This window comes from Diaphorina citri, unplaced genomic scaffold, assembly GCF_000475195.1.
Source record: "Diaphorina citri unplaced genomic scaffold, Diaci psyllid genome assembly version 1.1 scaffold399, whole genome shotgun sequence".
Taxonomy (NCBI): domain Eukaryota; kingdom Metazoa; phylum Arthropoda; class Insecta; order Hemiptera; family Psyllidae; genus Diaphorina; species Diaphorina citri.
In genome coordinates, this window is record NW_007377834.1 from 10,954 (window position 1) to 83,042 (window position 72,089).

Genomic DNA, 72,089 nt, shown 5'->3' on the forward strand with positions numbered 1-72,089 from the left:
CAGGGAAAAAATCCAAATTGCTAGGTGGATTCTTTACATGACATTTTTGCTGTCGTGCTTCTTTCCACCTCCGACACTCAAGACATAAATGACCAATTGAATGAAATGACTGAATGAATCACACAGCGAGTAAAAAATGTGCTGAGGCAGCTCGCGTTTTGTCTCAAGAAACAATTCACTGGTTTCTTCGCAGGATTAAGGATAATAAGCATCACATCCTGATTAATTAGAATAAAAAGAAAGAAAAATAAGGACACTTCCATTATGCTTCATATTTCTACACAATCCTTTTCTTTCCAGAGGACCGCAATTATTTCTGTGTTTACACCAGGTTACCGGTTTGACATGACTGCCTAACAGCTAACTGAATGCCTAATTTCTTTGATTTATTGTTGAGAATAGTCTGTGTTGAGTCTGTGATTTTCTTTGAGTTTTTTGGTTGATGATGGCCCCGCCCACAAAGTGAGTTTAAACTCCGTTTAAGTTCAACTTTTGGATTACCTTTTGAAGCAATCTGATTGGTTGATTTCTTTTTTTTTTTTTTTTTTTTTTTTTTTTTTTTTAAAATACTACATTTTCGAGCAAAAAACTCGGTACCCCTAGAATCCCCGGATATACGGCCCTGCGAATGACCCTATGTAAGAAAACTAAACCTCGTATTAATGTACAGTTTCACTTCTTGAAAACTTTACAATCTTCCGCTCCTGCCTATCATTTCTTACCAGAGTTTTCCCCACAGGCATTCTCATAGTTCTGAAGCTGCTAGAAAATTCATGACCAAGAAAAACAACCTCAGTTCCACCTTGCCCTACGTTCCCCTAATACAAGATTTTCCGAGGATCCAACGCTCATGTTTGTCTGCCAGAACCAACGCAAAAACCAAATAAAACAAATAGGATGATAGGTTCGCCGTCAAGCCACAGCAGGTCTAGATGCAGCCATAACCACAGCACACAATTTGCATTTCTTTTCTCTCAATATACCCACACACGTAATTATCAGCTTCGAAGGCCAGTACGGAAAAGTAAAATCGAAACCAACTGATCGGTCTAAGTACAATACAACTGATCTTATTGAGTACTATTGATTGTACTGAGGAGCTAAGTAAAATGCTTACTGGAAACTGGCCTATCAAGACTCGATCGAATTTTTTTGGTCTGAACGAGTGAAATTTGCGCAAATATCGCGTACACACAGAACAATCCGTCAAAAGACATGTCGCAGCAAACTTATGCTAGCCACTTACACTCAGACTGTCTGACGGACCTCGCTATCTCTCAGACAGTCGGAACATGCATGGCGAGAAAAAGTTCACACCTAGGTCTGTTAGATCGTCTTACACTCGTATTTATGAACAAGAATGATCGTTCTTAGATCAGTCTCAAGTCAAAATTGACCAATCAAATGCCTTGAGACTATGCTTAGCATGAACTCAAGAGCCAGCATTTTGTTCATAAATATGGGTGTAAGAGACCTAGGTCGCAAGATTTTTCCGACGCTCAGACTGTCTGAGCGGCGGACATCACACACAAACCCGAAGATAAGCTTCTAGAGGTCGTGGACAGTCTGGGGAGTCTGTGGAGGGCCTTGACCGCTAACACGTCGCTTCATTCTTCACAGCCACGTTTCGTCTTGTGATATAAATAGAGTGCACATTTCTATCTCTAGGTGACATATAAAAAATCGCGAAATGATGAAGATGGCTGCCAAAAGTCTACCGTCTAGCGGCTAGCGCTGGCGTCTACGGATATTCAACACGAGGTGATCAGCTGTATCGTACAGGGTGTTCTCTTATCAGCTTCATGTGACAGGGTGTGTTCGACAAGGGTTTCATGTCCCTTTTCCAATGTTCGAAGTTATTATCCTGAGGAGCACTCTCTGTCGCTCTAGAAGTTATCGCGAAATGATGAAGGCGGCTGCCAAAAGTCTACCGTCTAGCGGCTGGCGCTGGCGTCTACGGATATTCAACACGAGGTGATCAGCTGTATCGTACAGGGTGTTCTCTTATCAGCTTCATGTTACAGGGTGTGTTCGACAAGGGTTTCATGTCCCTTTTCCAATGTTCGAAGTTATTATCCTCTCTGTCGCTCTAGAAGTTATAACAGGCTTTGCAATGAGAAGATAAGAGATCAATATTCATGGCAGGGATAAACTTAGAGATTGGAATTCGGGGTGCACTCAGTCCCGTGAGAACAATTTCTTGAGCAGCTCCTTGTACAGTTATGTGTAATAGTTCAGTTAAATGTAGACTGTAGACCTCAGGTAGGAAAACAGCAATTGTGGGGATCTCCATGGGCCATTTCAGACTTCAGACAAAAGGACTGCTTGAAGATGCCTCCGATGAACTCCAAAACCCAAAACATTCACCACTTGATGAACAAGGATACATTGCTCTAAAGTTTCTTACTCGTTTTAAACTCGAGTATTAGCCCGAGTCTCGAGCAGTAGGTATACGAATTTCTCCATTTCTTCTCTAATTATGAAATTAAGTAGAGAGAGATACTAATCTATGCACTGATCCGCACCACAATCTCCGTCTCTGTCTAGAGTAATCAAAACATTGTCGATGTCGTTATCAAAAATGACCTTTCACAAATTCTGCTGGAAACTCCCGGAACCCAAATGATGGTAATGACCGAATGCACTCGACTACCATTACCATCCCACTGCAAGATTTCAAAATCCCAAACCATTACAGACACTTCATCCATGCAGAAAAGAAAGGTGATTTAAGGTTTGCTACATCTAGAGTAACCTCGTCGCCGCGCTTTCTGCACAGACCATGGACTGAAATACGAGTCAGGGCTGGGACTCGAACTCGGTACCTCGGGGGACTTAGACCATGGACTGAAATACTCAGTCAGGGCCGGGACTCGAACTCGGTACCTCGGGGGAGACGGGAGGACGGACTCGTCTTAGTACCAATGTGAACTTCATCCATGATCCTCCCAAAAATGATTACCTAGAGTTTTAATCTAGATTTTAATTTTAACAGCAAACTAATACTGATGGCTGAATTATACGGGACAGTTCAATTGGCTTTCTGTAAACATTTCGTCCAGTAACATTCCAGTCTAGTTCTTTGGTCAGTTTCAATGGCATTTGAGCTGTACAGAAGTGGCGTCCAGCCAGGCTTAGCAGGTTCCTCCTAAATTACTTGCTTAGATGTGCAAGTGCCATCAACCAACCATCGCATCGTGAGGCCTTGGGTTTGTTCTGCAATCTATCAACTACCAGCCAGCTAGGGCTATAGTTAGGGGTTCCCTGATCTGCTCCCTGTTTAATGTCCCTCACCCCCTGGGCCCTGGTTTAGCTAGTTCCCCCTGGTGGGGTCTAGTTCAGTTAGTTCCAGTCCTGGTGAGCCCTGGTAGTGCCTGGTTCGGTTAGTTCCCCCTGGGTACCACGAGTTCGCCCGGCCCTGAAATGCGTGGATCGACTTGATATCGCATCCGTCATTACCTAATAGCTAATAATAAGGTTGCCTCGTTGATAAACGTATGTGCAGCCATAAAGCCTCGTATCCAACAATTTGTGTCTACCAGTTAGCTGTACTAGCGTGATAAGGAGTGCTCGTAAAACCTAGTCAACATGGAACGGGCATGATATTCCGATATTCTGCCTTATGAGAGTCAATGTATGTCGAAAAGTCTCTGTAAAGCTGTGTACACACATAGTCGACCGGCCCTCGATGGATGTCAACTGAACCGTCCACACGGCCTTGACAACATAGATTTACCTCGTCCATCGACGTCGACTATGTTTGCGCTCAGCCTCGTGAGGACAACTTAGGAACTCTGGTCCAAATCTGCGAATAGGCGAGGCAGAAAAGCCTGCTAGGTCCTTACAGTGCTTTCAATTGCTCACAGTGCTTTCAAGGCGAATTCTCTAGGATACAAGATTAGATAGTAAACAACATCTAGCGACTATATGCAGATCACACAGTCCTACATACTGCATTATGCATATGTAGGTATAGGTACTCGTATCTTAGCTTTCATGTAATCAGGAAATGTGGCCACAATATTCTTCTCCATAGACCTCATGAAGAGTGATTATGAAATTTAACCCATGTATGAATTCCTGGTCATCACCAACTTGACCCATATGTGGTGGATTTTGTAACCAATGGTGAATGACCCGAGCTATCTCATGTGCTGTTTTTCCTTGTCCGGTAAAGACGCTAAATAAAGGGTTAACAAACACTCTAATTAACGAGAGATTGTAGACCCGGATAGAAAAAAAGGATTATATTATTAACTCATCAGTAAGTCTGACCAAAAAATTGAAAATACATGCTGTTCATTAGCACAAGATCTAAATCTATTTAAAAGTATCGCAAAAACTTGAATAGCTCTATCCTGGATCCTTCCAAACTCATGAGAACAAGACTCTTACGGACACAAAAGGCCACTCGGAGGATTAGGTGTGGGGGCAAACCGAACCAAAAGTTCTGTTAAGCTAATACGAATCTACGAATCTCACGGACATTGAAAGCGAGCATACAGTTGAGACAATTTGTAGCCCTGATAATGCACAAACTCAACCAACTCGCATTGGTTCAAATGATTTGTAGAGAACAGTAGATATGTTAGGTACCTACGTGCAATTGTAAAATGGTAAAATTATAGTAATTTTTCAAAACGATTGTTTTCTTTTTCCAAAGCACGATGGATTGATCAACCAAAAGTTCTTTAGGTGTGGGGGCAAACCGAACCAAAAGTTCTGTTAAGCTAATACGAATCTACGAATCTCACGGACATTGAAAGCGAGCATACAGTTGAGACAATTTGTAGCCCTGATAATGCACAAACTCAACCAAATCGCATTGGTTCAAATGATTTGTAGAGAACAGTAGATATGTAGGTACCTACGTGCAATTGTAAAATGGTAAAATTATAGTAATTTTTCAAAACGATTGTTTTCTTTTTCCAAAGCACGATGGATTGATAATCATGGTCAAACGGTTTGTGATTTGTTATGAGAAAAATGAAAAGATAACAATGAGGACACACATGTTGAACTAGAGAAATTACATGTTTTCAGTGAATTCAGTTGATAGATCAAGATACATCAAACACAAATAAAATTCCAGATACAGAAAGTAAATAATCGTACGAAATGACAATGATTAAATCTGAATTTAAAACAATTTATTCACACAATTATACATACCTACATAATTATAATCATACAAGATACAATTTAATCATACAAAATACAATTTGACAATGATCAAATCAGAATTTGCAACATTACAATTAGAAATTGATTTGTAGAACTAAATGTTTTGTTTAGATTTTCAGAAAGTAGCCAATGTGACCTTGTGACCATAAAATTTGGTTGGAGGAAAGCATCGTCCACATGTCGATCGACATCGCCTAACCATAGTATAAATCAGAATTTGCAACATTACAATTAGAAATTGATTTGTAGAACTAAATGTTTTGTTTAGATTTTCAGTAAGTAGCCAATGTGACCTTGTGACCATAAAATTTGGTTGGAGGAAAGCATCGTCCACATGTCGATCGACATCGCCTAACCATAGTATATGTAGGTAGGTGCTGCAGTGCTGCACGCAGCCTAAGAACAATTTTGATTCTTAAAACACGATATTCCAAAGAGCTCAGCCCTTTTTGCCTTGAACTTCTAATATGAATTCAAAATACCCAGGATAACGCTAACGTACCTATCGGAGATGCGTTTAATTTCCAATAAGTTACTGACCGTCGGCTATTGGAACACAGGCGCATATTGGAACCATTTCGGATCCTCTTCAGTACCGAGATGCGTTTAATTTCCAATAAGTTACTGACCGTCGGCTATTGGAACACAGGCGCATATTGGAACCATTTCGGATCCTCTTCGCCGAGATGCGTTTAATTTCCAATAAGTTACTGACCGTCGGCTATTGAAACACAGGCGCATATTGGAACCATTTCGGATCCTCTTCAGTACGAAAACAAGATACTTAACCCAAGTTTTATTCATCGTATGACATTTTATTTTTAACAATGTACAATAATAAGTCAAAATTAGTGAGAAAGGACATACATATATCAGAAATTTGATCCCAAGTGAGCCATATCCTGGGTATTTGAACCCAAGTGAGTTTGATCCAATACTTAACACTTTGTGCTCCCACTGCCCGTCGCGTTACTATTACTTTCCTGAGCAGCCATGTCGTTCATATTGAGTAGATTCGTATTATCTTAACCCATCCTCCAGGGTTGTTTGCCCCTACACCTAAACCTCGGAGTGAGCTTTTTGTGTATGCCATATTGAGTAACACTGTTGCCGCTCAACCCATCCTCCAGGGTTGTTTGCCCCAACACCTAGACCTCGGAGTGAGCTTTTTGTGCGATATTGAGTAACACTGTTGCCTCTCAATATGAGAGACCAATAGGCACTCTACCTTAAATAAACTTCCTAATTCTAGGTGTCACTTTGTATAGATGTTCAGTGAATCATAGAACTCAGAAAAGGAGCAGATCGGAAGAGCCAAAGGCCAAACTAATAGGCACTCTACCTTAAATAAACTTCCTAGTTCAAGGTGTCACTTTGTATAGATGTTCAGTGAATCGTAGAACTCGGAAAAGGAGCCCTTACGCGTCTCCAAAGGCCAAATCGGGCCTAAAACTTTATGTGCTTCACGTGTTTTCCAAATTTCGTTGAAACTTGGAATCGGACAAACCGTACCTTAACCCAAGTGAGTTTAATCCAATACTTAACACTTTGTGCCCCCACTGCTCGTCGCGTCGTTCATATTGAGTAGATTCGTATTAGCTTAACCCATCCTCCAGGGTTGTTTGCCCCTACACCTAAACCTCGGAGTGAGCTTTTTGTGTATGCCATATTGAGTAACACTGTTGCCTCTCAATATGAGAGACTAATAGGCACTCTACCTTAAATAAACTTCCTAGTTCTAGGTGTCACTTTGTATAGATGTTCAGTGAATCGTAGAACGCGGAAAAGGAGCCCTTAAGCGTCTCCAAAGGCCAAATCGGGCCTAAAACTTTATGTGCTTCACGTGTTTTCCAAATTTCGTTGAAACTTGGAATCGGACAAACCGTTTCGAGATTTACAGAAATTTTGGAAAAGTAAGAACTTGTGCGAATCAAAGTGTAAGTACAAACAGAAACGAATTGACCGTAAGACAAGTTAGTGTAACATCAACCAACAGGGATTGAAGAGGCTCCCATAAATTTGATATAGTATTGAGAGCATTAGGTTGTATGTGCACTCTGCCACTCAACCTTGCCACAACCAGCCAGGTGGTCTAACGAGAGAGAGAGAGGTTTGGTGTCTTCCAGTTAAGTAAATGGTTCTAGTGTAACATCAACCAACAGGGATTGAAGAGGCTCCCATAAATTTGATATAGTATTGAGAGCATTAGGTTGTATGTACACTCTGCCACTCAACCTTGCCACAACCAGCCAGGTGGTCTAACGAGAGAGAGAGAGGTTTGGTGTCTTCCAGTTAAGTAAATGGTTCGGTCTCAGGTCTTAATTACTGGTTTGGATCATCACAGCGGTAATAAGATCTCTCTATCTTGTTCCAAGTTATGAGTTATTCCCAAACGGGGAAACACCACGTTTTGAATATTGTGATGTCTTTAGTCAGGCGGATTGAAGGCCCCCCCCCCAATTTGTAGGCGGACGAAACGGGAACTCCCAGAATTTGGAGAATCGGAAGGTTTCGCCACACATCCATAGGGGTTTTGCTTGAGACCTTTGCTGTAAGTTCGATTAGTTTAGTATTTTGACTTCAATAAACACCCCCAATTTGTAGGCGGATGAAACGGGAACTCCCAGAATTTGGAGAATTGGAAGGTTTCGCCACACATCCATAGGGGTTTTGCTTGAGACCTTTGCTGTAAGTTGGATTAGTTTAGTATTTTGACTTCAATAAACACTTTCAACGCTTTAACATGAACCTGTTAGACTTTGCCACTATAAAAGAGATAAAACACCCAGACATTAAATCTATCTGTCTAGAGGTTTGACTATTAAGGTATACGTAATTAATTGCTGACTTTTCAGAGACAAAGACCGTCATTATCTTAATTATGTACATTGGTCGTTGATATTACGCTGGGAGAAACATAATGATAATAATAGTATAAGTTAGTAGTGTTAAAAGATAAAATAGTACCAAATATTACGTTAGGACCAACGCTTCAACCGTTCCAACCCGACCAAAACAAATATTTCACGTATGTGCACTTCCTAAGTATTATTCAACTTGATGTAATGCCTCTCTCGACTAAAATATCTAATCTATTTTCCCTATTACTTAAACTCTCCGCTTATCTCCCTGTTACGATAATGACTATTAACATCATCGTAAACGTAGAATGAGATCCCGCCCATTTCTCTATCGATACTAATAGGGATACAACTCAATAATAGACTCGTGTTATTCTTGGGTAAAGATTCGAATAACATCGATTAATGAAAAAAGACGGAGTTGGTTCAAAGAGCTGGTCCAAAGAGAAAATTAGGGGATTAGTACTAAGCTTCAAAAGAGAAAACAGTTCAAGAGTTAGTCCAAATAGTGAAGGAAGTAAGTTAGCCCTAAGAGAAAACTAAGAGAGTTACTTAGGTACTATGTTTTCTATTAGTCAGTCCAAAGAGAAAAATCAGAAAGGTATTCAGAGTTCCAATGATTTAATCGATTTTAAATACGGAAACTGGTCGATTTTATAGGTAAGGAATGTTGTGGATTTCAGATACCAGGAAAGTCATACCTTCGTAAGGCGTGTGATGTTCACGGCATCAAGATTTTTTTCTTTCTTTTTCATCGTCGGTCGGGTTTTATTTGTTTCTGTTACAGGTACATATAAGGTAAAAGCGTGTAGGAAGCTTCCTCCGAGTGGCCTTTTTGTGTCCGTAAGAGTCTTGTTCTCATGAGTTTGGAAGGATCCAGGATAGAGCTATTCAAGTTTTTGCGATACTTTTAAATAGATTTAGATCTTGTGCTAATAAACAGCATGTATTTTCAATTTTTTGGTCAGTTACTTACTGATAAGTTGATAATATAATCTTTTTTTATCCGGGTCTACAATCTCTCGTTAATTAGAGTGTTTGTTAACCCTTTAATTAGCGTCTTTACCGGACAAGGAAAAACAGCACATGAGATAGCTCGGGTCATTCACCATTGGTTACAAAATGCACCACATATGGGTCAAGTTGGTGATGACCAGGAATTCATACATGGGTTAAATTTCATAATCACTTCATGAGGTCTATGGAGAAGAATATTGTGGCCACATTTCCTGATTACATGAAAGCTAAGATACGAGTATATACCTACACATATGCATAGAACAGCATGTATTTTCAATTTTTTGGTCAGACTTACTGATGAGTTAATAATATAATCCTTTTTTTCTATCCGGGTCTACAATCTCTCGTTAATTAGAGTGTTTGTTAACCCTTTATTTAGCGTCTTTACCGGACAAGGAAAAACAGCACATGAGATAGCTCGGGTCATTCACCATTGGTTACAAAATCCACCACATATGGGTCAAGTTGGTGATGACCAGGAATTCATACATGGGTTAAATTTCATAATCACTCTTCATGAGGTCTATGGAGAAGAATATTGTGGCCACATTTCCTGATTACATGAAAGCTAAGATACGAGTACCTATACCTACATATGCATAATGCAGTATGTAGGACTGTGTGATCTGCATATAGTCGCTAGATGTTGTTTACTATCTAATCTTGTATCCTAGAGAATTCGCCTTGAAAGCACTGTGAGCAATTGAAAGCACTGTAAGGACCTAGCAGGCTTTTCTGCCTCGCCTATTCGCAGATTTGGACCAGAGTTCCTAAGTTGTCCTCACGAGGCTGAGCGCAAACATAGTCGACGTCGATGGACGAGGTAAATCTATGTTGTCAAGGCCGTGTGGACGGTTCAGTTGACATCCATCGAGGGCCGGTCGACTATGTGTGTACACAGCTTTACAGAGACTTTTCGACATACATTGACTCTCATAAGGCAGAATATCATATCGTCTTTATCCTTTAGGTACATATTTTATTGCCTTGGTGTTAGCTTAGTTGAGGTGATTTTAACCACAACGGGTTTGAACGACCATTTCTTTACCATTCGATTAATAAAACACGCTGATGTGAATAACCCAATCACAAGTAATTGGTACTAGACCACAAACACTGACCAATCTTAATTAAAACTTGTTATTTCAGCCCATTGTTTTCAAGAGTGTTGCTCCAAGTTGGTCTAATAGATTGGTATTTATGTATCTATCTTATTGTTTAAGCAAATTTAATAAGTTGTGCCCACAAAACCATAATTTGATTGATACAACTGATTCAAACACATATTGATTTTGATTGTTAATACCTTGGTAACACAATTATGTTTCCATTTCAGCACGATCGTTGTGATGGTTCCAAGGACATAAAGTTGCACTTGTGCAGTGCTTTTCGTTGTGGGACTTGTGGGGAAAATGGTGTGGCGAAGGATGACTGTATTTTTACTTACATTCACAACTGTACAAACTACCTATAGTAGTTCGTGTAGGACTGACTCAGGAAAGGGTTCCTACAGGGCCTAAAAACTACCCACACTTTTGTGACTCCTATCAAAATTTCAGAGGTCAATTGTCGCTATAACATAAAATTCCATTCTAGACTTGGGTATTAGTAAATAACAGTAATGAGGGAAAGCTGACTGCCAGACGTGGGTTTCATTGCAAGCTTCCTCTACTACTTTCCTACTACTCGACTCAATTTCGGAGTTCTGTCTTCTTCAGACAAATAAATGACATCAAATTGTACCAAAAATACCAAAATACGTCGACGACCTACACTTTGAACTCAATTACCTCAGATTGCTTGGGATAGTCTCTTCACTTCTAAACAGTAGTTTTTGGTTTCCATTATTCCATAACATTAAATTAATGGAGATGGAAATCTCTCCGGACCTGGTAGGCCGTAGAACTAGAGTCCCTTACGGCGTAGAGGCCTTTTTTTCGGACCCATTTCTAGAGTTCACTGACCTAATCAGTCCTTTGGTTTGCAGGTAATTGACCCAAAACCCGTGCCGTTACGTCATTAGCTCCAGATAGCGTTGGTCCTAACGTAATATTTGGTACTATTTTATCTTTTAACACTACTAACTTACTATTATTATCATTATGTTTCTCCCAGCGTAATATCAACGACCAATGTACATAATTAAGATAATAACGGTCTTTGCCTCTGAAAAGTCAGCAATTAATTACGTATACCTAAATAGTCAAACCTCTAGACAGATAGATTTAATGTCTGGGTGTTTTATCTCTTTTATAGTGGCAAAGTCATGTTAAAGCGTTGAAAGTGTTTATTGAAGTCAAAATACTAAACTAATCGAACTTACAGCAAAGGTCTCAAGCAAAACCCCTATGGTGCGTATTCACTGTCGATCGAATGTAAAATCAAAGGATTTTGGTGAAATGTTTGCCTGTTGTAGCTTTCCTTGATTTGGAGCCAGATTGATCTGGACTATCCTAAAAGACTCCTAAAGGGGCTTGAGTAGGGTTAGCAGACAAATTTCAAAAGGAGGACATTTTGGCTAAAAAAGGCGGACATTTCAACCAAAAGGAGGACGCAGAAAATAATCAACACAAAAACCACCACTATACCTAACCTATCTACTATACCTAACCTCTTCTGGGCTTTCAAGATAGCAACGAGTGTCCATGATAAAGTAAGTCTAATTAATGTATTGACCGTTGCAAACATTAGCTACCAGGTGACAAATAATGACATGACCTTTATCAGAGGCCTCACTTGTGACAGGTCATTCTTGATAATGACTTTTATGGTTCTTTCGAAGTAGCAGACGTTTGATCTAGAAATTACCGGAGTAATGATGTAGCAAACCTTAAATCACCTTTCTTTTCTGCATGGATGAAGTGTCTGTAATGGTTTGGGATTTTGAAATCTTGCAGTGGGATGGTAGTCGAGTGCATTCGGTCATTACCATCATTGGGGCTCCGGGAGTTTCCAGCAGAATTTGTGAAAGGTCATTTTTGATAACGACATCGACAATGTTTTGGGTTTTGGAGTTCATCGGAGGCATCTTCAAGCAGTCCTTTTGTCTGAAGTCTGAAATGGCCCATGGAGATCCCCACAATTGCTGTTTTCTACGTACATTGTACCTACATTGGACTTAATTGCACAAAAATTGCATTTATGCTTTAAAATTTCGAGTCCTGACGTCCTCTTCTCAACGGAAAACGATAAATTACGTAAGTTAGGCTTTTGAGGCTGAAACTTCAAAAAGGCGGACATTTTGCTATATTTTAAAAAGGCGGGCGGACGGAGGACAAACGTTTAAAAAGGAGGACATGTCCACCGAAAAGCGGACGTCTGGTAAGCCTGAGGTATCCGTATCCGTGAGAGGAGCATGGTACCGGTGTTAGAAGGATTGGTGGGTTTAAAATCCTCTGAATACTCAGAAACACTATGTTCCTCCAATGATCATGTCGAGGCTGCAGCTTTCCTTCCCTGGTGCTGTTCGGAAGGCTATAACAAATCGAGATAATGTAAAACACACAATAAATGTTTTGTTTAAATTAAACCCACCAATGGTTAATTCTATAAAAACATAGGAAAATAAAAAGCATGAGTCGGATTGAACTTTCATGTATCCCGTAAGGGTCCTTCTTTCCTTTTTTCTGAGTGAGTTCTACAGTTCACTGACTCCACTTGTATAAGCTACTCCATTTTTTTTCACGTGGCTATGTGTACTCCTGAAAGGTACATTGCTGAATAAAACTTTAATTCTGGCAGGGATTGAAACGACTTAAACCCAGTTTAAATAATATATTTCCGTTTGTCTTTTCAGGGAGAAGACGTCGGAGAAGGCTGAACTCATCCTCACATCCACCGCACAAGTCTGTCAGTCCCATTAGGTCAATTCATTCAATAGTGCTACCTGTGCTCCTAGTCTTTTATACGTTATTCGCTACTACCCGTAAGTAACTTAGGCAGGTACATTGCTGAATAAAACTTTAATTTTGCCAGGGATTGAAACGACTTAAACCCAGTTTAAATAATATATTTCCGTTTCTCTTTTCAGGGAGAAGACGTCGGAGAAGGCTGAACTCATCCTCACATCCACCGCACAAGTCCGTCAGTCCCATTAGGTCAATTCATTCAATAGTGCTACCTGTGCTCCTAGTCTTTTATACGTTATTCGCTACTACCCGTAAGTAACTTACTATACCTTTTCTTTTTCGTTGTTCGGCACTACCCGTAAGTAAAAGTACTTTTTACACGTTCTCGTTTTGGTTTTTCATCGCCACACTTTGCAACTCTTGGAGAGCCCTCGGAAGGGAATCCACAAGAAACACAAACCAAATTTTCCATTTTTTAATGAATTTATTTTAAAAAGTGCACGAATCTGAATGACATTACCTCCAAAGGTCCTTTAAGAGGGATTTTTTTGCTGATCTTCGAAAATTTCAGGGAGACTTCTCCAAAAACACTTGTGAGCTTTCTAGTCCCTCTTGCACTCAAGTCAATGTGCGTACAATCATGCCCGTCATTGCATGTGTTCCTTGCATTATTATATTCGAACCTAATTAGAAGAAAGTGACTGTTAACCGTTCTGGGGGAAAAAGATCTGATTGGTGGACGAGCCCCGAGACTGCTGTTAGGAAAAGTTACCAAGCTCTCCTAGCCAATAAGAGTCGGGACTTATTCATCCGTGCAAAAAAGAGACGGACGACTAGCGCCTAATTAAAATACTCCGCCAGTGCGGTATAGCGTACGGATAATAGCTATAATAGTCATTAAACCTGATTACTAATTTCATTATGATGACGTCAGAATTTTGAGAAATGTGAGGTCCAAAGTAGTAAACATGTTTTCGGGAAGGCAGTCCAGATTTACGAGTACGTCACAGTTGTACACGTTTCCTTAGTTACTTTATTGATATGTAGAATTCTTATCCCTTATCTTGTCCTATCTCAATCTTGAACTCTGATAATAGTGGTTGGCGGTGATGTAACAGGTTGTACTATACCACTCTTAAAAACCTTGCATAAGCATCAAAATAAATGCTGATGACGTCAGAATTTTGAGAAATGTGAGGCCCAAAGTAGTGAAAATGTTTTCGGGAAGGCAGTCCAGATTTACGTCACAGTTGTACACGTTTCCGTAGTTACATTATTGATATGTACTTTATCTTCTTATAGTCCGATATTATAAAGAATTCCTATCCCTTATCTTGTCCTATCTCAATCTTGAACTCTGATAATAGTGGTTGGCGGTGATGTAACAGGTTGTACTATACCACTTTATCGTCTTTATCCTTTAGGTACATATTTTATTGCCTTGGTGTTAGCTTAGTTGAGGTGATTTTAACCACAACGGATTTGAACGACCATTTCTTTACCATTCGATTAATAAAACACGCGGGGCCAACCTCGCTAGGACTGTTAAGGAGCTGATTTGAAATCTCAGTTATCTCAGCAAAAAAGGCAAGGTGTCAGCCTGAACCGTTATGACCTTTACATCCTTAACAGTTATAAGGGTTATCCCTCCCTTACGTGTATAAGAGTCGGGACTTGTTCATCCGTGCAAAAAAGAGACGGACGAATAGCGCCTAATTAAAATACTCCGCCAGTGCGGTATAGCGTACGGATAATAGCTATAATAGTCATTAAACCTGATTACTAATTTCATTATAATTAGAGAATAATTTACCTGGTGTACCATGTTCGTATGTCTGGTCATATTTGAGGAAGCCGGGGTATGGCACGTGCATATATCCTGATTCTAGCATTACCTATACAGGGTGGTGGGGCTGAATGGAAGAACGTTTGAACAAATGAAGAAGGACGCCCAAGATCGAGAAAAGTGGAGAACGTCGTGTTGAAACCTGTCCTAGAACAGATCTACATCTATATACAGGGTGGTTCGTGATTTGCGAACCACGCTTATATCTCAGAAACGGCTGGGAATTAAGGAATGAAATAAACGGCATCATACAGGGTGGTTCGTGATTTGCGAACCACGCTTATATCTCAGAAACGGCTGGGAATTAAGGAATGAAATAAACGGCATCAGTGCCTTGGTTCAGAACCACGACAAACATTCTTTGAAGCCAAATTCTGATTAGAGGGTGAAAGGATGCCTTGGTTCAGAATTTTGATGAGTTAAAATGGCTTTTTTTAAATTTGCAATTTTTTTTGCAAAACGGCCCATTTTTTGCCAAATATAGGTCACTCTTATGGGAACCCCCATTTTTTATTTAATTTTTGGAATCAGCATAAAATTTTAATTAAAAAAATGTATTCACTCGAAAAAATTTGCTATACGAAAATTCTGTACACTGTGAGAAAGAAAAACAATTTCTTAATTCTTTCTTTAGTTTTTGTATTATTCACTTAACAATTTCAACAACAATCAACAACAACAAACAAATTTATAAAAGCTGTTCAAAATGAGATCCATTTGTATGATCCGTATATACCCCGAAAATAATAACGAGAAATCTAGAGCAAAACCTACTTTACAAGAAATTCAAGATTTACAGCTGTCTTGTGTGCTATCTGTGTACATATATCATATGTAAAATACATATCCCTGTAAACATATTCTATGTAGTTATTATGCATTGTGTACGTGTAGTATTGAAATGGGAAGAGTTTAAGAGTGTCTTCTATTAGATACTCTTACGCGTAAGTAATGTGGGGGTTTGTTTGAAGAATTCATTCCCGTGTTGGTTTTGAAGGTTCCTGAGCAGATATTTATATTATTTATCTCGTTCTTATAATATACCTAAGATTGAGATGTTTGCCAGACTTGGATATGTAATTCGAGATGAATGTATTTTGTGTTCACAGAAATTGTAAGTGCCCATTGATCGATTTTGGCTCTTTTAGCTCTTTATTAGTTATACTTTTAATTCATTGTACACAAATAGAAGAATCTGTGTACAAACAAAACGTAACTTAGTTCAAGTTCGACTGTTTCCCTTACCTTTAGGAAGGTCGGCCGTCAGTCCGATCTTGGTAATTTTGAATTTGTAATGTAAATGCAGTTTCTTTGTGTTATTATGTCACATATTAGATACTCTTACGCGTAAGTAACTAAGTACTAAGTACTTATGTACTTACTGATGTAGGAGCTTCAAGTTTGGAACAAGTACATATAGATGTTACTATTTAAGGCTGGCCATTCAATATTAGGTAGACCTGACAGACGCACCTGTTCAGGCGTACCTGTCAGGTCTACCTGATAGTGAATGGCCGGCCTAACTCTGCAGAAAAGGTATACTTGCTGCTGGTAGCCGATATTTTACAAAAGGAGCGAACACGACTTGCGTCCGCTAACCGAAAATCATCCGATTTTGCATAGAAAAATATAAAAATAAATAAATACAAATTTGAAATTTAAAGCCATTGTGAGTCCACTTCATTCTACAAGACCACAGCTTGGAAGCTCAGATGTCTAAGTTCCTAGTAGTTCCTACCCCACTACGGAGGAGGTTTCCTTTAGTGTGTTTATTTTCTCCTATGAATTGTACAATATCCTATGAACTGTACAATATCCTATGAACTGTACAGTATCCTATAAACTGTACAATATCTTATAAACTGTACAATATCCTATGAACTGTACAATCTCCTATGAACTGTACAATATCCTATGAACTGTACAATATCCTATGAACTGTTACAATATCGTAGGCACAGTTAAAAACTCGGGGAAAGAAATAAAGAAATATAGTAGGCATAATAGTCAACTCTTACCACCCCCACTCTCTTCTCTTGGACCCCCTCACTTCAATAACATAATATGCTAGTAAAACACGTAAAAAACTCCCATTAACTTGATAATAGAATTAAATGGAGATGGAAATCTCTCCGGACTTGGTAGGCCGTAGAACTAGAGTCCCTTACGGCGTAGAGGCCTTTTTTTCGGACCCATTTCTAGAGTTCACTGACCTAATCAGTCCTTTGGTTTGCAGGTAATTGACCCAAAACCCGTGCAGAATAGCAGAGTTGGATGTTCATGCCCGTTCCATGTTGACTAGGTTTTACGAGCACTCCTTATCACGCTAGTACAGCTAACTGGTAGACACAAATTGTTGGATACGAGTCTAGCCTAATTAATTTGAAGGAAATCTGAAATGAAACATGAAAAATACATGAAAACAGAAAAGTGCCCAAGACGAAACACTGAAATGACGAATGAAAATATCCCATAAGAAGATATTCGCCGATGATGATACTTATGAAGGAGTTTAAACTCACTTTGTGGGCGGGGCCATCATCAACCAAAAAACTCAAAGAAAATCACAGACTCAACACAGACTATTCTCAACAATAAATCAAAGAAATTAGGCATTCAGTTAGCTGTTAGGCAGTCATGTCAAACCGGTAACCTGGTGTAAACACAGAAATAATTGCGGTCCTCTGGAAAGAAAAGGATTGTGTAGAAATATGAAGCATAATGGAAGTGTCCTTATTTTTCTTTCTTTTTATTCTAATTAATCAGGATGTGATGCTTATTATCCTTAATCCTGCGAAGAAACCAGTGAATTGTTTCTTGAGACAAAACGCGAGCTGCCTCAGCACATTTTTTACTCGCTGTGTGATTCATTCAGTCATTTCATTCAATTGGTCATTTATGTCTTGAGTGTCGGAGGTGGAAAGAAGCATGACAGCAAAAATGTCATGTAAAGAATCTACCTAGCAATTTGGATTTTTTCCCTGCTTCTAGTGAAGGTTATACAAGTATATAGGTAATTGTGTCTTCTGAATTTTTTGCTCATGCACTAGTGGACAAGTTTAAAAGGATACCTATATGTTCCCTCGAAGGGGTAAAGGGACTTTTCAGTCTTACCCCCCCCCCAGGTGGATAAAACAAAGCTAATCCACCTAGCAATTTGGATTTTTTCCCTGCTTCTACTGAAGGTTATACAAGTAGGTATGTAGGTAATTGTGTCTTCTGAATTTTTTGCTCATGCACAAGTGGACAAGTTTAAAAGGATACCTATGTGTTCCCTCGAAGACTATATCTACCTAGCAATTTGGATTTTTTCCCTGCTTCTAGTGAAGGTTATACAAGTATGTAGGTAATTGTGTCTTCTGAATTTTTTGCTCATGCACAAGTGGACAAGTTTAAAAGGATACCTATGTGTTCCCTCGAAGACTACAGGGGTAAAGGGACTTTTCAGTCTTACCCCCCAGGTGGATAAACAAAGCTCTATTCCTTGAGACTCACCATTTCGGGGAAGCAACATTAAAATCAAATGTGTGACCATTGAAAACCAGAAGTGTTCATAAAACTGGAACATAGGTACACCAAGCAGCAGTGCGTATGCCACAGGGACCTTTTTCATTATAAAGTTAAGGATCACTGAAGTTGAGTAGCGTCGTGCGTGGTTGGTATCGGAACGAGCTCGGTTTCCACTATCCGTTCAGGACATGCTCCAGTCACAGTACGTTCAAAGAACGGTCAAGGAACAGGCGAGGCGATTAGATAGTGACTTGAACGATAGGTGTGAATGTTCCCAGTGTGACTTAAGTGTGATCTGCACTCTCGTGGAAATCGAACTTTACGGCTTGTGACATGACGTGACGTGCTGCTTGGTATTTCAGGGCCAACCTCGCTAGGACTGTTAAGGAGCTGATTTGAGATCTCAGCAAAAAAGGCAAGGTGTCAGCCTGAACCGTTATGACCTTTACATCCTTAACAGTTATAAGGGTTATCCCTCCCTTACGTGTTTTGAGCAATTTGAAAATCTCCCATTTCTGACATCTCCGATTGAGGTATGGATGAAACCCGCTGTTATGCCAGTCACTTACGGTCAGACAGTCACTTAGGTCTCTCAGAAAGTCTGACAAACCTAGATATGAAGCTTTTTACACCACACACGTTTCTACTGTCTGTCAGACGTTCTGAGTGGGCGCCATTAGGGACAATAATGAAGAACTTTATCTGCTTCACTTGCTTGCTTTCTGTTGGACCTGTTTCACCTTATGGCATCATTAGCAACTCTAAGGTGTTAATATACTGTAATGACTTACTGAGGAAAATATATCCCTAACCAGTACTGCTAGTAGTTATAGGTATAATAACAGCGATGTAGGTATTATATGTAGGTATAGCGGACAGTAATGAAGAACTTTATCTGCTTCACTTGCTTGCTTTCTGTCGGACCTGTTTCACCTTATGGCATCATTAGCAACTCTAATAAGGTGTTAATATACTATAATGAAGACAATTATAGGTACACCTCCCTAGCTCCCTACTTACTGAGGAAAATATATCCCTAACCAGTACTGCTAGTAGTTATAGGTATAATAACAGCGATGTAGGTATTATATGTAGGTATAGCACTCGTAATTATTGCAACTAATTCCCGATGACCTTTCCATTGAACTCTCTCTCCGGGGCAGAAAAATAAAACCTACTGCTTGGTGGTTCGTGCACAGTTCTGCTAGGGGTTGGCGTTAGAAAGCTACTATTTTCCTCACGAGACCGAGTGAACTCAGCAGTCGGCCGACAGTAATCCTGTTTTATGGTTAGGGCCTTTACAGTTGCTTCTATACTTTTAAAATACCCTATTGTATAATATGTATATAAACATTGTATAATATACAATCATATACGAGTAGGTATTTACATAAGTATAGATGTTTTATAATATTTCCTTGAGGCTTGAGGCGGAAGTTTTGGAGCACGCACATGCCGGCATGAGGTACGAGGCAAAAATCTTGTGGTTTCCTACTATAGGTACTTTTAGCCTGCCTGCCACCACGCGGGTATGTTGTGTTGGATTGTATTTGAAACACTGGCAGTGTTTTGTCCAGAATTCAACGTGAAGAATGGTAACTTTACTGAAAAAATGTGATCTTATAGCTTATACTCCTTGAAAATTAAGTAAGATTCCTGTCCTCTAGAAGTGATGATCCATTATGGCTGGATCACGTGATAGGCTGCTAAGCAGTTAAGCTACCGGCCTTGCAAGATATTTATTTGAGTACATAATTATGTAGATCTTTTTATTTAGTACATAAGTATATGTTTGTAGACCTCTTTATTTGTTACATAAGTAGACTTATTTACTTCAATCAGCAAGGCTCATCAGAAGTTTACTGCCGAAAAAAATTGTCGATCAAAACAATTTATCTCAACCTATTGAGATACCTTACCTTTTCCTACATCCGAATCATTGACAGTGTAAATACAGGGTGTCCAAAAGTAAACGTACATTACTTATTGGGTTAAAATTCGCCAATTTGAATCACCGTCACTGTTTTCGTAAAACTGTAGCTTTTTAGGCGCCCCTGAACTCAAATTAAGAGCTTTTACGGGTCCCTTTCTAGAGCAAAAAAGTCTCATTTTAACCCGGTAAATCACCCTAACCTAATAAATAACAGCTTTCAGTTTGTCACGTGAACTTTCGGGCCACCCCGTATATTCACCCAATGACTGAAAGCTATTGAACAAGTGGCTACGTATGATGTGTACCGTGCTACGTGCTCCGGGGCTCCTATAGACCACGTTACCTTCTTCCTTGGGTCACGTTGCTACTTCCTTTTCCGTCTCCTTACAGCGCGGCGCTTCTCCTCATAGGTACCTCAATGTAGAGGGTGCCTTGGTTCAGAACCACGACAAACATTCTTAGAAGCCAAATTCTGATTAGAGGGTGAAGGGGTGCCTTGGTTCAGAACCACGACAAACATTCTTAGAAGACAAATTCTGATTAGAGGGTGAAGGGGTGCCTTGGTTCAGAACCACGACAAACATTCTTAGAAGCCAAATTCTGATTAGAAGGTGAAAGAGTGCCTTGGTTCAGAACCACGAACAAATTCTTAGAAGACAAATTCTGATTTAGATTTTGGAAGGAGAAAATACCTTTGTATGTCTGTTATTCAGAACCATGAAAAGATTCTTACAAGCCAAATTCTGATTGGGATTCTGATAACTTGGGAAAAACACCTTTGTATGTCTGTTATTTATTGAGGATTGACTGAGGAAGGAAAGATGAGCAAACGAAATCACATAAGTTTAAACTCGAAATCGAACGAAATCAAGGTTCATGAACTCAAAATTTTGACTTTTTTGGTGAAAGGTTAAAAATTCTTAAAAGCCAAATTCTGATTGGGATTCTGATAACTTGATAATTTGGGAAAATACCTTTATATGTCTGTTATTTAATGAGGATTGACTGAGGAAGAAAAGATGAGCAAACGAAATCACATAAGTTTAAACTCGAAATCGAACGAAATCAAGGTTCGAAATTTTGACTTTTTTGGTGAAAGGTTCCAATCAATCCAAAAAAGGGAATTAGGTGATGAGTTCAGCAGATGAGTTTTCATACCCCTTTGGACCGTTTCTGCGCCTCAAACAGACCCTTTCCTGAGTTCTACAGTTCACTAAACTCCTCGATCTAAACCACCCTTTAGTGTTCTTTCCAAAGGTGATGAGTTCAGCAGATCAGTTTTCATACCCCTTTGGGCCGTTTCTGCGCCTCAAACAGACCCTTTCCTGAGTTCTACAGTTCACTAAACTCCTCGATCTAAACCACCCTTTAGTGTTCTTTCCAAACCGTTTCTGCGCCTCAAACAGAACCTTTTCTGAGATCTACAGTTCACTAAACTCCTCGATCTAAACCACCCTTTAGTGTTCTTTCCAATGAATGAAATTCCTTCATCACACTTGAGTGTTAGAAGATCCTCAGAAGGTGCGTCAGGTTTCCTTATCTTATCAGCATGAAGAGGAAGTAGAATATTAGAAGTGTTAAGGAAACGAAAGATACCCCCTGAGTGAATCCATCACCTTGTACTGAGAGGTGGAACCGTATACCATGATGTTTCTTTGTTGACACTTTTTGGGAAATGCAATCTTTGTCAACATTGTCAACTGTACGGTTTTGGATCTTGTAGAACAATCCTAAAAGGGAATAAGCATTGTGTTTTGTTTGTATCGGTCTGTGTTGCTAAAGGTAGAAACACACTACCATCACGCCACGTCACGTGAAGTCATGGGGAGTCAGAAAGATGTTGATCAAAGTTTTCGCATAATATTGTAGGTAATTTCGTTCAGGACAGCCACAGAAAAGGGGGAAAACAGGTGAACTTGCTCTATTAGGAACACTATTACACTATAAGGTACACTATTTTGTACTTGTGTGTACTTTTATGATGGATATCACCAGTGACTTTATCGGAAGTATCTAAAGACAAACTGTACATTGCTTTCCTTCTGCCTTCCTATATTTTTAATCGTCAACAAAGAACTTAAGAAGAAGTAATTGAGAATAGATAATTCTAAATGTAAAATAGGTGAATTTGGTTTTACATTATTTAGAGATCTCTAATGCTAATGGGTCATTTTTTAAGTGTCCGAAAAGGAGTCATGAAAATATTTGCATGATTCTAAATTAACTCATTTAAATTTAGACCTAACATCTATTTATTGACTCCTTTTTGAGCAATTTGAAAATCTCCCATTTCTGACATCTCCGATTGAGGTATCGATGAAACCCGCCGTTATGCCAGTCACTTACGGTCAGACAGTCACTTAGGTCTCTCAGAAAGTCTGACAAACCTAGATATGAAGCTTTTTACACCACACACGTTTCTACTGCCTGTCAGACGTTCTGAGTGGCCGCCATTAGGGACAATAATGAGGAACTTTATCTGCTTCACTTGCTTGCTTTCTGTCGGACCTGTTTCACCTTACGGCATCATTAGCAACTCTAAGGTGTTAATATACTGTAATGAAGACAATTATAGGTACACCTCCCTAAGTCCCTACTTACTGAGGAAAATATTACCCTACCCAGTACTGCTAGTAGTTATAGGTATAATAACAGCTAATGTAGGTATTATATGTAGGTATAGCACTCGTAATTATTGCAACTAATTCCCGATGACCTTTCCTTTGAACTCTCTCTCCGGGGCAGAAAAATAAAAGCTACTGCTTGGTGGTTCGTGCACAGTTCTGTTAGGGGTTGGTGTTACAAAGCTACTATTTTCCTCACGAGACGGAGTGAACTCAGCAGTCGGCCGACAGTAATCCTGTTTTATGGTCAGGGCCTTTACAGTTGCTTTTATACTTTTAAAATACCTATTGTATAATATGTATAATAAACATTGTATAATATACAATCATATACGAGTAGGTATTTACATAGGTATAGATGTTTTATAATATTTCCTTGAGGCGGAAGTTTTGGAGCACGCACATGCCGGCATGAGGTACGAGGCAAAAATCTTGTGGTTTCCTACTTAGGTACTTTTAGCCTGCCTGCCACCACGCGGGTATGTTGTGTTGGATTGTATTTGAAACACTGGCAGTGTTTTGTCCAGAATTCAACGTGAAGAATGGTAACTTTACTGAAAAAATGTGATCTTATAGCTTATACTCCTTGAAAATTAAGTAAGATTCCTGTCCTTTAGAAGAGTGATGATCCATTATGGCTGGATCACGTGAGGCCAATAGGCTACTAAGCAGTTAAGCTACCGGCCTTGCAAGATAGGATCCATTTATTTGAGTACATAATTATGTAGATCTATTTATTTTATTTGTTACATGAGTAGACTTATTTACTTCAATCAGCAAGGCTTATCAGAAGTTTACTGCCGAAAAAAATTGTCTATCAAAACAATTTATCTCAACATATTGAGATACCTTACCTTTTCCTACATCCGAATCATTGACAGTGTAAATACAGGGTGTCCAAAAGTAAACGTACATTACTTATTGGGTTAAAATTCGCCAATTTGAATCACCGTCACTGTTTTCGTAAAACTGTAGCTTTTTAGGCGCCCCTGAACTCAAATTAAGAGCTTTTACGCGTCCCTTTCTAGAGCAAAAAAGTCTCATTTTAACCCAGTAAATCATCCTAACCTAATAAATAATAGCTTTCAGTTTGTCACGTGAACTTTCGGGCCACCCCGTATATTCACCCAATGACGGAAAGCTATCTAGAAGTGATGATCCATTATGGCTGGATCACGTGATAGGCTGCTAAGCAGTTAAGCTACCGGCCTTGCAAGATATTTATTTGAGTACATAATTATGTAGATCTTTTTATTTAGTACATAAGTATATGTTTGTAGACCTCTTTATTTGTTACATAAGTAGACTTATTTACTTCAATCAGCAAGGCTCATCAGAAGTTTACTGCCGAAAAAAATTGTCGATCAAAACAATTTATCTCAACCTATTGAGATACCTTACCTTTTCCTACATCCGAATCATTGACAGTGTAAATACAGGGTGTCCAAAAGTAAACGTACATTACTTATTGGGCTTTAATAATCAGTTTATTATTATTCTTGATTTGATTTTTCGATTTTACTTTCATGTAATGATTTTAAATCAAGACTAGGGATGCCTTGATTCAGAACCACGACAAACATTCTTTGAAGCCAAATTCTGATTAGAGGGTGAAAGGATGCCTTGGTTCAGAACCACGACAAACATTCTTTGAAGCCAAATTCTGATTAGAGGGTGAAAGGATGCCTTGGTTCAGAACCACGACAAACATTCTTAGAAGCCAAATTCTGATTAGAGGGTGAAAGGATGCCTTGGTTCAGAACCACGACAAACATTCTTAGAAGCCAAATTCTGATTAGAGGGTGAAAGGATGCCTTGGTTCAGAACCACGACAAACATTCTTAGAAGCCAAATTCTGATTAGAGGGTGAAAGGATGCCTTGGTTCAGAACCACGACAAACATTCTTAGAAGCCAAATTCTGATTAGAGGGTGAAAGGATGCCTTGGTTCAGAACCACGACAAACATTCTTAGAAGCCAAATTCTGATTAGAGGGTGAAAGGATGCCTTGGTTCAGAACCACGACAAACATTCTTAGAAGCCAAATTCTGATTAGAGGGTGAAGGGGTGCCTTGATTCAGAACCACGACAAACATTCTTTGAAGCCAAATTCTGATTAGAGGGTGAAAGGGTGCCTTGATTCAGAACCACGACAAACATTCTTAGAAGCCAAATTCTGATTAGAAGGTGAAAGGATGCCTTGGTTCAGAACCACGACAAACATTCTTAGAAGCCAAATTCTGATTAGAGGGTGAAAGGGTGCCTTGATTCAGAACCACGACAAACATTCTTAGAAGCCAAATTCTGATTAGAAGGTGAAAGGATGCCTTGGTTCAGAACCACGACAAACATTCTTAGAAGCCAAATTCTAATTAGAGGGTGAAAGGGTGCCCTTGGTACAGAACCACGAACAAATTCTTAGAAGACAAATTCTGATTGGGATTTTGGAAGGAGAAAATACCTTTGTATGTCTGTTATTTATTGAACAAATTGCCTGACGAAGGAAAGATGCCTTGGTTCAGAACCATGAAAAGATTCTTACAAGCCAAATGCTGATTGGGATTCTGATAACTTGGGAAAAACACCTTTGTATGTCTGTTATTTGTTGAGGATTGACTGAGGAAGAAAAGATGAGCAAACGAAATCACATAAGTTTAAACTCGAAATCGAACGAAATCAAGGTTCATCAACTCGCTGTACAATATCCTATGAACTATACAATATCGTAGGCACTGTACAATATCCTATGAACTGTACAATATCCTATATGAACTGTACAAATATCCTATGAACTGTACAATATCCTATGAACTGTACAATATCCTATGAACTGTACAGTGTACAAGTGTACAACATCCTATGAACTGTACAATATCCTATGAACTGTACAATATCGTAGGCACAGTTAAAAACTCGGAAAAAAAAGAAAAGAAATATAGTAGGCATAATAGTCAACTCTTACCACCCCTACTCTCTTCTCTTGGACCCCCTCACTTCAATAACATAATATGCTAGTAAAACACGTAAGAAACTCCCATTAACTTGATAATAGCGTATATGTTTTATAGTGAAGGGGTAAATAGATACTTCATACTTGAACGGAGAGACGGAACGAAAGACCACAGCTTGGAAGCTCAGATGTCTAAGTTCCTACCCTACTACGGAGGTTTCCTTTAGTGTGTTTATTTTCTCCTATGAACTGTACAATATCGTAGGTACAGTTAAAAACTCGGAAAAAAAAAGAAATATAGTAGGCATAATAGTCAACTCTTACCACCCCCCACTCTCTTCTCTTGGACCCCCTCACTTCAATAACATAATATGCTAGTAAAACACGTAAAAAACTCACATTAACTTGATAATAGCGTATATGTTTTATAGTGAAGGGGTAAATAGATACTTCATACTTGAACGGAGAGACGGAACGAAATAAAAAGGGGGAAAACAGGTGAACTTGCTCTATTAGGAACACTATTACACTATTAGGTACACTATTTTGTACTTGTGTGTACTTTTATGATGGATATCACCAGTGACTTTATCGGAAATATCTAAAGACAAACTGTACATTGCTTTCCTTCTGCCTTCCTATATTTTTAATCGTCAACAAAGAACTTGAGAAGTAATATAAAATAAGAAGTAGTTGAGAATAGATAATTCTAAATGTAAAATAGGTGAATTTGTTTTTGGATTGTTTGGAGATCTCCAATGGGTCATTTTTTAAGTGTCCGAAAAGGAGTCATAAAAATATTTGCATGATTCTAAATTAACTCATTTAAATTTAGACCTAAGATCTATTTATTGACTCCTTTTTGAGCAATTTGAAAATCTCCCATTTCTGACATCTCCGATTGAGGTATCGATGAAACCCGCCGTTATGCCAGTCACTTACGGTCAGACAGTCACTTAGGTCTCTCAGAAAGTCTGACAAACCTAGATATGAAGCTTTTTACACCACACACGTTTCTACTGCCTGTCAGACGTTCTGAGTGGCCGCCATTAGGGACAATAATGAGGAACTTTATCTGCTTCACTTGCTTGCTTTCTGTTGGACCTGTTTCACCTTATGGCATCATTAGCAACTCTAAGGTGTTAATATACTGTAATGAAGACAATTATAGGTACACCTCCCTAAGTCCCTACGTACTGAGGAAAACATTACCATTCCCAGTACTGCTAGTAGTTATAGGTAGAATAACAGCTAATGTAGGTAAGATAAAGTGAGTCAACTACAAACATGTTGAAGATGTCATAGAATTATTTTTCGACTCAGCCCTCTGTAGACGCCGTCACCTATGCTAAAATTTTCTCTTTCATCTGATTTTCTTCACGTTAATTGTTTTCTAAGTGTTCTCGTATATTATGTTCGTTATATTTTGACGTCAATGTATCATTATTGTATTGTTTGAGTTATGTTTTTCTCTTTTAAGCCCATTTAGGAACGTTATGACGTAGCTCATTTGTTCTCATCTGAACGTTATTAAGAATTTTGATTCTGTTAAGTATGAATGCTCGTCACAAAGATAGGTTGTGGACATATTGGAGAAAATCGAGAGAGTAGATCGAACCATTAACCTCTGGACACGAAGTCCATCGCAAGACCAAATAAACTACCAAGCATTCCAACTCTCAACTTTGAACCACATACGAGTATTATTCATCATGATATGATATTAACCAACATTGCGCTGAAGGAAACGTACAGGAGGCGTCTGTTGGTGAATTATTTAGTGCAAGAAGAAGGTTACAAGATGTTAACATAAGGGAGTTATTAGGATAATCTCAAATGACCACCATGCAAAGCTTGTAAGAACAGAGAGATATCAAAGTTTACACGGGGATCAGTTAGAACTGAGAAGCAAACGATAATTATAGCTAATGTCGAGAACATAAAACGCACACACCCAGACGTAGAGGTATATCAAATGATGGAAAAACATATTTGTTTAATATTGAAATTATTGTTGAACAATTGAGATGATACGGCGAGACCAAAGTTATTTAATAAATATAATCATCATAAATACGTATAGCCATTGACCCACAGGCGGACTCGAACTTGGAATCACACAATGCTTGCAAGGAAATGTGAAAGGAAAAGAATCCAAAGAAGACAACTTTGGTCGTGCATAATTCCTTTGTTTTGTAATCTCTTGTAGATTGTGTACATTCAAATGAACTATAACAGTTATAGTTACTGACCAAATTAAGAGTCTAAAAATACCTTGATCTATGTACAGTTTCCTTCTTTCAGGGGCGTAGTCAACTTTTGGCCATGGGGATAAGTAATATCTACTATTTTTACTATGAACTACCATATTTGCGTGAGATTCAAGGACTGTTGCATCGAGTTTATTAGACAAAGCAGCTAATCTGTTCAGTCATCAGTGTATCGGTATACAGGTGTTTCTTGCATTCCTCCAAGACTGATCAGTAGAATGAGAATACAACTTGTTTATCCTCCTGAAATGAGACTAAAAAGATTCCCATAATGAACACGTCTAATCCGAGGTTTGAGCAATAATCGAATATTCAAAAAATAAGTGGTCACAGACTTTTCTGCGACCCGTTTCTGAAAGCGACTTGGAATTTTCACTTCACCTTTCGCATTACATTGACGTCACCGAAACTATTATACCTACTGCTTGTGTAATGTCTTGTCTCTAATATTACGTCATTTTGGCAAATTTCGAAGTGCTCTTTCTAGAACGGGGAGACCTCATTTCGCAATGGCCAAAAGTAAGCAAGAAACTGAGAAAGTACACCATCGGTACCTATACAGATGGAAAAATGTAAATAATTATGTGATGCGTCTTGACTACTATTATGGAACTATTATTTTTAATTACCCATCAAGAGTGAAAGCTATTGAACAAGTGGCTACGTATGATGTGTACCGTGCTACGTGCTCCGGGGCTCCTATAGACCACGTTACCTTCTTCCTTGGGTCACGTTGCTACTTCCTTTTCCGTCTCCTTACAGCGCGGCGCGTCTCCTCATAGGTACCTCAATGTAGAGGGTGCCTTGGTTCAGAACCACGACAAAATTCTTAAAAGCCAAATTCTGATTGGGATTTTGAAAGGAGAAAACACCTTTGTATGTCTGTTATTTATTGTGGATTGACTGAGGAAGAAAAGATGAGCAAACGAAATCACATAAGTTTAAACTCGAAATCGAACGAAATCAAGGTTCATCAACTCGAAATTTTGACTTTTTTGGTGAAAGGTTCCAATCAATATAAAAAAATCTGGTGTGAACATCACACGACTTTCCTTATCCTATTGAATGATGCTTATTTGAGTGTTCTTTCACCCTAACTTTTACAAGTTGGTGAATTATTTAGTGCAAGAAGAAGGTTACAAGATGTTAACATAAGGGAGTTATTAGGATAATCTCAAATGACCACCATGCAAAGCTTGTAAGAACAGAGAGATATCAAAGTTTACACGGGGATCAGTTAGAACTTAAAAAACGGTCGAAATATGTCCAAAAGCGGTCAAAATACCGCCAAGCTCAGCAACCATCTCAACCAAACGTTTTGTGTTGCATCTTTGTCACATTTGTGAACTACATACCAAATTTCAAGTCTCTAATCTTGTAGAACAATCCTAAAAGGGAATAAGCATTGTGTTTTGTTTGTATCGGTCTGTGTTGCTATAGGTAGAAACACACTACCATCACATCACGTCACGTCATGTGAAGTCATGGGGAGTCAGAAAGATGTTGATCAAAGTTTTCGCATAATATTGTAGGTAATTTCGTTCAGGACAGCCACACTACCATCAGTCTTGGATCTTGTAGAACAATCCTAAAAGGGAATAAGCATTGTGTTTTGTTTGTATTGGTCTGTGTTGCTAAAGGTAGAAACACACTACCATCACGTCACGTCACGTGAAGTCATGGGGAGTCAGAAAGATGTTGATCAAAGTTTTCGCATAATATTGTAGGTAATTTCGTTCAGGACAGCCACACTACCATCACGTCACGTGACGAGACGTAACGTGATGGTAGTGTGTTTTTACCTCAAGACGCACATAAGTTTTGGAGATGATGGACTTCTAACTCCAGATTGATAGTACATATTTTGACTTTAGTTTGGTCCAGTTTTTGACGTTTTTCATGAATTTGGGCTTGCGTAGAAACCCCAACTGTATTTTAACCCGAGGCCATGGACTTATAGATATATACCCAAGATATATACTTATAGATATATAAGGGTTGAAACACACTACTATCACGCCAAGGAGCTCATGTGATAGTAGTGTGGTTCTACCTTTATACGTATGGATAAGGCTCGAAGGGAGATGACTGTGTTGGGAACAATTTCCGTGACCGAGTTTTGTGACATGAACTACCATATTTGCGTGAGATTCAAGGACTGTTGCATCGAGTTTATTAGACAAAGCAGCTAATCTGTTCAGTCATCAGTGTATCGGTATACAGGTGTTTCTTGCATCCCTCCAAGACCGATCAGTATAGAATGAGAATACAACTTGTTTATCCTCCTGAAATGAGACTAAAGATTCCCATATTGAACACGTCTAATCCGAGGTTTGAGCAATAATCGAATTTTGAAAAAATAAGTGGTTACAGACTTTTCTGCGACCCGTTCCTGAAAGCGACTTGGAATTTTCACTTCACCTTTCGCATCACATTGACGTCACAGAAACTATTATACCTACTGCTTGTGTAATGTCTTGTCTCTAATATTACGTCATTTTGGCGAATTTCGAAGTGCTCTTTCTAGAACGGGAAGTCCCAATGCGTCAAGTGGAAACCCCTGTCTATGATTGTATAATTCAATGACCTATTATACAATAATATGGGATATTTTAGATCTCGCTTTTATGTACCTAAAAGTAATGATTATGTAAGATGTATAAGTTTTGATGAAAGTCCTCAGGAAAAATTCCAGTGTCACATGAGATACCTTACAGTGAGGTGTAAAATCACTAGCAACTAGCAATTAATTTCCACCGAGTAATCCAGTATTGATTGTAATCCAAATCAAATTAATTCCACAATTCCATCAGGGGGAAAATTGAAATGAGGGGGCTTTGCGGTTTTGTGGATCATTCCTCTGTGTTGTGGAGAAGTGCGATGGTATGTGGTATGTCTCAGAGTTTGATATGGGGGAAGAAGATTGGTGTTCACAACTCTTACTCTTGAATAAAATTTGTCAAAATTACCCTCTATGTATTTTAACCCGAGGCCATGGACTTATAGATATAGAAGGATGACTAAGGGTTGAAACACACTACTATCACGCTAAGGAGCTCACGTGATAGTGATGGTAGTGTGGTTCTACCTTTATACGTATGGATAAGGCTCGAAGGGAGATGACTGTGTTGGGAACAATTTCCGTGACCGAGTTTTGTGGCAGACTACCTACTCAACAAATTCCCAATGCGTCAAGTGGAAACCCCATGTCTATGATTGTATAATTCAATGACCTATTAACCTATTATACAATAACATGGGATATTTTAGATCTCGCTTTTATGTACCTAAAAGTAATGATTATGTAAGATGTATAAGATTTGATGAAAGTCCTCAGGAAAAATTCCAGTGTCACATGAGATACCTTACAGTGAGGTGTAGCAACTAGCAATTAATTTCCACCGAGTATGACCTATTATTATACAATAATATGGGATATTTTAGATCTCGCTTTTATGTACCTAAAAGTAATGATTATGTAAGATGTACATATAAGTATTGATGAAAGTCCTCAGGAAAAATTCCAGTGTCACATGAGATACCTTACAGTGAGGTGTAGCAACTAGCAATTAATTTCCACCGAGTATCACAATACCATCAGGGGGAAAATTGAAATGAGGGGGCTCTGCGGTTTTGTGGATCATTCCTCTGTGTTGTGGAGAAGTACGATGGTATGTCTCAGAGTTTGATATGGGGGAAGAAGATTGGTGTTCACAACTCTTACTCTTGAATAAAATTTGTCAAAATTACCCTCTATGTACTTTTGGCGGTGGTTTCGATTAAGCGATGGATGGTATGTCTCAGAGTTTGATATGGGGGAAGAAGATTGGTGTTCACAACTCTTACTCTTGAATAAAATTTGTCAAAATTACCCTCTAAAAATTGAAATGAGGGGGCTTTGCGGTTTTGTGGATCATTCCTCTGTGTTGTGGAGAAGTACGATGGTATGTCTCGGAGTTTGATATGGGGGAAGAAGATTGGTGTTCACAACTCTTACTCTTGAATAAAATTTGTCAAAATTACCCTCTATGTACTTTTGGCGGTGGTTTCGATTAAGATGAAAAAATTGAAAGGACTTTTGTAGAAACTTCCTAGTCTCGAGTTAAGCTCAGATATTTTGAATCCTTTTCAACAATCACAGTGATATAATCTTTTCTCAACAAATGGGCAAAAAGCATCGTACTTAAGCAATTCAATGTTTCCTGGCGTCAACATAAAAGAGAGAGCATCCAAAGATGCTTCCGTCGTACAAGTTTCGTTCAATCTTGGCAACAAGAACGTCCATTAAAAAAATTGTAAGTAAGAAACTTCCAAGTCTCGAGTTAAGTTCAGATATTTTAAATCCTGTTCAACTATCAAGTTCAACAATCACAGTGATATAATCTTTTTTCAACAAATGGGCAAAAAGCATCGTACTTAAGCAATTCAATGTTTCCTGGCGTCAAAATAAAAGAGAGAGCATCCAAAGATGCTTCCGTCGTACAAGTTTCGTTCAATCTTGGCAACAAGAACGTCCATTAAAAAAATTGTAAGACTTCCTTTGATATCAGAAAAGTTGTGTCGTAAATTTTTCTTCAAATAGGTGTTTGATAAAGTTGAAAGTGAAATGAAAACACGTAGCCTCATAGCTTCATATTCATACCTATTATGCTTTCAACAAGATATCTAATAGGTATACTTGGTAGGACTAATAGTAAACATATGTACTTCAATGCTTGTCACAAATGTCTTTCCTTTAATTCACCTTGATAAATTTCATGACTTTATTTGAACTCGAACCATCAACCTCCAAGAATTTTTCTTCAAATAGGTGTTTGATAAAGTTGAAAGTGAAATGAAAACACGTAGCCTCATAGTTTCATATTCATATTATGCTTTCAACAAGATATCTAATAGGTATACTTGGTAGGACTAATAGTAAACATACTTCAATGCTTGTCACAAATGTCTTTCCTTTAATTCACCTTGATAAATTTCATGACTTTAATTGAACTCGTTTTGACTTTAGTTTGGTCCAGTTTTTGACGTTTTTCATGAATTTGAGCTTGCGTAGAAACCCTAATCGTATTTTATTTTTCAAGAGGTTTGACAGAGGGAACTGTAACTGCTATGGTCTTATCGTCCCGAAATCGAAGAGAGAAGGAAGACAAGTAATATCCACTATTTCTACTATGAACTACCATATTTGCGTGAGATTCAAGGACTGTTGCATCGAGTTTATTAGACAAAGTAGCTAATCTGTTCAGTCATCGGTGTATCGGTATACAGGTGTTTCTTGCATTCCTCCAAGACCGATCAGTATAGAATGAGAATACAACTTGATTATCCTCCTGAAATGAGACTAAAGATTCCCATAATGAACACGTCTAATCCGAGGTTTGAGCAATAATCGAATATTCAAAAAATAAGTGGTCACAGACTTTTCTGCGACTCCTCCAAGACTGATCAGTAGAATGAGAATACAACTTGTTTATCCTCCTGAAATGAGACTAAAAAGATTCCCATAATGAACACGTCTAATCCGAGGTTTGAGCAATAATCGAATATTCAAAAAATAAGTGGTCACAGACTTTTCTGCGACCCGTTTCTGAAAGCGACTTGGAATTTTCACTTCACCTTTCGCATTACATTGACGTCACAGAAACTATTATACCTACTACTGCTTGTGTAATGTCTTGTCTCTAATATTACGTCATTTTGGCAAATTTCGAAGTGCTCTTTATAGAACGGGGAGACCTCGTCTCGCAATGGCCAAAAGTAAGCAAGAAACTGAGAAAGTACACCATCGGTACCTACCTATACAGATGGAAAAATGTAAATAATTATGTGATGCGTCTTGACTACTATTATGGAACTATTATTTTTAATTACCCATCAAGAGAAAAGAAATATCTACAAGAAGTCGAGGAGTTTGAACACTCTATAGAAGTGCTGAAGAGCTTCATCAAATTTTATGTATTTCGTCATGGGAAAATGTAGCCACTTCCAAGACGAGACCGCGAGGTCGAGGAAAAACAAATGATCCAAGTAGAAAAATAGATAAACTACCACAGTACCTATTAGAACCAAGTTATGTACCGTTTATATTGCTTATTGTTTCAATACAGGATCAACACCGCTGTTTGTCTCACGAAAGATGATTAAAATAATAATAACAACTATACCTAGTAGGTATAAAATTATAACAACAACTAATAGCTAGTTCATTGAACTGTAACTCTAGATAAGAACGTGGAAAAAGGACCCCGGCAGCCCTCCCAAAGGTTCGATCCGGCCCACAATCTAATAAGATTTCCTTTGTGGACATGTCTGTCAAAAGACAAGGTCCCTTTGGATGGTTCTGTTCATCTTAATGCTGTCCAAATTTCATCAGAATCGGACAAACCGTACGAGAGTTATGATGAAACTAACAACAGTTGTACAGGCAAACTAAAAAGTTATTTTAACAAACATATTTATACTTGATAAGATAAGATAAGATAAGACAAGACTTGAGAAGACAGAACCAAGAAGGCTGAAACCCTCCAAGAGAAACATATTTATAGACAAACTACATACAAAACCGTGAAGTAAAAACCCACTTTGTACGTTCACTTACGTGGTGACTCGTTCAGTTTTTACTTGGCGGAGCGAAGTGCTACCGAGCTTCTTCACAAGGAACTTTGCGCTCTAATTCATACTTGTATCTATGTGGAAAGACATTTCTCATAATACCAACGTACAGGCAGGTAGGTCCAGGATGAGTATGAATATATGGTTTATACTTTTACCTCTGGACAAAATTTGCACCACCACTTTCGTTTTCCTCGTAAAAAGACCTTTAATTTGATATATAGGTCGACCAGGTTTGGATAAGCCCTTCTATGGGGACAGACAGACAGACAGACTGACAGACTGACGGACAGACTGACAGACAGACAGACACCGAAGCGAATACAATAGTCCGTCCACTATACCTTTTATTATTAGTAATAATTTATCAGAATCGCACAAACCGTACGAGAGTTATGATGAAACCATGCACAGGCAAACTAAAAAGTTATTTTAACAAACATATTTATAGACAAACTACATACAAAACCGTGAAGTAAAAATCCACTTTGTACGTTCACTTACGTGGTAACTCGTTCAGTTTTTACTTGGCGGAGCGAAGTGCTACCGAGCTTCTTCACAAGGAACTTTGCGCTCTATTTGTAGGTACGTTCACTTACGTGGTAACTCGTTCAGTTTTTACTTGGCGGAGCGAAGTGCTACCGAGCTTCTTCACAAGGAACTTTGCGCTCTAATTCATACTCGTATCTATGTGGAAAGACATTTCTCATAATACCAACGTACAGGCAGGTAGGTCCAGGATGAGTATGAATATATGGTTTATACTTTTACATGTTTGATAGAGAACATCGGTGTAGAGATAGTTTCTTTATGGTCAGGGTCACTATCTGATTGGTTGACTTCAAATTTTTTAGCCAATCAGATTGTTTAATCCAAGAGTTGAACTTTAAAAAACTTAAACCAATTGAAACTCGAATTCTGGTCCCGGCTATTAGTACCACATCTTGCAAGAGCCAATCACATTGTTTAATCCAAGAGTTGAACTTTAAAAAACTTTAACCAATTGAAACTCGAATTCTGGTCCCGGCTATTAGTACCACAGTACCACATCTTGCAATTTGTTCGTCAGTACATCATGACTTGCGCTTGATATCTTGCTGACGAAATGGTTTGAATGATGTAACAAGTTGAACATCGTGTAGAGATAGTTTCTTTATGGTCAGGGTCACTATCTGATTGGTTGACTTCAAATTTTTTTAGCCAATCACATTGTTTAATCCAAGAGTTGAACTTTAAAAAACTTAAACCAATTGAAACTCGAATTCTGGTCCCGGCTATTAGTACCACATCTTCGTCAGTACATCATGGCTTGCGCTTGATATCTTGCTGACGAAATGGTTTGAATGATGTAACAAGTGGTTCAATAAACTGTAGAATTTTTTTCGAGAGGTCTGTACGGTGTCTGCAAGGCCCGATCGAGACCCGAATGTAATAAGCAGGACACCCTGTATTTTCAAAGTCTAGGGGGAAATGTCGCCTTGTCAGTGTTAAGAGGGTTTGGTCAAAACATAATATATTTCTGATTCTACTGATTCCCGCCCGCCTTGTAGAAATTTAGAACAAATGGAAATTGAGTACGCACTGACAATCGTTTACGTTGGGCTCAATCGCCGGATTTGTCCAGTGAGCGAAAAACTGAATCAAAGGAAATTCTGTTTTTGGTACCTCACAAATTTGCAGTTACACACATTGAGCTCTGAATCATAGACTTTTAGATGAAATCGACTTTTCTGCGCTTTGAAATTCGGCCTAAATTCTGGGCCTAAAAACTGCGAGAGAGGTACTCTGTAGGTAGCCTGACAACCTGACATTCAATTTAACTTTTAAGACGATGAGACCTTAGTAGTTACAGTTCCCTCTATCAAACCTCTCGAAAAAGAAGCAATGTGAAGCCTCCCAGATCGCTGAATGCAGAATATGTCCTCTGCGCTTTGAAATTCGGCCTAAATTCTGGGCCTAAAAACTGCGAGAGAGGTACGCTGTAGGTAGCCTGACAACCTGACATTCAATTTAACTTTCGGGACGATAAGACCTTAGTAGTTACAGTTCCCTCTATCAAACCTCTCGAAAAAGAAGCAATGTGAAGCCTCCCAGATCGCTGAATGCAGAATATGTCAGCAGATGACGAGGACAAAAGAGGGACAGACACGATCCGTATATACCCCGAAAATAATAACGAGAAATCTAGAGCAAAACCTACTTTACAAGAAATTCAAGATTTACAGCTGTCTTGTGTGCGATCCGTGTATACCCCGAAAATAATAACGAGGAATCTAGAGCAAAACCTACTTTACAAGAAATTCAAGATTTACAGCTGTCTTGTGTGCCGGAAATGAAAAGTCTGCAGTACAGAAAGAAGGATTGCGGAAGGGGTACCCCTTCAGAGAAATATTCGTGGGGGTTTGTTTGAAGAATTCATTCCCGTGTTGGTTTTGAAGGTTCCTGAGCAGATATTTATATTATTTATTGAGATGTTTGCCAGACTTGGATATGTAATTCGAGATGAATGTATTTTGTGTTCACAGAAATTGTAAGTGCCCACATTGATCGATTTTGGCTCTTTTAGCTCTTTATTAGTTATACTTTTAATTCATTGTTCACAATTAGAAGAATCTGTGTACAAACAAAACGTAACTTAGTTCAAGTCCGACTGTTTCCCTTTTACCTTTAGGAAGGTCGGCCGTCAGTCCGATCTTGGTAATTTTGAATTTGTAATGTAAATGCAGTTTCTTTGTGTTATTATGTCACAACTTTGGTGCTCACTGCAGCATTGTAGGATATATCTCAATAATCCTACAATCCAATGTTTACCTACCATGCTGGCACCGGTCGCTATGCGCATTTATATGTCATACCTACTCATTTTCCTCACGAGGTTGAGTGGGCCCCGCAACAGCCAGTCACGGAATCAATCATTTGCATGATACAAATTTCTTGACCCCGGGTCCCTTTCTAGAGCAAAAAAGTCTCATTTTAACCCGGTAAATCACCCTAACCTAATAAATAACAGCTTTCAGTTTGTCACGTGAACTTTCGGGCCACCCCGTATATTCACCCAATGACTGAATGATATTGAACAAGTGGCTACGTATGATGTGTACCGTGCTACGTGCTCCGGGGCTCCTATAGACCACGTTACCTTCTTCCTTGGGTCACGTTTTGAATTTAGCAAAAGAAGTTCAAGACATGGAGGAAATTTTCTCATTAGATTTCAAGTCGGATTGAACTTTCATGTATCCCGTAAGGGTCCTTCCTTTTTCTGAGTGAGTTCTAAGTACAGTTCACTGACCCACTTGTAATAGCTAATAGCTTACATACAATAGCTCCACAAGCTACTCCATTTTTACTTTCTATTATTTTTCACGTGGCTATGTGTACTCCTAAAAGGTAAATAATAAATAATAGTGCTTATTTATACTGCTCGATTCTTACTGATTTTTAAATCATGCTCAGTGAGTTTTTTCAGCAAAGATGAAGAGTAAGCTTCTTTTCAGCAAAGAAAGTTATGTAACAACGCTAAGTTGAGTAGTGCTTGTAGTAGCTCGAGGTCTCACATTGCCAAAAGGTATTCTCTCACTCATAAAAGGTTTTCTCCAAAGATGGGCACCACCTTTTTTTCCTTAATTGTCAAAAGTCACTAATGAACAAAATCTAGTTCAAATGTGCAAATACAACATAAGAGACAATGTCTGGCAAAGTGAAAATGTCATCCATGAGTGGCCGCAGTGCCGCTGCTGTCACATCGTTCAGACGTCGCGGTATGCCTGAACTGAAAGGGGTGATTTGTTGGATTTAGGTTGGGCTTCTCTGCCATGAACAGAGGCTCCACATTCCCCAAATGCTCTCAATTTTCATTACAGAGGCTCCAATTTGCATCTGTCAAATTTGCCAAAAAAAAAGTTATATTTTTTTAAGAAAGTAATGAGATTTTTTTCTCTCCGTTTTCAATGTTTCAAAAATATAAATGAAAATGTAGTTTCGTCCTTTTAAGAGGTGGCATATGTAGCTTCCGTAACGTCCGTTCCCTAGAGGCAAGGCACAATGAACTATTGTTTCCAAAGACATTACCAGATAGATTGGGCATCCTAAGTGAGTCACCGTTCCCTAAAAGAGTAGCGTAGCTCAGACTTTTGGTCACAGAACTAGAAAGTCATATCGTATCCCAATTAATCCCCCCTTTTAAATTCGATACATCAACTCTTAGACACCCTGTATTTAAGTGTCTCTATAGTCTGGTGAACGTGTGTGGGTATTTTCACAAGCTGTGTGCAATTTTACAGAAGACGCTGCTGCTTCCTGTGAGAAACTGATTCGACCTAACGTTATGGGCTATGGAACCTGGTAGGTAATCCTATGTGCCTAATATTATGGGCAATGGAATGTTCATTTCCAGGGGTTTTCTTGGGGGCATCCTAGTTTTTTGTCCCTGATTCTTTTACTCGTTCTTATCCTTTTTCCAACTTCATTTTCAGCTTTTGTTATCGTTGCCTTTCATACTATCCTAATCAACGCCTCACGCCTCCTAGATGTCTTTTCGGAAGCTCGGAACATTGGTATCTTTCCTGCTTACCTCGGTGGAGTACTCGAGGTGCTCGCCTGGTAAACAGGAGATTGCGGGTTCATTTCTAGCCATGGCACGGAATATCCTCATTTATTTGAGAATTTGGCCTCATAATAATAGGGGCTCTAAAGGTGTGTCCAAGTCGACTGGCAGTACACTGCCTCGACAATCGACGGCCGGTCGACTGTGTGGACAAACTTTCATGAGTTAGGTGATAGAGAACGTCTCCGGTGTTATCCTCGTCTAGTGGTTACCTCATACCTTCTACTTAGGAGTCCATCAGTCTATTGTTATTTATGACCATCTCATTTCCAAATGTTTACGCACAGTTTATTAATTGCCTCCTCCGTCTACACAAATCAATTGTCCAGCTTGTCCACTAACTTCAAGCACGTCGGCGCAGACAATTTGATATTCAAGTTTTCTCTATGTTTGTATATCCGTTGTGGTTCTCATTTCCACTGTCTTCCCCATGGTGACTAATTTCCGTTTTGATTTCCGATTGTAATAAATTCTAGACATGACAATGTCTGGCGTGCTGCGGACATGTCCGATTAAATATGTACTCCGAGGTATTTATGGGTTTATAATTGAGCATGGTGGGTTTGTCATATTATGATCACGCCGGTCTAGTTTAACAATATCTCGGGAACGGTATGAGCTAGAGACTATACCGACTAAACGGTTAGAGATATGGTAAAAGTTATTCAGGGGAAAAAGTGGGCGTGGCATTTATGGATTTATCAAAGGCATTTGATACTGTAGACCATAAAAAACTCACAGAAATCTTGGAGATCACGTGTTGGGCGCTTGGGAGAGACTTTGAGAATCAAATTCAAATAGTGATGCTCGGAAGATGACTGTCAGGAAAAGCGACGAAAACTATGAAAACGGGTGATGACTGATGATGGGGAGGGGAAAATATGAATGTGGAACCCAACACCCAACTCATTATACCGGTTCGAAATTTTGCTAGAAAACTAGTGAATCTCATCAATAATGTCAACAGTTGCATATGATCATCTAGCAAACCTCAAGTGTGCCCCTTTGTTAACAAAACTAAGGCTAGAGCGTACCAAGTTGAGTTTCGGGATTGAGATCAATCCTAGATTAGGTATAAGCTTGATTAGGTATTAGATTAGGCATATGCTCGAATAACCCCAATCTTGAGATAATCATAATGGTAAGCCCCGGCTGAATGCAAGCTGTACTTCAAGTGCTCGATTTTGTCCGAGTGGAAACAAGTATTGACGCATTTTAATATAAACAGTTGACTTTTATGTGTATGATCACGTGTTGGACGCTTGGGAGAGACTTTGAGAATCAAATTCAAATAGTGATGCTCGGAAGATGACTTGTCAGGAAAAGCGACGAAAACTATGAAAACGGGTGATGACTGATGATGGGGAGGGGAAAATGTGAATGTGGAACCCAAAACCCAACACCCAACTCATTATACCGGTTCGAAATTTTGCTATAAAACTAGTGAATCTCATCAATAATGTCAACAGTTGCATATGATCATCTAGCAAACCTCAAGTGTGCCCCTTTGTTAACAAAACTAAGGCTAGAGCGTACCAAGTTGAGTTTCGGGATTGAGATCAATCCTAGATTAGGTATAAGCTTGATTGGGTATTAGGCATATGCTCGAATAATCCCAATCTTGAGATAATCATAATGGTAAGCCCCGGTCGAATGCAAGCTGTACTTCAAGTGCTGGTTATACAATTATTTGGACTATGGTGTGATAGGTATTGTTCGTTCCAGCCCAAATCTCTCGATCTTCTCAATCAACTTCGACCTACAGTTGGATTGTCGAGGTGTATTCTTTCGTGTTTTTACGAAGTTTTCCCTCAAATTTGTTCAGAGTCCTTCTCATATCACCTTGCCAGTACTTGTTGTTGTATGGACTCCGCTCCCTGTCCATCGTATCCATCCTTTGTTTACTAGACCCAGGAATATTGCTACCTCCTTTGGGTGACTCTAGAGCTCCAAATGCGATATTTACCAGGGCATGAAGTGTAGGAAAATCTTTGTAAATCCCGAGTTGATAAACCCCGGCATCAAAGTTCATCTTTACAATGAACGTCAGTCTCTCGCCACCAAAAAAAAAAAAAAAAAACTTTTGTGTGATGATATCTTATTGTTGTGGTACACAAGAGTGCATATTGGCCTCTACATAATTACACGCGCGCGCGATCGGAGATCAGAATAACATGCACATGGATCGGCATGCGCCGTCATACACTTGTCAGGAGTAGATATACATATGATGATGTGTAACCGCATGCAGCCTAATTAGATTAGACTATACATAAACAATATTCATACAAAATGTCATTGAATACACATAATGTTGCTTGAGGATGGTATTTGAAGACGTTATCCATCTATTTAGTAATTGGATGGTTCTGTTCATCTTGATGCTGTCCAAATTTTATCAAAATCGCACAAACCGTACGAGAGTTATGATGAAACTAACAACACTTGCACAGGCAAACTAAAAAGTTATTTTAACAAACATATTTATAGACGAACTTGGGGGGGACTCCAAAGAGTCTAATTTAGAATCGATTTCTTTTCTGTATGCTATTTCGGTGAGTTTTTCTGTACACTAAATCGAGAAATGTTATAAAGAATCAATATCCGAAATCACACAAAAAAGTTCAATAGCAGTTATAGAGACATTAAATTTAAACCCCTCTCAATAATAATTTCATCAAATTCATCGAAATAATATTTCGAAAATATTTTTAAAGACATATTCACAATAAAAAGACAAATTGGTATTTGGGTACACAAAAAAATAGATTCACAGTGTAAAGATACTCCGATCCTAATAAAGCTATAGATAGGAATTGGTTTTATTTAAGTCTTTAACATTCTTGTTATACAAGCTCAAAATAAGAACAGGCGCACCAAAGAAGTTAAGAAGTTCATCATTAAAATACCTGAACATAAAAAAACTGAACAAAAGTAAATGCAAATAATTTAACTACCTAATACCTACACTGAAAGGTTGGTGGTCTTTGGCGATATTGATAGGTACTTTGGTTAGAAGGAATTGCTCTGGTAACAGGTGTGTGTGAGGAATGCATACCTTGCTGACGATGGAATGCAACTAATAATAAAAACTGGTATACCCGGAGTTATACGTTAGTCTTGAAGCTCTTGAAGTGAACTATTTCAAACATTGTGTATATAGCTATGTAAATTATGATTTCAAGAATGGTTTGGAGTTGGTCGTGAAATTTGGTAATGATATTGTACGTAATATGTATATCCTTTAACCCTGGGTCTATGGTATCATGTTGACTTTGTTCAAACAATATGTCAGTCCAGTTTTGAGCTATGTAAATTATGATTCAAGAATGGTTTGAAGTTGGTCGTGAAATTTGGTAACGATATTGTACGTATGTAATATGTATGTCCTTTAACCGTGGGTCTATGGTATCATGTTGACTTTGTTCAAACAATATGTCAGTCCAGTTTTGACGCTTTTCTGGGTATAATCTCATTTTGAAGTCCGCATTGGAGCGATTGATTTCTCAATATAGCCTCAACACCAAATTGTACTTCAAATCCATGGAATTATCCCGAGCAAAATATACTTATCTCTACGTATAGGAGATATCGAAGATTTATTTTTGAATGTGTATCAAAGTAGGTAGATGGTAATTATAAAAATCTCTTTCTAAATATGAATCCAACATATTTTATTAACGTTTTGAACAATTTGTTTGGAAGTCCGCATTGGAGCGATTGATTTCTCAATACAGCCTCAACACCAAATTGTACTTCAAATCTATGGAATTATCCCGAGCAAAATATACTTATCTCTACGTATAGGAGATATCGAAGACTTATTTTTGAATATGTATCAAAGTAGGTAGATGGTAATTATAAAAATCTCTTTCTAAATATGAATCCAACATATTTTATTAACGTTTTGAACAATTTGTTTTTCCTCTAGTCAACCATTAGCCACAACATGAATTGCTCATCCCCATAGGAATTTAGCTAAAAATTATAATGAATCACATTATAAGTCGAAAAATTGGTCCCGTTTTGACCAAATTCTGAGGTGTTGATTGTCTAGCAGTGAATCCGGGTTTGATATCCCGACGGGATAGATTTTTTTTTCTCGGCTCGGTGCTTGCCATGGGAATGTGTTCAGCCTCGTTATTTCATCGAATTAGGGCACACCTACCTATAGGTACAGAAAAAGAACAAAATCATCGACTGGGTTTTAAGTTTGAACTCAAATATCCTTGTCTGTAACTGTAAGTTTGTCTGTCTGTTAGAGAAACTATTCCATATTTTGCCATTTCTACGTGGGCCAACCTGCGGACTATTGGTGGAAAGCTATTGAACAAGTGGCTACGTATGATGTGTACCGTGCTACGTGCTCCGGGGCTCCTACATATATACCACGTTACCTTCTTCCTTGGGTCACGTTGCTACTTCCTTTTCCGTCTCCTTACAGCGCGGCGCTTCTCCTCATAGGTATCTCAATGTAGAGGGTGCCTTGGTTCAGAACTACGACAAACATTCTTAGAAGCCAAATTCTGATTAGAGGGTGAAAGGGTGCCTTGGTTCAGAACCACGACAAACATTATTAGAAGCCAAATTCTGATTAGAAGGTGAAAGGATGCCTTGGTTCAGAACCACGACAAACATTCTTTGAAGCCAAATTCTGATTAGAGATCCGTTTTGATTTTAAGGAGCCATTAAATATTTGTGGACAAAATATAGTTCAGTGTTGGTTTCAAGCTATTGAAAAATATGTGTCAAAATCATTTGGTCATTACTATTACTACTAGAACTATTACCACTTTATGAAGGTTTGTGTACACGTATGTCAATTATTGATTGAATTTCGATGTCATTTCTTATAAGTCTCCAGAACTATTACCACTTTATGAAGGTTTGTGTACACGTATGTTAATTATTGATTGAATTTCGATGTCATTTCTTATAAGTCTCCAAGCAAGTATATTAGAGGTGTCCATTACCGAATCTTTAAATTCCCAGACTCAATCCGTTTTGATTTTAAGGAGCCATTAAATATTTGTGGACAAAATATAGTTCAGTGTTGCTTTCAAGCTATTGAAAAATATGTGTCAAAATCATTTGGTCATTATTACTACTAGAAATATTACCACTTTATGAAGGTTTGTGTAGACTTATGTTAATTATTGATTGAATTTCGATGTCATTTCTTATAACTCTCCACCATACCTTAATCCATGGGTATTATTTTCGAGAAATTGTTTCTGCCCGAGTTATTATTTCTGAGAAACGAACGGGACATAGTATTGAAAATAAGTTCAATTAATTATAGAAAAACAAAATGTAAGCCAAGAATGGAGGTTTGGTTGACCAATATTGTTGAGAAACGTGATGTTTGTTTTGAGTAACTCATCACGATGAAGATGTGTTTGGTCATGATCCGTGATGTGCAGGTTATCTAGTCCAATATCTTCGGCAGAAGAGATTGAAGAGATCTGATATCTCAGGCAGTAGGGATTTTTTACTGGGTTTTTAAGTTGTTTCAGATTTCAGCGTGCTTTCTTCATTATATCATTATTCATTCAATAGATCTCATCCCGGAGAAGAAATTCTTACTGTGATATCTCAGGCAGTAGGGATTTTTTACTGGGTTTTAAGTTGTTTCAGATTTCAGCGTGCTTTCTTCATTATATCATTATTCATTCAATAGATCTCATCCCGGAGAAGAAATTCTTACTGAAATTTTTCTTCAAATAGGTGTTTGATAAAGTTGAAAGTGAAATGAAAACACGTAGCCTCATAGCTTCATATTCATATTATGCTTTCAACAAGATATCTAATAGGTATACTTGGTAGGACTAATAGTAAACATACTTCAATGCTTGTCACAAATGTCTTTCCTTTAATTCACCTTGATAAATTTCATGACTTTATTTGAACTCGAACCATCAACCTCCAAATCCGAAGTCCACCGTGCTAATCGTACACTAGTGAAGTTGGTTGCTAGGATCAATAGGTTTTTACTTTCCATTATTATTTCATTATGTAGCACATTCCCTCGCTCCCCATTCTGGATTCTGGGTTAGCTTTCATCAGCGATTGAACTCGAACCATCAACCTCCAAATCCGAAGTCCACCGTGCTAATCGTACACTAGTGAAGTTGGTAGCTAGGACCAATAGGTTTTTACTTTCCATTATTATTTCATTATGTAGCACATTACCTCGCTCCCCATTCTGGATTCTGGGTTAGCTTTTATCAGCGTTATTTGAAGGTCGGGATCTCCTGAGTATTTCTATATTTTTTTCGTAATTCACCTTGAAAAATTTCATGACTTTATTTGAACTCGAACCATCAACCTCCAAATCCGAAGTCCACCGTGCTAATCGTACTACACTAGTGAAGTTGGTTGCTAGGACCAATAGGTTTTTACTTTCCATTATTATTTCATTATGTAGCACATTCCCTCGCTCCCCATTCTGGATTCTGGGTTAGCTTTCATCAGCGTTATTTGAAGGTCGGGATCTCCTGAGTATTTCTATATTTTTTTCGTATTTCCTGCAAGCTGCATTATTGAGTTCAAAGCATCCCTACCGTATCCTTTATTTTCTGTTGAAGTACCTATGCAAAAGGTACCTCTACCAATCTGTTTGTTGATAATTATATTGTTTACACTGTTGAGATAATATCCTCTCTTCGAAATTCAGATGTGGCGAATGTTTTGGAAAGCAAGAATAGATATGTTGATGATAATGCTAAGCTGATGTAATTTAGTAATCATAATTTTAATTACATCAGAAAATTGTTTTGTGGTAGTTGTAGGGTTGAAAGGTCTGTGGAGATAATATCCTCTCTTCGAAATTCAGATGTGGCAAATGTTTTGGAAAGCAAGAATAGATATGTTGATGATGATAATGCTAAGCTGATGTAATTTAGTAATCATAATTTTAATTACATCAGAAAATTGTTTTGTGGTAGTTGTAGGGTTGAAAGGTTACATTAGGTATTACTATCATCATCACTGCCTTTTTTCGGTGCTCCTTCTTTTGATGACTTTGGTGACAATTAAACTTGCAATGATGCGTTTTAAGCTTTTAGAATCACAGTTATGCCTCTGAGAAGTTCACCAGCCTTTGGAAAATGATATCTGAGGAATATCAAGAATATAAGGTACCCACAGCAAGGGAAACCTCAAACCTCATCATCGCAACGAGAGAACCAGCAAAAACCATAAAGTGTAAAATAAATTAATAGATGCCATGCTAAAGCAAACACAGAATTTTATACGAGTAATAAAGAATTCCTCATGTAGGATTGTCTAGACATTTTGAATAAATATTATATTTAAAATACTTCAAACACTTTATTATGGAAACATGTGCATATCAATACGAACCTCTTAAGAAGCAATGGTGCGTTTTAAGCTTTTAGAATCTCAGTTATGCCTCTGAGAAGTTCACCAGCCCTTGGAAAATGATATCTGAGGAATATCAAGAATATAAGGTACCCACAGCAAGGGAAACCTCAAACCTCATCATCATCGCAACGAGAGAACCAGCAAAAACCATAAAGTGTAAAATAAATTAATAGATGCAATGCTAAAGCAAACACAGAATTTTATACGAGTAATAAAGAATTCCTCATGTAGGATTGTCTAGACTACTCTAGACATTTTGAATAAATATTATATTTAAAATACTTCAAACACTTTATTATGGAAACATGTGCATATCAATACGAACCTCTTAAGAGAAGACCAAACCAATGTACCTACTTTTTACATGTACAGGATTATATAAATGGACATTGATTGACAGGGAAGGCAGATTTACATACTACCAACCACTAATAAAGTAGTACCACCGTGTCCGACTGGTTATCACTTATCACACTAGAATTTCACCCTGGAAGTTTTGAGTTCTATCCGAAACTTAAATACCCAATCATCCCAATTGATTGACAGGGAAGGCAGATTTACATACTACCAACCACTAATAAAGTAGTACCACCATGTCCGACTGGTTATCACTTATCACACTAGAATTTCACCCTGGAAGTTTTGAGTTCTATCCGAAACTTAAATACCCAATCATCCCAATTTCGTTGTCTAATTCATGAATTACCGCTTCTTCTTGGTTTCAACTCCAATGGTATTGAACAATAGGTACAACATGACATGATGCTAAAACAAAATTTCAATAATTGAGAAAGTGATTTCTTTGACACTCCATATAGCAAGTATATTAGAGGTGTCCATTACCGAATCTTTAAATTCCCAGACTCAATCCGTTTTGATTTTAAGGAGCCATTAAATATTTGTGGACAAAATATAGTTCAGTGTTGGTTTCAAGCTATTGAAAAATATGTGTCAAAATCATTTGGTCATTACTATTACTACTAGAACTATTACCACTTTATGAAGGTTTGTGTACACGTATGTCAATTATTGATTGAATTTCGATGTCATTTCTTATAAGTCTCCACCATACCTTAATCCATGGGTATTATTTTCAAGAAATCGTTTCTGCCCGAGTTATTAGATATTTCTGAGAAACGAACGGGACATAGTATTGAAAATAAGTTCAATTAATTATAGAAAAACAAAATGTAAGCCAAGCCATGGAGGTTTGGTTGACCAATATTGTTGAGAAACGTGATGTTTGTTTTGAGTAACTCATCACGATGAAGATGTGTTTGGTCATGATCCGTGATGTGCAGGTTATCTAGTCCAATATCTTCGGCAGAAGAGATCCGATATCTCAGGCAGTAGGGATTCTTTACAGGGTTTTAAGTTGTTTCAGATTTCAGCGTGCTTTCTTCATTATATCATTATTCAATATTCATTCAATAGATCTCATCCCGGAGAAGAAATTCTTACTGATTTTTAAATCATGTTCAGTGAGTTTTTTTCAGCAAAGATGAAGAGTAAGCTTCTTTTCAGCAAAGAAAGTTATGTAACAACGGTAAGTTGAGTAGTGCTTGTACCTTGTAGTAGCTCGAGGTCTCACATTGCCAAAAGGTATTCTCTCACTCATAAAAGGTTTTCTCCAAAGATGGGCATCACCTTTTTTTCCTTAATTGTCAAAAGTCACTAATGAACAAAATCTAGTTCAAAATGTGCAAATACAACACAAGAGACAATGTCTGGCAAAGTGAAAATGTCATCCATGAGTGGCCGCAGTGCCGCTGCTGTCACATCGTTCAGACGTCGCGGTATGCCGCGGTAATTAACGTCTTGGCGCAGGCCGATATGCCGTTTTGATTCATAACCATCGCGACATTTCCAATATTGCGGCGCGTTTTTACATTCATCATTCGAGTCAATTCCCCATGAAGCATTTGGCGTCTAAAGTGAGTCAACTACAAAGATAAAGTGAGTCAACTACAAAGATAAAGTGAAAGTGAGTCAACCATCAAGCGCCCAATAGCCACGGCCAAACCGTTCCACAACCAGAGGATCAATAGACAAATAAATTTGTTTTGAATACATACTTCAATAATATTGAAGTGAATATTCTTTATACTCTTCATAAGTTTATAGTCTCATTTGATATTCATAAACTTGATGGATTCTTGATATGATAGACCGGGTGACCCAGTAAAGTTATATCGACCTAAGCCCTCTATAGACGCCGTCACCTATGCTAAAATTTTCTCTTTCATCTGATTTTCTTCACGTTAATTGTTTTCTAAGTGTTCTCGTATATTATGTTCGTTATATTTTGACGTCAATGTATCATTATTGTATTGTTTGAGTTATGTTTTTCTCTTTTAAGCCCATTTAGGAACGTTATGACGTAGCTCATTTGTTCTCATCTGAACGTTATTAAGAATTTTGATTCTGTTAAGTATGAATGCTCGTCACAAAGATAGGTTGTGGACATATTGGAGAAAATCGAGAGAGTAGATCGAACCATTAACCTCTGGACACGAAGTCCATCGCAAGACCAAATAAACTAATTGTATTGTTTGAGTTATGTTTTTCTCTTTTAAGCCCATTTAGGAACGTTATGACGTAGCTCGTTTGTTCTCATCTGAACGTTATCAAGAATTTGGATTCTGTTAAGTATGAATGCTCGTCACAAATGTAGATTGTGGATATATTGGAGAAAATCGAGAGAGTAGATCGAACCATTAACCTCTGGACACGAAGTCCATCGCAAGACCAAATAAACTACCAAGCATTCCATGTGGACATATTGGAGAAAATCGAGAGAGTAGATCGAACCATTAACCTCTGGACACGAAGTCCATCGCAAGACCAAATAAACTACCAATGTAGCTCATTTGTTCTCATCTGAACGTTATTAAGAATTTTGATTCTGTTAAGTATGAATACTCGTCACAAATGTAGGTTGTGGACATATTGGAGAAAATCGAGAGAGTAGATCGAACCATTAACCTCTGGACACGAAGTCCATCGCAAGACCAAATAAACTACCAAGCATTCCAACTCTCAACTTTGAACCACATACGAGTATTATTCATCATGATATGATATTAACCAACATTGCGCTGAAGGAAACGTACAGGAGGCGTCTATTGGTGAATTATTTAGTGCAAGAAGAAGGTTACAAGATGTTAACATAAAGGAGTTATTAGGATAATCTCAAATGACCACCATGCAAAGCTTGTAAGAACAGAGAGATATCAAAGTTTACACGGGGATCAGTTAGAACTGAGAAGCAAACGATAATTATAGCTAATGTCGAGAACATAAAACGCACACACCCAGACGTAGAGGTATATCAAATGATGGAAAAACATATTTGTTTAATATTGAAATTATTGTTGAACAATTGAGATGATACGGCGAGACCAAAGTTATTTAATAAATATAATCATCATAAATACGTATAGCCATTGACCCACAGGCGGACTCGAACTTGGAATCACACAATGCTTGCAAGGAAATGTGAAAGGAAAAGAATCCAAAGAAGACAACTTTGGTCGTGCATAATTCCTTTGTTTTGTAATCTCTTGTAGATTGTGTACATTCAAATGAACTATAACAGTTATAGTTACTGACCAAATTAAGAGTCTAAAAATACCTTGATCTATGTACAGTTTCCTTCTTTCAGGGGCGTAGTCAACTTTTGGCCATGGGGATAAGTAATATCTACTATTTTTACTCTGAACTACCATATTTGCGTGAGATTCAAGGACTGTTGCATCGAGTTTATTAGACAAAGCAGCTAATCTGTTCAGTTATCAGTGTATCGGTATACAGGTGTTTCTTGCATTCCTCCAAGACTGATCAGTAGAATGAGAATACACAATCAACTTGTTTATCCTCCTGAAATGAGACTAAAGATTCCCATAATGAACACGTCTAATCCGAGGTTTGAGCAATAATCGAATTTTCAAAAAATAAGTGGTCACAGACTTTTCTGCGACCCGTTCCTGAAAGCGACTGCACCAAAGAAGTTAAGAAGTTCATCATTAAAATACCTGAACATAAAAAAACTGAACAAAAGTAAATGCAAATAATTTAACTACCTAATACCTACACTGAAAGGTTGGTGGTCTTTGGCGATATTGATAGGTACTTTGGTTGGAAGGAATTGCTCTGGTAACAGGTGTGTGAGAGGAATGCATACCTTGCTGACGATGGAATGCAACTAATAATAAAAACTGGTATACCCCGAAACTATTATACCTACTGCTTGTGTAATGTCTTGTCTCTAATATTACGTCATTTTGGCAAATTTCGAAGTGCTCTTTCTAGAACGGGGAGACCTCATCTCGCAATGACCAAAAGTAAGCAAGAAACTGAGAAAGTACACCATCGGTACCTATACAGATGGAAAAATGTAAATAATTATGTGATGGATCTTGACTACTATTATGGAACTTATTATTTTTAATTACCCATCAAGAGAAAAGAAATATCTACAAGAAGTCGAGGAGTTTGAACACTCTATAGAAGTGCTGAAGAGCTTCGGAGCTCACGTGATAGTGATAGTAGTGTGGTTCTACCTTTATACGTATGGATAATGCTCGAAGGGAGATGACTGTGTTGGGAACAATTTCCGTGACCGAGTTTTGTGACAGATTTGTGGCAGACTACTCAACAAAGTCCCAATATATGTATATCCTTTAACCCTGGGTCTATGGTATCATGTTGACTTTGTTCAAACAATATGTCAGTCCAGTTTTGAATCGACCTAACGTTATGGGCTATGGAACCTGGTAGGTAATCTTATCTGCCTAAATGTTATGGGTTATGGAAAGTTCATTTCCACGGTTTTCTTGGGAACATCGGAACATACGAGTTCTTTATACCGTCTTTTCTTTTACTCGTATATACTTTACGTTTCCCCAACATTATTTTCAGTTAGCGTAAGCTTCTTTTATTGTAACCCTACATATCATTAATAGGACCAACGGATCCTCCCTTCTCTATCCTTTCTGTCTCAAGTCTCCCCCGAACTTAGGACTCTTGTATCTGTCCTGCCTCGAGTTTTTTTTCTGCTTCTTTTACTCGTTCTTCACCTTTTTCGAACTTTATTTTCAGTTGGCTTAAGTTTCTTTTATCGTAGCCCTACATACCATGGATAGGACCAACGGATCCTCCCTTCTCTATCCTTTCTGTCTTCTCCGAACATGGGACTCTTGTATCTGTTCTGCCTGACTCGGTGGCGTAGTCAAGGTTCTCGTCTGGTACACAGGAGACCGAGGGTTCATTTCTAGCCGAGGCACGGAATATCCTCATTTATTTGAGAATTTGGCCTCATAATAATAGGAGCTCTAAAGGTGTGTCCACACATAGTCGATCGACCGTACACTGCCTCGACAGTATAGACGTCAATCGACGGCCGGTCAACTATGTGTGGACACACTTTCATGAGTTAGGTGATAGAGAACGTCTCCGGTGTTATCCTCGTCTATTGGTTACCTCATACCTTCTACTTAGGAGTCCATCAGTCTATTGTTATTTATGGCCATCTCATTTCCAAATGTTTACACACAGTTTATTAATTGCCTCCTCCGTCTACACAAATCAATTGTCCAGCTTGTCCACTAACTTCAAGCACGTCGGCGCAGACAATTTGATTCGTCAGCATTGCATTGGGCTTGAAGTTTCGTGAGTTGTGTGGTGAGCTCCTTAATGATCATCTCCTTGCTCAGATTCTTTTGTGTCTCCTCAGCTAACATGGTTTCATGGTCAGCGATAAGAGATGTGTTAATCGTCTTCTGGGATGAAAGTTGATTAAAGAGATGTTCATTCTCAGAGGTCAGTCGGCCATTGTGAGTACTCAGTTCCTTGATAAGTTCCTCCTTTTGCTCGTTCATCTTTGTTGCTGTAGCAAGTAGATCAAAGATCAGTAGCAGATTTGTAACAAAAGATGGTCTTATCAATTCACCGTACTGTTTATCAATGACACCATGGATTTGTTCTAAAAGCTCAGACGCTATTTTCTTTGCATCTTCGTCTAAATTGTCAAGAGATACTTTGGCTTTGCTCCATTTTTCAATGGCTAGAATTTGAGTTCGCTTTAAAACCATGATCACAATTTGGTAGTGAAAGGGTCACACCTGTCATTCAATATCAACTGATATCGGTTTGTCAAATAAAATTATTTCGTAAAGAATAAAGTTAAAAAACAAATTTTACACAATAACCGAGCGCGGTAGGAAAAAACCAATTACACTATTATAAAGGTCGTAAAAAACTGCTTATAATAGTTAAGACGTAAAATTTTTTTAGACTCTTAAAACACTTGACCAATTACACTATTATAAAGGTCGTAAAAAACTGCTTATAATAGTTAAGACGTAAAATTTTTTTAGACTCTTAAAACACTTGAAAAATTAAATCAAATGAAGAGCACACTTTTAACGTCTACACGGCAGTATTCTCTTTTAACGTCTCCAAGCTTGATTGGGTATTAATAATAATAATAATAGACTCTTGAGTGGAAGGTAACCACTAGGCGAGGTTAACGCCGGAGGCGTTTTCTACCACCTAACCCTTGTCGGGTTGTTTTAGTAATCCCGTGTCGGGTTGTTTTAGTAACTTTGAAGTATTCGAATTTTAGGTTAGCCACTCACTATCAGGTAGACCTGGCAGGTACGCGTGAGTACTCTACAGGGTACAACGGGCACTTAACTAAGCACTATTCCTACTGCACTTACGTTTGGTTTCCGTCATACGCTGTATCTTGGTCAGGTTCTTCGCCGTGACGTCATCCATTGTAACTTCGTGCTCTTCCGACATTGTTCGGCTGAGTTCGGAGCGATGTCGAGCCACACCGTGTATGATCGTGTTGAGGTGTAGAGCGGCCCGAGGCGGGTATTAGGCATATGCTCGAATAATCCCAATCTTGAGATAATCATAATGGTAAGCCCCGGTCGAATGCAAGCTGTACTTCAAGTGCTCGATTTTGTCCGAGTGGAAACAAGTATTGACGCATTTTATGTAAACAGTTGAATTTTGTGTGTGGATATCTTATTGTTGTGGTACACAACTACACAAGAGTGCATATTGGCCTCTACATAATTACACACGCGCGCGCGATCGGAGATCAGAACAACATGCACATGGACCGGCATGCGCCGTCATGCACTTGTCAGAAGTAGATATATGATGATGTGTAACCGCATGCAGCCTAATTAGATTAGACTATGCATAAACAATATTCATACAAAATGTCATTGAATACACATAATGTTGCTTGAGGATGGTATTTGAAGACGTTATCCATCTATTTAGTAACAACCACTTGACCGGCGTTATTTATATTTGGGGGGGACTCCAAAGAGTCTAATTTAGAATCGATTTCTTTTCTGTATGCTATTTCGATGAGTTTTTCTGTATGCTAAATCGAGAAATGTTATAAAGAATCAATATCCGAAATCACACAAAAAAGTTCAACAGCAGTTATAGAGACATTAAATTTAAACCCCTCTCAATAATAATGTCATCAAATTCATCGAAATAATACCTATTTCGAAAATATTTTTAAATACATATTCACAATAAAAAGACAAATTGGTATTTGGGTACACAAAAAATAGATTCACAGTGTAAAGATACTCCGATCCGATCCTAATAAAGCTATAGATAGGAATTGGTTTTATTTAAGTCTTTAACATTCTTGTTATACAAGCTCAAAATAAGAACAGGCGCATAGACGAACTACATACATACAAAACCGTGAAGTAACAAGCTGGGCCCGTCCCTCCGGGAATTATTTAGCCCGTAGTTTATTCGATCAGTACCTATGTACCTACCTAATTTCTTTAATGTAAGGGTTTTATTGTGTATCTGCTGAAGTTTTGGTAACGGGGCTTTTACTCTGCATTGGGTGACAAGTTACATGAACCTCACCCAGTCTGAACCAGGCCTGGAAGAGTTAGTGGCACACGATTGCCCTGATGATCACCCATCCAGATAGCAACTAGACACAACTTGGCCTAACTTCAGTGACCCATCCCAACTTTGAAAACAACAGGATGACTTGAATGTTTTCTCTGAACTTCACATCTGAGCTAAGTGCCGATGTAGACCATTAGATCATAGACCGATCACAAAGAACTCCCAATAATATTATGTAAAATTTCGGTGGTGATTATGCTCTAACCTGGGTACAAACATGCATTATAGTATTTATAGTTATAGTCTTATAGACACTGGAGAGAATCCAGACAACATAAACCAAAAACAAAATTAAGTGAGCAGTTAAATAGATACACAGTGTAAAGATACTCCGATCTTAATAAAGCTATAGATAGGAATTGGTTTTATTTAAGTCTTTAACATTCTTGTTATACAAGCTCAAAATAAGAACAGGCGCACCAAAGAAGTTAAGAAGTTCATCATTAAAATACCTGAACATAAAAAAACTGAACAAAAGTAAATACAAATAATTTAACTACCTAATACCTACACTGAAAGGTTGGTGGTCTTTGGCGATATTGATAGGTACTTTGGTTGTAAGGAATTGCTCTGGTAACAGGTGTGTGTGAGGAATGCATACCTTGCTGACGATGGAATGCAACTAATAATAAAAACTGGTATACCCGGAGTTATACGTTAGTCTTGAAGCTCTTGAAGTGAACTATTTCAAACATTGTGTATATAGCTATGTAAATTATGATTTCAAGAATGGTTTGGAGTTGGTCGTGAAATTTGGTAATGATATTGTACGTAATATGTATATCCTTTAACCCTGGGTCTATGGTATCATGTTGACTTTGTTCAAACAATATGTCAGTCCAGTTTTGACGCTTTTCTGGGTATAATCTCATTTTGAAGTCCGCATTGGAGCGATTGATTTCTCAATATAGCCTCAACACCAAATTGTACTTCAAATCCATGGAATTATCCCGAGCAAAATATACTTATCTCTACGTATAGGAGATATCGAAGATTTATTTTTGAATGTGTATCAAAGTAGGTAGATGGTAATTATAAAAATCTCTTTCTAAATATGAATCCAACATATTTTATTAACGTTTTGAACAATTTGTTTTCCGCTTTGAAATAACTTCCTGCTGTGGTGGTTGTGATATGTACGGAGTAGGTACTATGTTTTTAGTTGTTTCTTATTTTAGGTACATCTTTCTATTACACGCCTAGCACCTTCGGGAAGGTGGTATGAATGTTGTTTTCATGTTTAGATTGAAAGATATTTACATGTATGAAATCTTTGTTTAATCTTAATAAGTTGTACAATTATTTGGACTATGGTGTGATAGGTATTGTTCGTTCCAGCCCAAATCTCCCGAACTTCTCAATCAACAGTTGGATTGTCGAGGTGTATTCTTTCGTGTTTTTACGAAGTTTTCCTCAAATTTGTTCAGAGTCCTCCTCATATCACCTTGCCAGTACTTGTTGTTGTATGACTCCGCTCCCTGTCCATCGTATCCCCATCCTTTGTTTCTTTGTTTACTAGACCCAGGAATATTGCTACCTCCTTTGGGTGACTCCAGAGCTCCAAATGCGATATTTACCAGGGCATGAAGTGTAGGAAAATCTTCGTAAATCCCGAGTTGATGAACCCCGGCATCAAAGTTCATCTTTACAATAAACGTCAGTCTCTCGCCACCAAAAAAAAAAAAACATCATTTTCATAAATCTCGTCATCCGTATTGTTGTGTTTCTGAGGTGGGTTTTGTGGGCACCAAACAACTTCGCTCCATTGTTATTTCTATATTGCTCTTAATTACAGTGTATCAATTTCGTAACCATTACTTGTTGGGATTCTCGCCCACCAGAGTGAGTCCCAGTCACCACTACAGGATGAGATCATGTCCTGGCGCTTCACAATCCGTGGGACCAGGCCCCCGGTCCAGAAAGAATTTCGTACTCTGTCAAAAGATATGACGTCATATTATGGAAGGAAAATCTTTAAAGCCCTTGCCCAACCAATATTATAGTTGCTCTGACGTCGAAATATTGCAAAGTTGTGGAGCGGCTTTCATGAACGGAGTCCTGACCTTGTCTATCTTCTTCGGCTAAATTTGTCAAAAGATATGACGTCATATTATGGAAAGAAAACCTTTAAAGCCCTTGCCCAACCAATATGATAGTTGCTCTGACGTCGAAATATTGCAAAGTTGTGGAGCGGCTTTCATGAACGGAGTCCTGACCTTGTCTATCTTCTACTGTCGGCTAAATTTTTGTAGATGATTGTTTTTCTGCTGATCTTAAAATGCTCCATTTCTCGTGATCTAAGTTTCCGGGTTTTTGGACAGTTCCGTTTTTTAGGAATTCAAAAATTGTTTGTTATACACCCTGTATAGAATTTACAATATAAACTTTTTTTATGTATAATTTCTCAAAGTTGATTAAGAAGAGAGAGAGAGAGAGAGAGAGAGAGAGAGAGAGAGAGAGAGAGAGAGAGAGAGAGAGAGAGAGAGAGAGAGACAATGTGCCACGAAAGAGACGTTCACTGTATGTTCAACCACTCTGTCCCTATCCGAAGAACAAGTCGGGATTTGAAACCTAGCGTTGTCAGAATAGGGACATGAAATTTTAGTAATGAACATATTTATGTCATTTCGATTTGTAAAAGCTTTACTTAAGCAAATAAAGAGGGTTTTTACTATCAGCTTATGGAAGTGGGTCTAAACAGGGTTTTTACTGAGAGCTTATCTCCTTCTTCGCCTTTTTCCGTGTACATACGGGGTCGGCGTTTTACTGACAGCTTGAGTGGGTCAACCTTGTCATTTCCAAAAAAAAACTATCAGTTCTATAAAGCTCGGAGAAAGCACTGTGTAATTGTCTTTGATTGTCCACTGGATAGTGGATAGTACGTGTTCGAGTGTGTCAGATAGAAGAGGCAAGGCCTACTTAAGCAAATAAACAGGGTTTTTACTATCAGCTTATGGGAGTGGGTCTAAACAGGGTTTTTACTGACAGCTTATCTTCTTCTTCGCCTTTTTCCGGTCGGCGTTTTACTGACAGCTTGAGTGGGTCAACCTTGGCATTTCCAAAAAAACTATCACTTCTATAAAGTTCGGAGAAAGCACTGTGTAATTGTCTTTGATTGTCCACTGGATAGTGGATAGTACGTGTTCGAGTGTGTCAGATAGAAGAGGCAAGGCATTGATAATGCTAAGCTGATGTAATTTAGTAATCATAATTGTAATTACCTACATCAGAAAATTGTTTTGTGGTAGTTGTAGGGTTGAAAGGTTACATTATTACTATCATCATCACTGCCTTTTTTTCGGCGTTCCTTCTTTTGATGACTTTGGTGACAATTAAACTTGCAATGATGCGTTTTAAGCTTTTAGAATCTCAGTTATGCTTTGGAATCTCAGTTAGTTCACCAGCCTTTGGAATATCAAGTCTGAGGAATATCAAGAATATAAGGTACCCACAGCAAGGGAAACCTCAAACCTCATCATCTTAACGAGAGAACCAGCAAAAACCATAAAGTGTAAAATAAATTAATAGATGCAATGCTAAAGCAAACACAGAATTTTATACGAGTAATAAGCAATTTGTTCGTCAGTACATCATGACTTGCGCTTGATATCTTGCTGACGAAATGGTTTGAATGATGTAACAAGTGGTTCAATTTTTTTTCAAGAGGTCTGTACGGTGTCTTCAAGGCCCGATCGAGACCCAAATGTAATAAGCAGGACACCCTGTATTTTCAAAGTCTAGGGGGAGATGGTAAACTTTAGATTTTTTTTTCGAGAGGTCTGTACGGTGTCTTCAAGGCCCGATCGAGACCCAAATGTAATAAGCAGGACACCCTGTATTTTCAAAGTCTAGGGGGAGATGTCGCCTTGTCAGTGTTAAGAGGGTTTGGTCAAAACATAATGCATCATTGCATTAGGACCATCTCTTTCGGAGGACATTATGCGTGGTACCTCACACCAAATCAAACATCTAAATTAGTCTTTGGAGAAATCAATAAGCCATATAGCATTGGACATTGGGGTCACTGGATTAGACACTCCAGATCAATATCCGAGATACCAGAGTCCAAACAATTATATGAAATAAATTAGAATATCAACCCGAAGCCTGGCGCTAGGAGATAAATATTTCCATTTGGGCCTCGGAACTTTGATTACTATTGATCCCAATAAAATCAAATCCTCAGAATCAATTTGGTATCACACGTTGGGGGTCTTTCCCCTAGATTGACAGGGAAGGCAGATTTACATACTACCAACCACTAGTAAAGTAGTACCACCATGTCCGACTGGTTATCACTTATCACACTAGAATTTCACCCTGGAAGTTTTGAGTTCTATCCGAAACTTACAATACCCAATCATACCAATTTCGTTGTCTAATTAATGAATTACCGCTTCTTCTTGGTTTCAACTCCAATGGTATCGAACAATAGGTACAACATGACATGATGAATGAATTACCGCTTCTTCTTGGTTTCAACTACAATGGTATCGAACAATAGGTACAACATGACATGATGCTAAAACAAAATTTCAATAATTGAGAAAGTGATTTCTTTGACACTCCATATAGCAAGTATAATGATCCTGGGCCTCGGAACTTTGATTACTATTGATCCCAATAAAATCAAATCCTCAGAATCAATTTGGTATCACACGTTGGGGGTCTTTCCCCTTTTTTTATCTGGCGTGCTCTCTCTTGGGAACCAATGCACCTAGTTTGGTGGCTTGGAACTTGGTCTGTTCAAACTGAAAACGAATTTTCAGCTTTTTCGGAGTGTTTGTCAATGTGCCATGAAAGAGACGTTAACTGTATTTTCAACCACTCTGTCCCTTTCCGAAGAACAAGTTGGGATTTGAAACCTAGCGTTGTCAGAATAGGGACATGAAATTTTAGTAATGAACATATTTATGTCATTTCGATTTGTAAAAGCTTTACTTTTATCTGGCGTGCTCTCTCTTGGGAACCAATGCACCTAGTTTGGTGGCTTGGAACTTGGTCTGTTCAAACTGAAAACGAATTTTCAGCTTTTTAAGAGTGTTTGTCAATGGGCCACGAAAGAGACGTTCACTGTATGTTCAACCACTCTGTCCCTTTCCGAAGAACAAGTTGGGATTTGAAACCTAGCGTTGTCAGAATAGGGACATGAGTAATGAACATATTTATGTCATTTCGATTTGTAAAAGCTTTACTTAAGCAAATAAACGGGGTTTTTACTATCAGTTTATGGGAGTGGGTCTAAACAGGGTTTTTACTGACAGCTTATCTTCTTCTTCGCCTTTTTCCGTGTACATATACGGGGTCGGCGTTTTACTGACAGCTTGAGTGGGTCAACCTTGTCATTTCCAAAAAACTATCATTTCTATAAAGTTCGGAGAAAGCACTGTGTAATTGTCTTCGATTGTCCACTGGATAGTGGATAGTACGTGTTCGAGTGTGTCAGATAGAAGAGGCAAGGCACAATGGACTATTGTTTCCAAAGACATTACCAGATAGATTGGGCATCCTAAGTGAGTCAACCATCAAGCGCCCAATAGCCACGGCCAAACCGTTCCACAACCAGAGGATCAATAGACAAATAAATTTGTTTTGCGAACTGAAAGGTGTGATTTGTTGGATTTAGGTGGGGCTTCTCTGCCATGAACAGAGGGTCCACATTCCCCAAATGCTCTCAATTTTCATTACAGAGGCTCCAATTTGCATCTGTCAAATTTGCCAAAAAAAAGTTATATTTTTTTAAGAAAGTAGGTAATGAGATTTTTTTCTCTCAGTTTTCAATGTTTCAAAAATATAAATGAAAATGTAGTTTCGTCCTTTTAAGAGGTGGCATATGTAGCTTCCGTAACGTTCGTTCCCTAAAAGAGTAGCGTAGCTTAGACTTTTGGTCACAGAACTAGAAAGTCATATCGTATCCCAATTAACCTCCCCTTTTAAATTCGATACATCAACTCTTAGACACCCTGTATTTAAGTGTCTATAGTCTGGTGAACGTGTGTGGGTATTTTCACAAGCTGTGTGCAATTTTACAGAAGACGCTGCTGCTTCCTGTGAGAAACTGATTCGATGTCCAATGATTTTGTGTAGACTAGAATGACTAGATCGATCTAAGGGTCGCCTACATGTTCCTCCTTACTAGAACCAAATGGCTCACCGGAAAAATCCGCTTTGGAAATTTAAGGAAAATTATTTTAATAGAAAGTAATAAATTTGAGGAAAATCCTTTGTGTTCCTCCAAGGTGAAGCACCATCGATTCTCATCTAATGTGCATACATAATTGATTGAAGACTCTGTAAGCAACTTTATGAAGGTCCATTTCAACTATTGAACCGTACGGAAACATAATATTATGTACTACTTGAATCGATAAAATTAAAGGAGTATGTATACGTTTTCATTACAAGATAGGTCATACAACTTGGAAAGACAATAGGAAGCAGTATTGGTTTTCCACACAGTTCAGTATATTTGCATTGTTTTTAAAGAACACTACATTTTGTCACAAGCATTCATGTTAACATCAAATTTCTGCAATTAAATGGTCTCTTTAGTCTAATTCCGGCAGTAAAAATAAGTCCTATACACCATCGGTTCTCATCTCTAATGTGCATAGTTTTTGAATATAATTTATTGATTGAAGACTCTGTATGCAACTTTATGAAGGTCCATTTCAACTATTGAACCGTACGGAAACATAATTTAATATGTACTACTTGAATCGATAAAATTAAAGAAGTATATGTTTTCATTACAAGATAGGTCATACAACTTGGAAAGACAATAGGAAGCAGTCAGTATTCGTTTTCCACACAGTTCAGTATATTTGTACAAATATTGTTTTTAAAGAACACTAAATTTTGTCACAAGCATTCATGTTAACATCAAATTATATACTACTTGAATCGATAAAATTAAAGGCGTATGTATACGTTTTCATTACAAGATAGGTCATACAACTTGGAAAGACAATAGGAAGCAGTATTGGTTTTCCACACAATTCAGTATATTTGCTTTTTAAAGTACACTAAATTTTGTCACAAGCATTCATGTTAACATCAAATTTCTGCAATTAAATGGTCTCTTTAGTCTAATTCCGGCAGTAAAAATAAGTCCTATTATGATTCATCTTGGTTATTATTTCCCACATTAGTTCCAAATGTTTCACCTCATTTGGTTTTGGTTATGTTTACCCATTTCATTCCACACCTTTTTTAGAGGTGCTTTTCTTTTCGCTGGACCTCCAAACTGCTAGTAGCTCATCAAGACTCTCGCGGCTTTTATAATCCTCCTACCACATAATTGCCAACGTCTAGGAAAACAAATTTGATCACCTCGTCAATATAATCCGAGGCCCTCATCATATAGGTTGAGAAGGTGGCTCATGATATAATTGGTGAAACGGGGCTCTATTTTGCGCGTCCCGGAAGATAAGCGGGTATACCTTCTTTCCTTTCAGTGGGTTCAAAATAAACCCATTTAACCATAGTTTGCTTATCTGTTTGTCGCGCAACTTTGGAACGGCTAGTCCGATTTTTACGAAATTTGGTAAAAAATGTTCAACTCTTAGAAAACTTGCTGATTATAGGTCCCTTTCGGATTTCCAGCTCAAGGCCGCCTTTGGGCTGCGACAAGGCCAACAAAATCCGAAATATCCTTGAGCCGCAGTTGCCTCCCCCTTATTCCTGGAGATTTTTACATTCTACCTTTTTTCTTCCATTTCATTTTGAACAATAATTTATTCTCCTCTCTCTCTCTCCTTTACCTGCGGCCTCCCAAGATGCACCATGCCTTCTGTCTCTGTCGGCAAGTTCCTTCCTTACTATAAAGAAATCATTCGCGTCCTGGAAGATATCAAGGTATACTTTTTTTTCCAGTGGGTCCAAAATAAATCCATCTGACCATAGAGACCATTCATCCATAGGCATAGTCTGCTAAACAATTTGTTATGCAACTTTCGAAGGGCTAGTTCGATTTTGACTAAATTTGGTAAAATATTTTCAACTCTTAGAAAACTTGCTGATTAGGTCCCTTTCGGATTTCCTTTGGGCTGCGACAAGGCCAACAAAATCCGAAATATCCTTGAGCCGCAGTTGCCTCCCCCTTATTCCTGTAGATTTTTACATTCTACCTTTTTTCTTCCATTTCATTTTGAACAATAATTTATTCTCCTCTCTCTCCTTTACCTGCGGCCTCCCAAGATGCACCATGCCTTCTGTCTCTGTCGGCAAGTTCCTTCCTTACTATAAAGAAATCATTTCGGACTTGATATCTTGTTAAAGTCTTCAGGACCACGTTTTTCTGTCTCTCTTTCACGTTCTATTCTCTCTGTTCACCTTTATTCTTGTTAGAGATTATGTTTTTATTTGCTTTATTTATGTATTTTAGGTTTTTATTGTCCTCCTCCTCCTCCTCCTTGGTTTACTGACAGATTATTTTCTTTTGTTCCACTTCTTTTTCTTTGCTTCTTGTGTTTCGGAATTTTGCGATGATGAAGTAAAGATTTCGTGGTAAGGTACGATGTGCTATTAGTGCAAACCTTGAGATTGGAGAGAAACAATCAATAAAATTTATTGACTAGCTGCCCAAAGTCTGGGTTGGCAGATGACACAGCAACAGCATACTATACTGCTACCTATGTAGTTTGCTATCTGAAATTCACCAATCTCTAAATTGTACATCATAAAACTATATTATTAAGACCTGATGGTTATTAAAAAGCTCACGATGGAACATGGAAAACACCCGGATGAAAATTCATGAGAACTAAGCTAGATATAGGTTCGTTCTAATCTGGTTTACTTTACTTCTCCCTTCAACATTTAACCCTAGAGAAGGAATTGAACTTGAACTGAAGATATTCTCATTCACAAATAAGACCTGATGGTTATTAAAAAGCTCACGATGGAACATGGAAAACACCCGGATGAAAATTCATGAGAAATTGAGAACTAAGTAAGATATAGGTTCGTTCTAATCTGGCTCACTTTACTTCTCCCTTCAACATTTAACCCTAGAGAAGGAATTGAACTTGAACTGAAGATATTCTCATTCACAAGAAGTGAAACAATGCTCCCACATTAGTTCCAAATGTTTCACCTCATTTGAAACATTTGGTTTTGGTTGTTTACCCATTTCATTCCACACCTTTTTAGAGTTGCTTTTCTTTTCGCTGGACCTCCAAACTGTTAGAAGCTCAACAACATTAATTTGTTTTTGGTTAATATATTTATTGTTTGTTAGAGTTGCTTTTCTTTTCGCTGGACCTCCAAACTGCTAGTAGCTCATCAAGATCAAGACTCTCGCGGCTTTTATAATCCTCCTACCACATAATTGCCAACGTCTAGGAAAACAAATTTGATCACCTCGTCAATATAATCATTCACAAGAAGTGAAACAATGCTACTCTGTGTAGACGTTGAGGCAAAAACAAGTTGCCCTGGCACGTGGGCAAGAACTTGAAAACAATGTCCCAACTATTCCATCCATTATGTATGGAACTCACGTTAAAACACACAACCAGATTCCTTCAGATAGCAGATCAGCTAGTCCAGTTTTTTGTATAGACAGTCACCGAGTAGCTCAGAAGCCATTTCATTCTTGGCAAGAAGCTTCAAGATTGTTTCAAAGTTAAAGTCATTCTTGTTTATCTATCTACCATCTCTCAATCTCTCATGATAAAACCAACTTGAGAATATAAAAACCTGAAGAGCAAACCAAGAAACAGTTGTGCGCTCTATAAGAATGAAACGTTTTGATTTGAAAACTTGAATGAGAAAATGGTCAGATCGACTAACAAGATAGTCTGCGATGACTAATGCAGTTGTGTGAGATTTTAACATGAAAGGAATTTTGAAATCGAACGGAAACTCACATGCCAAAATTCTCTCATGATAAATCCAACTTGAGAATATAAAAACCTGAAGAGCAAACCAAGAAACAGTTGTGCGCTCTATAAGAATTAAGAATGAAACGTTTTGATTTGAAAACTTGAATGAGAAAATGGTCAGATCGACTAACAAGATACAAGATAGTCTGCGATGACTAATGCAGTTGTGTGAGATTTTAACATGAAAGGAATTTTGAAATCGAACGGAAACTCACATGCCAAAACGTTTCTCCAAACGAGGAAACTTCAGTGTATTTGAATTTGAAGTTTTCAACTCATCCTCAAATAATAGAGATTATACAACTTACAACACTGTTCTCATGTCTTGGGCTAGTACAAACACACAAATCGGTATAAATGTTTAATACACCGAAGAAAACTTGGATATTTAAACACTAGAAATGACCATCCTCTACGTGTTTCTGTATTTGATAAAACATGAGATTTCCTTCCATCAACACCAGGTAACCTCAGCATAATAAATGGAAATAATTAGCCTTCATTACACGCAACACACAAAACAATATCCACCAAGAATAGCATGATGAATACACTATGATGGTACATAATTATTGGTTCATGAGTCTTATTGTTTCATCCTCAGCATAATAAATGGAAATAATTAGCCTTCATTACACGCCACACACAAAACAATATCCACCAAGAATAGCATGATGAATACACTATGATATGGTACATAATTATTGGTTCATGAGTCTTATTGTTTCATCTAATGTCTTTATCTGTCTATTATAAACTTGAAATGTTTGTTAATTCCTGAAATGTTTGTTAATTCTACATCACAAACTATATGTTCTGAGTGTTTTACCTCCTTTGGGTCAGGCTTCATTAGGTTCACCGCCTTTTTGTAGCGGTGGAACAGCTGCTATATTGGACTCACATCACAAACTATGTTCTGAGTGTTTTACCTCCTTTGGGTCAGGCTTCATTAGGTTCACCGCCTTTTTGTAGCGGTGGAACAGCTGCTATATTGGACTTTGAGGGTTTGTGTCGTAGCGTAACATTCCCGTAGTGTGTCTTCCATCAGAAAAGCTGGAAAAGACACAATACTCCTCAGTTAGGTTCCGGATAATCACCAGAAAGTAACTCGTTGAAATATCTACTTAGTCGCTAGCAAAATACGAATTATACAATTGAAAAAAAAAAAAAATATATCGCTGGTGAAAATCGAACCCGAAAGCTTCTGCATATCAAGCAAGTGTGTTACCAAAGCCTCTTTTAATTCTGACAGGAATAGCTCGATTGAAATTTGTGTTCTAACGACGTTTTTCATCTCCCAAAAGATGAGAAAGTAACAAGGTCGACTTTTGCAGATTCCAGTATGTACCCAAAATCTTGTTTGGGGCGTTACCCATTAGCGCTGATTAGATCGGCTCTTCTTATCCCACGGGTAAATTCTGGTTTACTGACAGATTATTTTCTTTTGTTCCACTTCTTTTTCTTTGCTTCTTGTGTTTCGGAATTTTGCGATGATGTTATTATTAGTTTTATTTCGTTTATATTTGTTAGTGTTATTTTTACATAACATTTATGCTGGTCATTTATGTTTCCTAATTTCACTGAGATCAAACCTCGGACCAGTGGAATGTGATGTGGTACCGTAATTTCAGACTAATTATTGGATGTGTTTTGTTTTGTAAGGGTTTTATTGTGTATCTGCTAAAGTTTTGGTAACGGGGCTTTTACTCTGCATTGTGCACATGGATCGAAAAAAACCCTTACAACACATCCAATAATTAGGCTGAAATCACGGTATCACATCACATTCCACTGGTCCGATGTTTCATCTCAGTGAAATTAGGGAACATAAATGACCAGCATAAATGTTATGTATAAATAACACTAATAAATATAAACGAAATAAAACTAATAATAACATCATCGCAAAATTCCGAAACACAAGAAGCAAAGAAAAAGAAGTGGAACAAAAGAAAAAAGGGATGGATGTAAGTATAGTACCTGCAAGGGTACATTACTTCAAATGAAGTGAAGATAAGGAATGAGTATACCTACAGATTTTTACAGTGTAGGTATAGAGTTGAAGAAAAATATGGGTACATGACACAAGTAGGTACATACGTACCTAAATAGATACTAGGAGCTGTTTGATAGTTTGAATATTTGAAAGGTTGCTCCTTTTCCAGAAACAGAAAAAAGGTAGATTGGGAATGGCACGTACCAATGCGGTAACACAAGAAAGTTTAGAGAAAGAAAAAAGTGACCCTGAGGATGATTGAGTCTGTCTCTCATGTTAAGAGAGATGTTTTCATAGATGGGTTTCTGTGGGTAAACACCATCGAATATGCTTTGGCAGCCAGATTGTGAAAGTATCTCCTTGGCGAAAGTATCACAGAGGTCGATAATAAGATACGACTCAAGTTTGATGAGATAATCGGTAGGGCACACACAAACAACAAATATGTAGTCAGGTTTGATCAGATAGCAGATAATCGATTGTCTCAGAAGAAAGCGCCAAGAACGCCTTACCCGTCCAACTATATGGGGCGGGGTATAATCCCCAAACGACGATAAATTTATACAACCGGTATCTTGAAAGTCTTCCTCTCTCTAAAATATTAAACTCCTAATCCCTTTGTATACCTCTTGCACAATCGTTATTCCCTCCCTCTCCTTTTCCTTTACATCCTGTCTTTCATATGACCTCCCATTTCTAATCCTGTTTGCATCTATAGCCGAGTTTCTCCCATTGTCTAATAACGGGGAGCCAGTAAATCATCATTCCTACAGGGTGATTCCGCGAAGCCACAAGTGGTGGTAGCACTTGAGATTTTCCGGCACTAGAAAACCTTGAGCTGTGTCCACACATAATCGACGCCGTAGATCGGCGACTGGAAACGTAGGTACACTGTCTCGACAGCAACTTCACCTCGTCGATCGACGGTGTCGACTGTGTGTGGACGCAGCTTTTAGCTATTATAAAGTGATGTTAAACGCTTGTTTGGTAGCTTCTTGCAAGCGCTAGGTCGCTTCGATTCCCGCCCGGGACGAATTTTATCCTAAACAGATAAAATTCGTTCTCGGAACGGCTGGCTTTCTCCTATCCTGTCTTCCTTCTTTCTTCGCTGACAAGTTACATCAACCCTTGCCCAGCCTGAGCGGGGCTGGCAAACTACAACAGCATACAATTCCCCACATGGTCATCCATCCAGATACCAACCAGGCACAACTTAGCCTAACTTCAGTAACCCATCCTAACTTAAAACAAAAGTTTTAGTGATCCATCCCAACTTTTAAAGAAACAACTACATACTTTCCATAAACTGAGTTAAATTCCCATGTAGGCATCTAGTTACAAAGTCTGAACACTCATTACCAAAACATTTCGGTGAAGTTAAGTAGTCTTCCCGATCATAGACCGATCACAAAGAAATCCCAATAATATTATGTAAAATTTCGGTGGTGATTATGCTCTAACCTGGGTACAAACATACATTATAGTATTTATAGTTATAGTCTTATAGACACTGGAGAGAATCCAGACAACATAAACCAAAAACAAAATTAAGTGAGCAGTTAAATTAGTGATCCATCCCAACTTTTAAAGAAATAACTACATACTTTCCATGAACTAAGTTAAATTCCCATGTAGGCATCTAGTTACAAACTCAGAACACTCATTACCAAAACATTTCGGTGATGTTAAGTAGTCTTCCCGATCATAGACCGATCACAAAGAACTCCCAATAATATTATGTAAAATTTCGGTGGTGATTATGCTCTAACCTGGGTACAAACATACATTATAGTATTTATATGTAGTTATAGTCTTATAGACACTGGAGAGAATCCAGACAACATAAACCAAAAACAAAATTAAGTGAGCAGTTAAATGTAAATTGATCAATAAGGAGGGACCACGGACCACCCTATCAGACTAATAAATTAACATGCATGGGACCAGTGCTTGACGGTTTGGGCCATTATCCATTATGGAGGTGACACTGTTGATATTAGGAAGGTGTTTCTAATAAGGTGAGACATCTCCTAGGACCATCTCACCTGGCCTCTTCGGGTACCTTGACCCTATCTCACTACCTCACCTTGTCAACCATTAGCCACAACATGAATTGCTCATCCCCATAGGAATTTAGCTAAAAATTATAATGAATCACATTATAAATCGAAAATTTGGTCCCATTTTGACCAAATTCTGAGGTGTTGATTCTCTAGCAGTGAATCCGGGTTTAATTTCCCGACGGGATAGAATTTTTTTTCTCGGCTCGGTGCTTGCCTTGGGAATGTGTTCAGCCTCGTTTTTTCATCGAATTAGGGCAAACCTACCTATAGGTACAGAAAAAGAACAAAATCATCGACTAGGTTTCAAGTTTGAACTCAAATATCCTTGTCAGTAAGTTTGTCTGTCTGTTAGAGAAACTATTCCATATTTTGCCATTTCTACGTGGGCCAACCTGCGGACTATTGGTAGTGAAGAGGTGTGTCGTGCAATCCCAAACTCAATTAGCTACAACATGAATTGCTCACGTCCAAAGGAATTTAGCTAAAAATTATAATGAATCACATTATAAGTCGAAAATTTGGTCCCATTTTGACCAAATTCTGAGGTGTTGTTTGTCTAGCAGTGAATCCGGGTTTAATTTCCCGACGGGATAGAATTTTTTTTTCTCGGCTCGGTGCTTGCCATGGGAATGTGTTCAGCCTCGTTATTACATCGAATTAGGGCAAACCTACCTACTATAGGTACAGAAAAAGAACAAAATCATCGACTGGGTTTTAAGTTTGAACTCAAATATCCTTGTCTGTAAGTTTGTCTGTCTAAGAAACTATTCCATATTTTGCCATTTCTACGTGGGCCAACCTGCGGACTATTGGTAGTGAAGAGGTGTGTCGTGCAATCCCAAACTCATCGATATCGCCAGTCTACTGTCTGGTAAAATAAACATGTCAAAATAAACCGTACCCATATTGAAATTTATCTTCTATTAATTTTAATTAATTAATTACCTGATATTTTATTTATAGTAAACCGGGGCGATGTTCATAGTTTGTGTAGAAAATGTACAAATTCCTTCGTCTATTTGTCTCCTATCTTTTGGAATGACGTGATTTTCTCATTTTAAAGGAATTTACTAAAGGATCGAAGTGAGTTCCGGATTTTAATTTGAAGATTTTGCGTTCAGTTCACTTGTTTCAGTGTCTGAAGTGAAACAGCCTTAAAATTAATAGATGGGTTCAAAGTTTCTACGAATCTTCACCATTATCATAAATCACTGATTTTGTTGTCCGATTTTTGAACGGATTGTGCGATTTCTTTGAAGATTTTGCGTTCAGTTCGCTTGTTTCAGTGTCCGAAGTGAAACAGCCTTAAAAGATGGGTTCAAAGTTTCTACGAATCTTCACCATTATCATAAATCACTGATTTTGTTGTCCGATTTTTGAACGGATTGTGCGATTTCTGATGAAATTAAACACAAATTGTTCAACACATCCATCCAAAATATGTACGAGTAGCTACTTTGCTTAGCAATAACTCCCCAATAACAATATCCCCGAGAATCGATATTTTTACTCACACCCTTTTTCAAGAGATTCTATTTCAACTTATGGGATAAGTAGATGATATTAGTACTTAGAAAATAAAAATGAGAATAATTTTAGATTTTACAAAATATCTGATGGGAATATAAAAAGGTGGATAATGTAATTTTATTGTTATTTTATCTGTGATGGACAGTAGGGAGGGGGGAGCCTGGTGCAATCTGGGCATATTTAAATCGGGGCATAATGTCTTATTTTGGCACTTAAAATAAATAGGGGTTTCCAATTTATGGATTTCTGCAGCACTCCGCGGACTTCCCGGGCCGTAATTTCCTCTTTCGTGAAAGTTTTAAATCCCCCAATTTCGCTTAAAAAGGCACAGTCGGTTTCTGAAGAGACACATAGATTATTAGAGAAGATCTTTGTTCAATTCAATGTCTTTGAACCGATGTTGATGTTTACCTTCAAAATTACAAACGCATTTGAACAATCTGAAAGGAACTCATCTTTATTAACTACAATTGAATCAAACGTTTTGGCTACGATCTACTACCTATGTTCAGACAATGCAGCAGACTTGACCAAATGATGTAAAATAGGTTTTGGCAAACTTCTCATGCATACCTACATAGACGCAGTGTACAAAACATGAGATCTTGCAGAGTTCCGATCTTGAATACACATATCTACATTGCACCAGTTCTCGACGGATCACTGAAGAAGGCAACATTGGAACTAAGTATGGCTAAAGTTCTGATTAATAATTTCAACGGGAAATGATGCAATGGAGAACTAAAGTCTTTCCTCACACCCTTCAGCAAAAGGAAAGCCTCTATTATCATTATCAATAGTATTTATTGTCGTACGTGCTGATATTTCACAAGTTCTTATTTCACAAGGCGAAAGTTTTGAGGATATTGCGGCAAAGTTATTTATCTTCCATGACCTCCTCCTTATCCGCTTTTGTATTTCCTGGGGATGTCTTTTGTCCTCCCTATTTCTACGTTGATGTTGTTGAAATATGAGTTTTCACTTTATATGATATTTGACCGTAGCTTTTTCAACTTTGTTTTTAATTTATTAGTTTGTGCTTTAATATTGTGATAGTTTTGAGTTACCGGGCTTTCGTTTTTCGTTATTTATGAACTTGTTTCGTAAGGATTACACAATTAGTGTTTTTCTCTTAATGAGGTGGTCATGGATCCAATGTTGGCTGGCACACTGATTGAATCGAACATTTCGTAAGTGGCTGACTAGTCCTGTTTTGTTTTTGCAGAAAATACAGACCAGCCCAACAACAGCTTCTCCGGGTCGGGACTGTTTAGATTCCGTTGATGTTGTTGAAATATGAGTTTTCACTTTATGATATTTGACCGTAGCTTTTTCAACTTTGTTTTTAATTTATTAGTTTGTGCTTTAAGATTGTGACTGTCTTGGATTACCGGGCTTTCGTTGTTCGTTATTTATGAACTTGTTTCGTAAGGATTACACAATTAGTGTTTTTCTGCTAATGAGGTGGTCATGGATCCAACGTTTGCTGTAGGACTAATTGAATCAAACGTTTCGTAAGTGGCTGACTAGTCCTGTTTTGTTTTTGCAGAAAATACAGACCAGCCTAACAACAGCTTCTCCGGGTCGGGACTGTTTAGTTTGGGAGTCAGTTGACTACCAATCAGCCATAGAAGTGAGCTAAACCAAGAGATGTGGACTAAATGCCCATTTAAACTAAACGCCCATCAAATTATTGTGTCTCTTCTCACCCATCTGATGAGAGGCGGGCTAAACCAAGAGATGTGGACTAAATGCCCATTTAAACTAAACGCCCATCAAATTATTGTGTCTCTTCTCACCCATCTGATGAGAGGCATACTACGGGATAGGCATGCTACGACACAGGCCACATGCGTCTAATGTAGCAGTTGTTTCATTGCTACGAAGCGGGCGGGAATCGAACCCGCGGCCTAGCGCTTACAAGGCAGACACACTACCAACTAAGCTAACTAGGCTGGCCGTTTCACCTTTACAAGAGTAGTATGGCATAACCTCTACCTAC